Here is a 60,948-nt window from a genome sequence, read left to right on the forward strand (position 1 = left end):
CTCCCTTGCTGTGCGGCGGGGAGCTCTGTATATGATTGGTCAGTCTTGCTAATGGTGGCGGACTGTGTTGGCTAGTAAGCCGGAAGGTTGGTTGGCTTGGGTATGCCCAGTGTAACTGTGTTTGTATTAAAATAAAGCTGTGCCAAGTTGTGCCATGTTAACAAATACTGTGAGTCCTGTCATTATTTCAACATTACAAATCCCCGGCAGGCCCGAGGGGTCACAGCTGCCTATGTTAGAGGTACAAACAAAATCCCTTTTCTTTTGTTTTTTTTATTTATTTATTTGCTGCATTTGTACCCCGCATTTTCCCACCTATTTGCAGGCTCAATGTGGCTTACGCTATGTTGCAAAAGGTATAATCATAAACAGAGTAAGAGGAATGGTCTAATTTAACATATTACTGTGTAAGAAATTAGGTAGATAGGGCAGTAGAATTATTTACATAAAACAAAATAAAACCGGCAAGATATAATGACCAACAGTGATAATGTGATTAACATAATCAAATTAGAAAGGATCAGTATTAGTTGGTTTAGATGTAGAATGGAATCAAGTCATTACGGAGGATTTTTATTGTAAGTCTCTTCGAACAGGTGCGTCTTCGATAACTTCCGGAAAGTTGTCAAGTCATGCGTTGTTTTTATAGCATTTCGGTAGTTTATTCCACGATTTTGTGCAGAGGTATGTGAAGGTTGATGCGTGTAGTGATTTGCATTTGAGTCCTCTACGATTGGGGTAGTGGAGGTTTAAGAAGGCACGTGATGAACTTTTGATGTTTCGTGCAGGTAAAGTCAATTAAGTTTCAGATCATTTCGACATATGCTAAAGGGGGTCATTTATTAACACTTAATTCAGGCTAACTCCATTAATGTGCAGAATTTACCACAGGGATCATTTTGTGCAAATCAGAATTAATTACAGTAGTTTGTGCTGCTAGTAAATGACCTCCTAAATGATTTTGGTGCACGCTAAAATGAGAAATAAAATGAAAGGACGTCACATGGGTGTGGGTTTCATTTCACGAGACCCTCAACAAATATTCATGAAATATAAGAGCAAACATCTGTTCTCTGAACTAGGTTAACTTGCATATTTGGAAGGAGTCTTATGAGATGTTTAGTCATTTAATCATTATTGAGGATGAATGTGACTCTGCTGAACACATAATTATAAAACCAGTCTTTGGACTATATCATGCTATTGTGATACCAGTTTGCATCATATATAAATGTGGTTGGCATGATGGCAAATTGTTAACTGCCCTTTCTGTGATGCCATTGTTAAATTAAGGAGTGTAACCATAGAAACATGATGGCAGATAAGGGCCAAATGGCCCATCCAGTCTGCCCATCCTCAGTAACCACTAACTCCTCCTTTTCCTAAGAGATCCCGCGTGCCTCTCCTACGCTTTCTTAAATTCCGACACAGTCCTTGTCTCCATGACCTCCACCGGAAGGCCATTCCACGCTTCCACTACCCTTTCCGTGAAAGAGTAGTTCCTTAGATTCCTCCTAAGCTTATTTCCTCTTATCTTCATCCTATGCCCAGTACAGAGTGGTAGATGAGGATCTGGCTGGCATGTTTGGCAGACTAGATCATTTACTCAGTGGCGTACCGAGGGAGGGGCGGTCCGCTCCGGGTGCACGTTGCAGGAAGGGTGCAGGGAGCAGCCACGTGGCTGTTGGCTCTACCAGCTCCCTGCTCTCTCTGATATTACTTCCTGTTCCGGGGTAGAGGGAGCAGGGAACCAGCGGAACCGAGAGCCGCTTGGCTGCTCCCAACACCCCAGGAGGTATGAACAATGCACTGTGGGGGAGGGGCTTGGAGGTGATGCGCCGAGAGGATGCCGACGCTGCACCTGGGGTGGGTGCACAGAGGCGATCCGCCCCAGGTGGCAGCTGACCAAAGAACACCACTACATTTACTATGATTACTAGGGGCCCCATATTCAGCCTGCCTACTTGTAAGCCGCTCACGGCTGTGGACTTAATCAACCCTGAATATTCAATGCTGGGGTACATCCTGCCTCTGGCATTGAATATCTGGTTAGTGTGGCAACCCAGAAGTTAATTGGGCACCAGCCAATATAGACACAAGTGCCCGGCTAACTCAGCGGATAAAGTTAGGACAGCTTTTGAGCTGTCCTAACTTTACCCCCTCACTTAGCTGGTTAGTAGACTGAGTATCGCCACTAACCAGTTTAGTGCTGGCTCTGCCCACAATCTGCCCCCGACCATCCCTAACCTAGCCGGTTAGTGCTTTGGCAATCAGAGAGGATTTTGAACGACACTATCTGGTTAAGTGCCACTGAATATCTGGACATGGCCAGCTCAGCGCGGTTTAACTGGGCCAGAGCTTCTTCCACCTGGTTAAATCCCTTTGAATGTTATCTCCTAAGTTACTATAAAAAAGTATAAGAAAAACAGACTATAACAGAAAAGAGTCTGAAAGAAGGCCTTCCACAAACAGGGGGATGGCGTATGTCTCCGAAGGGCTGAGGAGGAGGGGGTGGGAGGGGAGAGTTGGGAGTTGGGCGGTGAAGAAGCAGGGGGATGGGTAGGCAGAACAGGGAGGGCAGAAAGTCGGGGGGAAGGTTGGGAGCCATTCTAGAGGGATAAGGATGGTGGCAAGGCAAAGCGTCAACACTTTGAATTTGGGGTCACCTCCCAGCACTGCCATTGTCAGGCAGCCCGGAGGCGAACAGACGCTACCCTCTCCCTTGGATGTGGTTCCAGTCAATTGGCCTTTAGCGACAGATGTAACCCAAAGAGCCCACAAAGGTATGCTGGGGGCCAGTTTAAGGTTATGTTTCAAGAAAGGGCCCTCTAGAGTGAGGATACAGGCATGGGTGGAAATAGTAGCCACTCTTTAATGGAGGAGTATTGTTTATAATTAGGATCTGCCTCACCCATTTGCGCAGCGGAAGCCATGGGCTCTCTGTACTATCCTAGAGAGAACTGCAAATCCCCTCTAGATGCTTAATTACCCCAACCTTAAATCTGCTCATGACAGGCTTACACCGTCAAGGCAGTATAGACCCTTGTAATTAGAAAGGAACCCAGTATGTAGTAGATATAATAAGATAGTTTATTACAATCTTACCAATAGCAGTACAGTTGAGTCAAGCATTCACATAATGGAACCGCATATCATGGTACGTCCTCTCTCTCTAGCCTTCTGGAGTCTTTCTTCTCTGGTCCTCTTCTCCTCTTGTCTCCTCTAATACCCCTCAAACTGCTGCTTATATACAATTTTGGCCCTATTCATTTCAATGGACCCCAGCTGTCTCAACAGGGCTCATAGCACTTATCAGTTGATCAGAATGACTTCACATACTATCAAGCTCTAAGTATAAACAAGATATGCTCAGAGCACATCTTATTAGATGACTTTGCATTTTCCCCAAACTTTCCCTAGCCTCCCCCCTTTGGATGTTCTCACTCGGGGTGCAGCTGACCCAGCACTATCTCTACATAACCATAGCAACTCTTGCTCATGACGTCTTGCAGGTGCCAGTCTTAGGATTGTTTATAGAGTAGATTGCCCCCACCCTTGCCAGTTCAGCACTTGCCACAGTAAAATGTAACTGTGTCAAAGGTGATCTTTGATTTTTACAGGCTAGCTCTCTTTTGTATCAGAGGTGATTTTGATTTCTAAGAGAGGCCTAGCTCTTATTATGAGCCATTGGCCTGTATTACTGAGAGCAAGGGCTAGCATAACTCTTCATTATGCACAAGATACTAGAGATGAGTCCCCCCTGGCTTTGACGGCTGGGGGGTGGGAAGGAGAAGTACCCAAGGACTGGGTAAGCTTGTACGGAAACCCGGACCAGGAATGGTGGATGTAAGGGTGCCCATTGCTCATGCGCATGAGTTACATTTAGTGGAGTTATTGTTATTGAAGTTGATGATGTTGTAATGGCCCTCAACGCTGCAAGCCAGAGAAACACCACACGTCTCCCCCATTGTTTGGATAGAGCCTATTTTCCCCACCCTTTCTTTGTTCCCTCAACACTGCAAACAATGTGGCTCAAGGCTACTCTAAGTCTGAAAATTATTAAGTAGAGTTAGGAAAATGTTCTACATGTTAGCTCATATTTGAGATTTAATTGTAACTAGCACAACCTTGTCAATGTATTCATGCTGCAGCCTATTTAATAAACATTCCTTTTCAAAAGAAGAGTATGGACTTTGCCATTGTGAGAGGAAGGGGTGAAAAGAAAAGGGGGTGGGTGCTGGGAGCCCACTTCATCATCTGCCCGGTTTGGTAACTTGGCATTTCCCTGATACAGAATTTTGTGAAGGCTTAGTTGTGTCTCTGTCTTTATGATACTATAAGAGATCTTTCTATGGGGAAATAATAACACAAGGCTTAGTTTTGTTTGAGTACTACATGATGAATTCCAGAGTCTCTGTAATTAAACTCTGGAATTTGTTGCCATAGAATGTAGTAAAAGCAGTTAGCTTAGCGGGGTTTAAAAGGGTTTTGGATGGCTTCCTAAAGGAAACGTCCCTAGACCATTATTAAAATGGACTTGGGGAAAATCCGCTGCTTATTTCTAGAATAAGCAGCATAAAATATATTGTACTTTTCTGGGATCTTGCCAGGTACTTGTGACCTGGATTGGCCACTGTTGGAAACAGGATGCTGGGCTTGATGGACCTTCGGTCTGTCCCAGTATGGCCACACTTACGTACTTGGGATTCTGAATGGAATCTTGCTACTCTTTGGGGTTCTACATGGAATGTTGCTACACTTTGAAATTCTGCATGGAATCTTGTTATTCTTCAGAATTCTAAAATCTTGCTACTCTTTGGGGTTCTACATAGAATGTTGCTACTATTTAGGTTTCTGCCAGGTATTTGTGACCTGGATTGGCCACTGTTGGAAACAGGATGCTGGGCTTGAATGACCTTCGGTCTGTCCCAGTATGGCAATGCTTATGTTCTTATGACTTCACTCTAAACACTGGCTTCAGATGATTGCTCTTGTTTTTTTTTTTTAATTGACTTTATAAAACTTTCCAAATTTACTTTTGAATGAGATTGCAGCATGTGATTGAACTATTTTTTTTTTTTTACATTTGTACCCTGCGCTTTCCCACTCATGGCAGGCTCAATGTGACTTACATGGGGCAATGGAGGGTTAAGTGACTTGCCCAGAGTCACAAGGAGCTGCCTGTGCCTGAAGTGGGAATTGAACTCAGTTCCTTAGTTCCCCAGGACCAAAGTCCACCACCTTAACCACTAGGCCACTCCTCCACTCCACTATTGCTCAAGCATTTCATCTGTTCTAGTTGACAAATACACTTGACAAGCAGTAATTGCTCATCCAGCGATGGTTCTGTTTTTAGGCCACCTGAGGTCTTCAGGCACTAAATTGATGAGGACAGGGCAGTGTGATAAGAGGCGTAGAGCAGAGCACACACTGCAGATATCCTTCTAATCATTGTCTTTTATTCCCATCTTACGACTGCACACTCTCCATTTTCAACTCTTTTCTCCCTGTTTCCTATCAGTGCCAATATTCTCCATAAAACATAACTACACAGCAGGAAATTGTGTAACTCAATGCCTTGAATTAGGTGCCACAATGGAGCAGGGGCGTAGCCAGACACCTAATTTTGGTTGGGCCTAGGCCCAAGATGGGTAGGCAGAAGAACTCCGCCTTGTCCCACAAGTAATTTGATCTCTCTCTTGCCTGCATGCCATATGGTCTATCAAACATCCCCCTCTCCCGCATACCTTTTAAATAGCAGATTTTTACTGGCAACGAGCAGCAACTAATACACAGTGCTCATGTTGGCCCCACAGCCTTCCCTCTGATTCAACTTCCTGTTTCTGCATAAGCAGGAATACATCAGAGGGAAGACTGCAGGGCCGGTGCGAACAGTATGGATCAGTCGCTGCTTGTAGCAGGCAAAGATCTGCTATTTAAAAGGTATGCAGGAGGGACAGTTGGGAGTTTTCAGCTGGTGGGGCTTGGGAATCCCTGCCAGCCACATTAGAGATGTGCTGCTATTGGGTGGGCCTGAACCCAAAGTGGATGGGCCTGGGCCCACCCTTGGCTACGCCACTGCAATGGAGCTCAATGAATGCCAATTCTATAATGTCTAATCGTTACAGAATATTTATTTATTTGTTGCATTTGTACCCCACATTTTCCCACCTATTTGTAGGCTCAATGTGGCTTACATAGTACCATCAAAGGCGTTTGCCCAGTCGGTTGATAACAAGTACAAGGTTGAAATGTGATCGTATGAGGTATATGTGGAGGGCTGGGAGGGATGAAGATTGCGTGTTGTCCTGTTCGATCATAGTCATGCTGTGTTGGTAGGTGAAGAGGGTTACGTGGGGTCGTTGGGGTAGGCCTTTTTGAAGAGGTTGGTTTTTAGTGATTTCCTGAAGTTCTGGTGGTCGTGGATTGTTTTCAGGGCTTTTGGTTGGCCATTCCATAGTTGTGTGCTTATGTAGGAGAAGCCGGATGCGTAAATTGTTTTGTATTTCAGTCCTTTGCAATTTGGGTAGTGTAGGTTTAAGTAGGATCTTGACAGTCTGACTTTGTTTCTTATTGGTAGATCAATAAGGTCTGTCATGTATCCTGGGACAACGCCGTATATGATTTTGTGGACTAAGGTGCAGATTTTGAAGATGATCTGTTCTTTCATTGGGAGGCAATGCAACTTTTCTCGAAGAGGTTTGCCACTTTCGAAGCGTGTTTTGCTGAATATCAGCCTGGCTGCTGTATTTTGGGCGGTCTGGAGGTTTTTAATGAGTTGTTCTTTGCAACCCGCATAGATTCCGTTGCAGTAGTCTGCATGGCTTAGAACCATTGATTGTATTAGGTATCGAAAGGTTGCTCTTTGGAAGAAAGGTTTTAGTCGTTTGAGCTTCCACATTGAGTAGAACATTTTCTTTGTTACAGAATACTAATGTAAACCTGCTTTGGTGCACCAAACGTTACGTGCAGACACTTATACCAGGTTAATGGCTGGTGTAATTGGGCACACCTAAATGCACCATGCAACACGCCCAACTGATAGAATTCTTTAAGTTGTATAGGAGGTTTGGCAGTGGTGTATCTCCCTTAGTTGCCACTGGAGGGGGGGGGGTGGAGCACCCCCTCCTCCAAGCAAGGGGGTGCACTGAGCAGGCACACAACTGTTGGCTCTGCCAGTCCCCTGTCCCCTCTGATGTCAACCTCCTGTTCCACCCGGGGCAGACTGCTCCCACCGCCCCACCCTTGGAACGATACAATCGCTTGGCATTACGCTCATGGCCATGCCCCCTTGCAGTTACACACCATAGCATTTCCACACAACTATAGAATAGCTCATAATTCAATTTGATACTTGTCTGCCAATTAGGGCATCCCTTACGCAGGCAAAGGCACGTGTAATTGCATGCATCCTTTGACAGTGTTATCTTAACATTTGAACTCTGCAGTTGGTGCTTCTCTTAAATGGGTTTGCAGACGATATATAATAAGAAATTTAAATAAAATAACTAAATAAAACATATACCCACATATCCTATATGGATATTGGAGCTGAATATCGGGGCATGCCACCGCCCACTGCCGTTATCTGGATAACAATAATATTCAGCGATGCTCTTCTGGATAAATATCTGAATCATTTAGGACATCCGGTTAGTTCTCTGGATACGAACACTGAATATTGCCACTATCCAGATACTTTCTGGCTCAGCCCTGGCTCCTCTCCTGTACTGCCCTAGCGCTATCTGGATTGTTCCAGGGCAGTCTGCGATGATTTTCAGTGGCATTTATCCAGATAGGCCATCTGTTTCTTTTCTACCATACTAGTTCATTCTTTATCTTGGCAGCTTCCTCATTATTATTATTATTATTATTATTATTACATTTGTACCCCGCGCTTTCCCACATAATGCAGGCTCAATGCGGCTTACATAGTAATTTGAAATACAAAGTTAATAGAATTTTAATAAAACAGTAGTAAAACAATGTAAAGTTGGGCTTAGTAGTGTATGGTAAGTTGAGCTAGATAATATATGACTAGGATAAAAGAGGGTAGACAGGATAGGATAGTGTAATTTGGGAGAAAAGGGGTAAGGAGGGATAAAATTAAGGAGAGATGGAAAGAGAAGGATGGGAGGTTGGTGTTTAAGTCAGAATTGGGGGTGGAAGTTGGCGAGATTAGGTTGGGGCATTAGGGTAGGGTTGCTTAAAGAGATGAGTTTTCAGCATTTTTCTAAAGGGCAAGAAGTTGTTTATTAATTGGATTGGTCTGGGTAGAGCGTTCCAAAGCTGGCTGCCCAAAAAGGAGAAACTGGATGCGTAGTAGGTCTTGTACTTAATTCCTCTACAATTGGGAAGGTGTAGGTTAAGATAAGTTCGTGAAGAAATAGATCTGTTTCTAGCAGGGAGGTTGATCAATTCGTTCATGTAGCCAAGGGATTCACCGTGGATGACCTTGTGGGTCATTGTGTTGATCTTAAAATTTATTCTTTCTTTGATGGGGAGCCAGTGAAGCTTTGCTCGAAGAGGTGATGCACTTTCGAATTTCGATTTGCCAAAAATAAGTCTTGCAGCCGTGTTTCGGGCAGTTTGGAGTCTCTTCGGTATTTGGGTTTTGCATCCTAAAAAGACACTGTTGCAGTAGTCGGCGTGGGTAATAACAGTAGACTATATCAGGTTCCGGAAAGTGTTGAGTGGGAGATAAGGCTTCACTCGTTTCAATATCCACATCATATTAAACATTTTCTTCGTGGTGAGCTTAGCGTGGTTATCAAAAGATAAATGGCTGTCTATCGTTACTCCAAGTATCTTTAAGTTGTCAGATATGGGGAGTTTGACATCAGGGGTGTTGAGAGTAGTCGGGAGATAAGGGGAGTATTCACAAACCTTCTTTCTGTCTTCAGCTTCCTTCCTTCCTGTGTGTATATTAACTGTCAGCTGTTACCTGTTGTCTTCAGTCATACATGAAGAATGTAAATTACATAGATTTCTTCTTCTTTGAAGATAAAACTGTGACACCCTAACGTTCTCTGGCTATTGTTCTATCGTCCTATCATTCCCCATTGCTACATTCTATTGTTATATCCCCAAATGATATTATGAACTGACTGTCTACCCTAAACCCTCACAATGTAACCGATAATCGTATTGTAACAAATTGTACTTCCATCATTCACAATGTATTGTAAGCCACACTGAACCCGCAAATAGGTGGGAAAATGTGGGATACAAATGCAATAAATAAATAAATAAATAAATATTCAATGAAAGGCAGAGGGCTGAAGGTGGATAGAAGATGCCCGGGGTCCTCAAAAGCATCACTCTTTCTGTGTTTGTATGATTTATTAACTGCGTTTATGAAGGAATTCATTCAAGGTGGTGTACAGCAGTTTAACATAAAACTTACAATTTTGCTAACAGCATAATAACAGTAAAATGACCACCTATAAGAATAAATACAGTCGATAAACTAAACATGGAAATGGCAAATTGAAACCTAATAGTAGGACAAACATGAAATAGTGTCAAAATTTACACAATTAACAGCACTATAGAAAATCACATATCAGAAATATAAAAAATGTCAAATGATACCATAATAGGCAGCATGGAAGAACATTCATATAACATAGATATAATATGATGTCAGCATAATACCAATGAAACACCTAATAAGCACTCATTAGAACACTCAGATAGCAACGATATGATGCTAATGAAAAAAAAAAAAACTCAAACATGAAACTGCTGTTAATGACCTGTAACCTGTTGTTAAAATCATCCATAGTACCTGAAGATTGGAGGGTGGCCAATATAATGCCAATTTTAAAAAAGGGTTCCATGGGCGATCCAGGAAATTACAGACTGGTAAGCCTGACTTCAGTGCCAAGCAAAACAGTGGTCATTACTATAAAGTACAAAATTACTGAGCAAATAGACAAGCATGGTTTAATGGGGCAAAGTCAATGTGGATTCAGCAAGGGAAGTCATGCCTCACCAATTGGCATGAATAAACATGTGGATAAAGATGAGCTGGCTGATGTAGCGAATCTAGATTTTCAGAAAGCTTTTGACAAAGTCCCTCATGAGACACTCCCGAGAAAACTAAAGTGTCATGGGATAGGAGGCAATGTTCTATTGTGGATTAGGAACTGGTTAATGGATAGAAAACAGAGCGTAGGGTTAAATGGCCATTTTTCTCAGTGGAGGAGGGGGAATAGTGGAGTGCCACTGGGATCTGTACTGGGACCGGTGCTATTTAACATATTTATAAATGATCTGGAAATCAGAATGACAAGTGAGGTGATTAACCTCCCTGTTCACTAAGCCACGCTAGTGGCTGCCACGTGGCAATGCCGACACAGCCCACTGAAAGAGAATGGGCTGTGTTGGCATTAGCACATGGCAGGTGCAGCATGGCTTAGTAAGCAGGGGGGTAAATTTGCAGATGACACAAAACTATTCAAAGTTGTTAAAACACATGCAGACTGTGAAAAATTGCAGAAAGACCTGATGCTAGGGTCCACTTTGGGAATCAGCACTCAAGAAAAAGATCTAGGTGTCATTGCAGATAAAAATTTTCTCTACCATAACCACACCATACTGCTCTCTTCCAGTCTCACAAAACTTGAAAATTCTTGGAGTCACCATTGAGCGAAACCTCATCTTTGATGCCCACGTGAAAAACACGACGAAAAAGATGTTCCACTCCATGTGGAAACTCAAAAGAGTAAAACCGTTCTTCCCGAGATACATCTTCCGTACCCTGGTACAATCAATGATAATAAGTCATCTGGACTACTGCAACGCACTATATGCTGGCTGTAAAGAACAGACTATCAAAAAACTCCAAACTGCCCAAAATACTGCCGCCAGACTCATATTTGGAAAAACTAAATATGAAAGTGCAAAACCCCTAAGAGAGAAACTTCACTGGCTCCCACTTAAGGAACGCATTGTGTTCAAGATCTGCACAATTGTACAGAAAATCATTCACGCAGACGCCCCAATCTACATGCTAAACCTCGTGGACCTACCCCCCAGAAACGCCACAAGATCATCCCGCAAATTTCTCAACCTGCACTTCCCCAGCTGTAAAGGACTAAAATACAAGCTGATACATGCCACTACCTTCTCTTACATGAGCACGAAGTTATGGAATGCACTTCCTACAGACCTGAAAACAATAGACAAAATAACTATCTTTCGCAAATCTCTAAAGACATATTTCTTCAACAAAGCCTACAATGAGAACCGATAACCTCACTAATCCACCTCAACAACTCAGTCAGTTATGAAAGCCCACCTTCTACACCTACCCTAATCACTCCCTTCCTTCTTCTCTTTTCCCTTACTTAATTTCTACACCATACTAACTGTATCTGATATCCTGGTTTGACAATGCTAACAAAACTATGTAAGCCACATTGAGCCTGCAAATAGGTGGGAAAATGTGAGATACAAATGCAATAAATAATAATAATAATAATAATAATAATATGCTGAACTCTTTTGCTCAGTGTGCAGCAGTGGCTAAAATACCAAACAGGATGCTACGAATTATTAGGGAAGGGATGCAAAATAACAGAAAGAATATTCTATTGCCTCTGTATCGCTCCATGGTGTGACCTCATCTTGAGTTCTGCATTCATTTCTGATCACCATATCTCAAAAAAGATATAACAGAATTAGAAAAAGTTCAAAGGGCGACCAAAATGACAGAGAGGATGGAACTCTTCTCATATGAGGAAAGGCTAACGAGGTTAGGGCTCTTTAGCCTGGAAAAGAGATGGCTGAAGAGGGATAAGACAGAGGTCTACAAAATCCTGAGTGGTGTAGGATGGGTAAAAGTGAATCTCTTGTTTACTCTTCCAAAAAGTACAAAGACTAGGGGACACTCAATGAAGTTACATGGTAATAATTTTAAAATGAATAGGAGGAAATATTTTTCATTCAATGAATAGTTGGAACTCATTGCCAGCAGATGTGGTAACAGCAGTTAGCATATCTGGGTTAAAAAAAACACGTTACTGGAGGAAAAGTCCATAGTCTGCTATTGAGACAAACATGGGGAAGCCACTGCTTGCCCTGGGATTGGTAGCATGGGATGTTGCTACTAATTGGGTTTCTACCAGGTACTTGTGACCTTGATTGGCCATTGTTGGAAACAAGATACTGGGCTAGAATGGACCATCGGTCTGACCCAGTCTGGCTATTCTTATGTTCATATTCTATAAATGGGTGCATGTGTTTTTGTGCAGATCTGCATTTTCTGCCTCTTTTCTGCACTGAAAACTCAGTGTGGAAGTAGCACCTGTTATGCGCCATATACAGAATCCAGGGGAACGGTTATAGAATGAGGGGATAGTGGATGAAAATTGCTGCTGTGCAACTAGGAGGCAATTTGATAAATCCTCGTAGGAGCCTATTCTATAAAAGGAAATTAGGTGCCTACTTTCCTTCATAGAAAGCTAGCACAACAGCAGAAATACATGCTAAGCACTTCCACCAGCTATAGCTATATTTATTTATTTATAGCATTTATGCCCCGCTCTTTCTCGCTTGATAGCAGGCTCAGTGTGGCTTACAAGCTATGGTACAAAGTATCACAGAGATAACACAAAGTATGGTACAAGGTATCAAGAAGATGTTCAAGTTAAAAGAGTAGAAACAATGGGGAGAGATGTGGGGGAGAGGATTGGAATATGGGTAGTGCTGGTGGTGTGGAATTAGGTTCGAGAATTAGGTTGGGTTGTTTGGGTAAGCTTGTTTGAAGAGGTAAGTCTTCAGCAGCTTTCGGAAGGGTAGATGTTCATTGGTTGTTCGGATGTGTCATGGTATTGCGTTCCAGAGTTGGCTGCCTATAACGGAGAAGTTGGATGCATAGTAGGTTTTCTATTTGAGGCCTTTGCAGTTGGGAAGATGAAGATTGAGATATGTTCGGGAAGATTTTGACCCATTCCTGGCTGGAAGATCGATCAAGTTGGTCATGTAGCTTGGAGATTCGCCATGGAGGATCCTGTGGATCATTGTGTGGGCTTTGAAATTTATGCGTTCCTTGATAGGGAGCCAGTGAAGTTTTTGACGAAGTGGAGTTGCACTTTCAAATTGTGGTTTGCCAAAAATGAGTCTGGCTGCTGTGTTTTGGGCGGTTTGGAGTTTTTTCATGATTTGGGCTTTGCAGCCGATGAAGATGCTGTTGCAGTAGTCGGCATGGGTGAGTACTGTGGATTGTACTAGGTTGCGGAAAGTTTGCTGTGGGAGGAATGGCTTTACTCTTTTCAGTACCCACATCATGTTGAACATCTTCTTCGTCGTGGCTTTTGCATGAGTTTCCAAAGAGGTGGTTGTCTAGTGTTACTCCTAGGATTTTTAGATTGTCAGATATTGGGATTGTGAAGTCAGGGGTGATGAAGGTGGTTGGGATGGGCTGATGGAGGTGTTTATGCCTAAATGCCAGAGAGATGCAGGTAAGTTATAAGTAGTCTATTAGTTACATATGTAAATACAAGTCCCAGCTATGCTCTGCCTATGTGTATGCTTACCTGTAAAATGAGCACTATGTAAGATATGTACATTATTCTAATGATTTATGCATGTGATCAGTGCATAGATGTTGGCACATACTCTATTCCCATAGTAGCCAGTGGTCAGAGCAACTATGCACATTCAGGGTGGCACCTAGTTATTAGTTTTAGATCCTATGATACAGGGCTGGCTTTCAGTTCAAGTTCAGTCCTGCAAGGTCAAGACTAGGGACACTGGAATGGAGACAAGTCCTGCGTAATTAGGAATGAAGGCTCACGGTACCAGAATCCCACCACTGGTTCTGACTGAGCTAGAAGACGAAGAAAAGAGAGGAGCTATTTGGTCAAAATAAAAAACAGCTTTATTAAGTATCACATTGCTCACTGTCACTGATGTGAGGACATCTTGGCACAAAACAGAATTACAGCCCCAAACTTGATTTAAAAACCAGCAATCAAGAAAAAAACAAAATAGCAAAACAAAACAAAAGTATCACAACTGCAAATATATGATAGGACTTTGGCCATAAAATAAGTATTTGCAGATGGTAGATTCAGTGCTTCCAATCTGTACTGGATTTTCCTGCATTCTTCCCAGTGCAATTAAAACTTAAATTGCCGTTGCTGTGTGTCATACCCAGATCCCTCGTGTTTGCATTCTATTTCCATGCTGTACATTTTGTGACTCAGACAAACTTGCTTCCAAGTCATGCTGATTTAGGACCCAGTTTTGTCCTACCACAAAATGAAATAAACAACTGTGACATTCCATAAATCTTTAAAAACAGGAAATTTTCACTGCTGGTTAGCAGGTAACTTGGTGTAGCTGAGCTTCTACTAGGCTGGTTCGAAGCTCATGTCGCTCATATAAATCTGTGCTCTAGCAAACAGACTGTAGCTGAGACCAGGGGCATTGTGGGGCTTTGAACCAACATGTGTGGGAGGGAGGGGGTGGCCACGGTTGACAATTTTCTTCAATTATATTTACCTAATTTCCTATCGCGCCTATTACTAGGTGGATTACAATTAAGAACATACACAGTGGTATAAGAACATCCAGGTATTGGATGTGTCCTCAAGTCAAACTGACTCCTGGTGTCCACACAGTGAGGCCTCCCCCCCTGTAGTTTTCTTGGCATGAGACAGGCATGGTTTACATTGCTTTCTCCTTAAATATAGAGGAGTAACAGAGCAGCCCAGGGGGCTAGCTTTTCCAGCGGGAGATTTAGGGCACACCCCCAGCTCACCCAGTTTTGTCTATCCTCTAATTTCTGCCAGCAGTTGACTTACCGAGGCAACAACCTGCCTTGGAATCCAAATCATAGTTACCTGATGCTAGGGTCCACTTTAGGAATCAGCACCCAAGAAAAAGATCTAGGTGTCATTGCAGACAATACGTTGAAATGTTCTGCCCAGTGTGCGGCAGTGGCTAAAAAAACAAACAGGATGCTAGGAGTTATTAGGGAAGGGATGCAAAATAAGACCAAGAATATTATAATTCTTCTGTATCGCTCCATGGTGTGACCTCACTTTCAGTATTGCATTCAATTCTGGTTGAATTGAAAAAGATATAGCAGAAATAGAAAAGGTTCAAAGAAGAGTGACCAAAATGATAAAGGGGACGGAGCTCCTTTCATATGAGGAAAGGCTAAAGAGGTTAGGGCTCATCAGCTTGGGAGAGAGATAGCTGGGTGGGGATGATGGAGATCTACAAAATCCTGCGTGTTGTAGAACAGGTAAAAGTGAATCGATTTTTCACTCTTTCAAAAAGTACAAAGACCAGGGGACATAGTAACATAGTAGATGACGGCAGAAAAAGACCTGCACGTTCCATCCAGTCTGCCCAAGAAGATAAATTCATATGTGCTACTTTTTTTATTTGTACTGTCCTCTTCAGGGCACAGACCGTATAATTTTGGCCAGCCCTATTCCCGCCTCCCACCACCAGCTCTGGCACAGACTGTATAAGTCTGCCCAGCACTAGCCCCGCCTCCCAACCACCAGCCCTGCCTCCCACCACCAGCTCTGGCACAGACCGTATAAGTCCCCCCAGCACTAGCCCCGCCTCCCAACCACCAGCTCTGCCACCCATTCTAGGCTAAGCTCCTGAGGATCTCTTCCTTCTGCACAGGATTCCTTTATGTTTATCCCACGCATGTTTGAATTCCGTTACTGTTTTCATCTCCACCACCTCCCGCGGGAGGGCATTCCAAGCATCCACCACCCTCTCCGTGAAAAAATACTTCCTGACATTCTTCTTGAGTCTGCCCCCCTTCAATCTCAACACTCAATGAAATTACATGGAAATACTTTTAAAACAAATAGAAGGAAATATTTTTCCACTCAAAGAACAGTTTAGCTCTGGAACTTGTTGCTGGAGGATGTGGTAACAAGAGGTTAGCATACCTGGGTTTAAAAAAAGGGTTGGAGAGGTTCCAAGAGGAAAAGTCCAGTCTGTTATTGAAATGCACATGGGGAAGCCACTGCTTGTCCCGGGATTGGAAGCATGGAATGTCGCTACTAATTGGGTTTCTGCCAGGTACTTGTGACCTAGCTTGGCCACTTTTGGAAGCAGGACACTGGGCTAGATGGACCATTGGTCTGACCCAGTATGGCTATTCTTATGTTCAGTGAATTACTACATCTGAAGCCCTCTCCTAAATGTTTGGATCCTAGAACATGCTCTACCTAGACTAGCTTTTTAGTTTATAAAAATTGTGCTTCTCCTAGTCTTTATTCCCTTCCTTTACCTAATCACATTCTCCTGAAACCTTCTTTCCCTAACATTTCCTAATAGGACTTTAAGAAGCTCAGAGCCAGAATAAGGTGAGCAAAACAAATGATTTTCTTCTAATTTTGGCAGTGTTTTGTATTTTCTTTTCACATTTTATTGACTCATGATTGGTTATGAGAAATACGTAAGTGGGACAGTGCCTATGTTTGAGTCCTTAATGATTGGTGTGACTGCTCACAGGTCTCAAGCTTGTACAAATTCAGCTTCTGTGTATCACATTCTTCTGCATTTTCTCAAAATTCACTGGTGAAAACCCAGCTTTTCCAGGACTGTGTGTTCCAACCATTCTTGCATCAACCATTAACAAGAACCCTGACGTGCCTACATTAGCTAGAAGCGCCCTCTGGTGTAGTTAAGTACAATTACCAGGCCACACTAAGAAACCATCATAAAGTCTCTCTCGCAATTTGTGACACAAATGGAATTCAACTATAATCCAAAGTGGTTTGCCCATCTCTGGTATTATCATAATCTCTTATGGCTTTACACTTTTTGCCTCCAGTAATTTGGGAGTTTATGGGAACTTGTGAAAGTAGGGGATCATTTACTGAAGTGCAATAATGTTTTGCACTTTTGTTGCAACTGGTGCTTGGCGAGTGCAAAGGCTGTGTGGTATACGCAGGGAGTATGCTCAGCATCTGCCCTGCCTTTACAGCTCAGGGCAGACACTTACTGCAGGGCACATTACATGTAGTGGTAGATACCATAGGAGCACCTGTGCTATCTGGCACTGCAAGTAGTGTGGTGCAGACTCATGCACCAATTAATAAAACCTCACACATCTGCTACAGCAGTGTACCCCATCTTATCCCCCCCTGGATCTGATCTTCTCAACAAGTCCCTAACCCAGAGCCCTGCCCATGTTTCCAAGGAAACCTCCCCCCCCCCCCCGAGACTTACGCAGAAGTGATCTGTACTAATCCAGTGGGTAGGAACAGGAAAGGACCCCCCTCCATTTCTGCCCCATCAGACTCTGGGCAGGACACGGCCACCACGACCCCTACTGTACCACCGAGCCCAGCATCTTGTCTGGGCACAATTATCCATTAGATTCCAAAAAGTAGATCACATTTCTTGAAGCTTATTTTAAGGGATGAGCGACAGTCCTTCCATTGGTAATCATTTTTTTTAATGGACGTTTCAGCTTAACTCTGCATTGTGTAAAAAATAATTTCTACAATTTGTTTTCAAATTCCTGGTTATCAGTTTCATGCAGTGTCCTTTCCTTTTAGTATTTTTTTGAAAGGTTGGTCAACTGTTTCACCCTACTCGTAATTTTATTAACTTATATATACCTCATCTGAGCCATCCATTTCTAAGCGGAAGAGCCCTAACTGTCCTCTCCGTCATTTACATTGCCTTTCTTTTTAAGTTCCTTTCTGAGATGGGGAGGTGTGGTCAAATCACACAGCAAGCTGGGGCACTAAGACATTCTCAGTTTTGCCCATCCATTTCTTTCTGGATAATCCTTAAACATTCTCTTTGCTTTTTTTTTGGCAGCTGCAGCACACTGAGCTCCAAATTTCTACTTACTGTCCACAGTGGGCTGAAAATTTCAACGCATTGACCACAATGACTCCAAGATCTTTTTCTTGGCTGGTAACTCTTAATTTGTCATTCATGTTTCACATCTGGGATTATTTTCCCGATGAACATTACTTTGTACTTGTTCATTGGGACTTAGAACTCACAGAGGACAAAGAAGAATCGGAGAAAAGTTTTCTTCACTCAATGTATAATTAAAATCTGGAATTTGTTGCCAGAGAATGTGGTAAAGGTGGTTAGCTTAGCAGGGTTTAAAAAAAGGTCTGTACGGCTTCCTAAAGGAAAACTCCATAGATGATTAGTAAATTGACTTGGGGAAAATCCACTGCTTATTTCTGGGTTAAGCAGAATAAAATGGATTGGCCACTGTTGGAAACAGGATGCTGGGCTTGATGGACCTTTGGTCTGTCCTAGTGTGGCAATACTTAAGCAGTTATGTACTGCACAAACTAGCATATAGCTCTATTCCCATCCATACACGTGGGTAGCATGGTGTAAGTTTTGAGATGCTGCTCCTGCAGCATGGACCAGCCTTGTGCACTGTCAGTATGCTTTCTTGCATTGAAGTTTCTTGTAAGAGTGGGTCCATCGACACTTTGAGACAACAATGTTACCCTTTCCAGGCAAAGCATCCTTTCTCAGTCCCACCCCTGTCAGGCACCCGCACCATTCTCAACTATGTGTCTGTGATACAGCGGCTAGTTTTTAACCTGATTTTGTAATGTACATTTCTGTAATAAAAATCATTTATAACAACTCAGTGTAACAAACATTAGATCTGAAAATAGGCAACTAATGATTTCTGTCTGTTGGTGGAGTGGATGAGTACTGGATTGTGATCATTCACACATTGGACAGCTGGTACTTTACACATATGTAAAATATAATTGTCCTTTATTGATGATAACAGTATAAAAGGCAAAGACCCATTAGAAAATACATATCATTTGAAGCAATAGTTGTACAATTAGACTTTCCAGATGTCCAGTGGCCTGGTTCTCTGGATGGAAACCTTTATCCAAATGACCTCCTTGCTTCTTCCATTTGAAATCGGCACTATAATTTCGATAAAGTCTCCTCCAGAAACTGGATCAATTGTTAGCTCACTACTTTGTAGTTAAGGAGGTAAAAGAGATTAATTTCCACTAGAATATATGTTCCTTTATTGCACATGTATTGGAGAGATTATAAGGAGCAAGATTCCTTTATAGATAGTAACAGACCACCAACTTCAACTTTACGCAAAGACCTACATAAAAAGTGCAAGAAAAACACTTTCCAAATCAGGGAGACCCGGGGCTCATTTTCAAAGCACTCAGACTTACAAAGTTCCATAGGTTACTATCCAGCTCATTTTCGAAAGAGACCGCTGGCCATCTTCCGACACAAATCGGAAGATGGCCGGCGATCTCATGAAACCGGCCAAATCGGTATAATCGAAAGCCGATTTTGGCCAGCTTCAACTGCTTTCCATCGTGGAGTCGGCGAAACTTCAAGGGGGCGTGTCAGTAGGGTAGTGAAGGCGGGATGGGGGCGGGACAGGGGCGTGCTCACAAGATGGCCGGCTTCGCCCGATAATGGAAAAAAAAAGCCAGGCTTGACGAGCATTTCACCGGCTTTACTTGGTCCCTTTTTTTTCACGACCAAGCTTCAAAAAGGAGCCCCAACTGACCAAATGACCACCAGAGGGAATCGAGGATGACCTCCCCTTACTCCTCCAGTGGTCACCAATCCTCTCCCACCTAAAAAAAAATCCAAGTGCTCATCAGGGACATCCTAAATCAAAAGTATTTTTGCTTGGCTTTTTCAGTAGTACCAGTGGGATTTAAACTGGCCACCTCTGGATTACAAGACCAGTGCTCTAGCCACTTGGCCACAGCTCCACTTACTTGGATGGTCCTCCCTTTTGATTATGCCCCTTCAGGTCTCTCTCTGCCAATCACAGACAGGGGTCTCTCTCAGCCAATCACAGCACATTTAGCTATCTGTGAGTGGCTGAGAGTGACCCCTGTCTGATTGGCTGAGAGAGACCTGAAGGGGCATAATCAAAAGGGAGGACCATCCAAGTAAGTGGAGCTGTGGCCAAGTGGTTAGAGCACTGGTCTTGTAATCCAGAGGTGGCTGGTTCAAATCCCACTGGTAGTACTGAAAAAGCTGTCCCCGATGAGCACTTGGATTTTTTTCCCACTTTTTTTGACTAAACGTTGAGATTTAGCCGGCCCTAACCGTATTATCGAAAGAAAAGATGGCCGGCCATCTTTTTCAATAATACGGTTGGCACCGCCCCTTTGTGGAGCCGGCCCCGAAGATGGCTGGCACCATTCGATTATGCCCCTCTATGTAACTTCCTTTGAAAATACGCCTTCTTGGGTACATGGTGCTGGTCCCTGGTGAAAAGCATGTATATAAAGAAGAAAGCAGTAAACCATGATGTTATTATCTTAAAGAACACTGGCTGGTAAGAGCTAAAGCATCATGTTATATGGCACTGTGGGAATGAAAATGACTGCTATGCCAACTGATTTAGTTGTCAAGTGAAAGTCCATTTGGCTCCACCTGGATGCTACAAAATCCCTTAACATTTGTGAATTTGCTGCAGGTGAAGTCAACGAGCAGCTGTCGGTTGCCACATCTGTATGGAGTAATCTTGACCGGGATAGTCAGGGTCTCCTTGGGCTTCACACATCCCACTCTAATGGTGAAACAAGAAAAACAAATATAAGACGACCATTACTAAAAGCAATCCCATGATGAAAATGTGACAGATATAACAGTGGGAAAAATCTAACTCATGGACTAAATATCCCTGTCAGCTCAATTTAAAAAAGGCAGGGGCTATACAGCTGCATCTGATATTCATAATCAATTGCCCAACACCACAAAGTTTTTCACATTTTCAAAAACATTCCTTGTGTATCTGTTCTCCTTATTTCTATGGTTTATCTTTAATATAAATCAAATACAACACGTGTGCTCTGATATTGTAATAAAACAAACGATTTATTAATACACTAGTAAAAAAGGCCCGTTTCTGAGACAAATGAAATGGGCGCTAGCAAGGTTTTCCTCAGAGTGTGTATGTTTGAGAGAGTGTGTGTGAGTGACTGTGTGAGAGACAGAGTGAATGTGCGAGTGTGTGTGTGTGTGACATAGAGTGAGGTTGTCTGTGTGAGAGTGTGTCTGTGTGAGAATGAGAGTGTGTGTGTGAGAACGAATGAGAGTGTGCGGCGGGGCCCCCCCCTCCATCTCCCGCTCTCCTTTCCCCTCCCCCATCTTCCCTCCCCCCTTCCTTCCCCTCCCCTTTTTCCTCCCCTCACCCCTCCCAGCTTCAGGGTTGTGGCCCCCCCTCCCTCCGCCTTTCAGGGTCGTGGCCCCCCCTCCCTCCCTCCCATGTTCAGGCTGGCTGGCTCCCTCCCTCCCTCCCTCCGACATTCAGGCTGCCTGCCTGCCTTTGTTTGTGGTCTGCTGCTTTTTGCAAAAGCTCACACTGGTCTGTCCATGAGGGTGAGAAGAGAAAGACTCAGGTGGGGAGGGAGAAGGAGCCCTTCTTGCTTTTACAGTAGCCAGGAAGCGTGTTTTGGATGAGCGATGTGAATCGTTGAGTGTCAGTGCTCCGCCCTCGACGTCATCGCGTTGTGACACGAGGGCGGGGCGATGGTAGTCCTTTCTTGCAGGTCGTTCGCATAGGTTCGCGATGCGTCTGACGTCACATTTCGTCGCGTAGCAACGGGTGGCCGATGCGATTCGTTGAGTGTCAGTGCTCCGCCCTCGATGTCATCATGTTGTGATGCGAGGGCGGGGCAGACACTCATGCAGGAACAGCGATCTACACAACTACAAATTTAGAACGTTTGGAGACTTGAGGCTTCATTAGAACATTGGAGGTGCATTTTATACAGAGAGATGAACATGTAGCAATATATCCCACTTTGGATTTCCAAAGCTCCCCCACCCCAATCTCGCAGCCACTCAAACACGCTCCCCCATGCACCCAATTAAATCATTCAACCCCCAAGTACCACTAATTAATAGAGCCGCATTGTTGTTCCGAGAATGAATAAAACTCATGCTTAAGAGCAGGGTTTGGATGGGTCTCACAGAGTCTCTCCCTCAGTCAAGTTGCACAGCCAAGCACGGATAAAACCTGAAGTTATATCGGAGCAAGTTGAACTTGTTTCGAATCGACATTATCGGAAAGATTTTTGAAATCTTTGCAATTTTGAAGGCTTGAAACACTGGTGCATTTATCTTCCCCTTTGAACCATTGAAGAGATCAACTGCAAAGACATTTTATTCATGAGTTCGAACAGTGAACTGTTATGATTTTTTGATTCACTATTGTTTGATGTTATAGATTTTACTGGTATAAGCTTTTTGACAATGTGGATCTATTAATTAGTGGTACTTGGGGGTTGAATGATTTAATTGGGTGCATGGGGGCGCGTGTTTGAGTGGCTGCGAGATTGGGGAGGGGGAGCTTTGGAAATCCAAAGTGGATATATTGCTACATGTTCATGTATTAATAAATCAATAGTTTGTTTTATTACAATATCAGAGCACACATGTTGTATTTGATTTAAAATCTTGCTCTCTGATTTGAGGCATTATTCCCCTGAGGTAATTGGTTATCTTTAATATAGCCAGGATTTTAAATTTCAAGGAACAGCGCTGGATATTCAATTTAGACAAAGTAGCCCCTCGGGGCTTGAACAACCAATTAGAATGGAGTTCGCTACTTTGATAACGGTAATTGAGCACCTGGATTGGTTCAGTGGGGGAGGCAGTGATTGGATGGGATAGGGGGCAGCACCATTTAAATTTTGAGTCAGCGGCAGCCATGTTAGAAGTCAGAATGTGTGATGGTGTGCCTAAGAGGAAGTACTGATAAGTAGATTACTGTGATGTGGGATAGATAATTTGTGTAGAGTAATATGTATTTGGTTCTCAATTACAGCTTTCAGACCCTGACGCAGCAATCGCGAAACATGCCGCATGTCGGTCATATTGAGAGGGGGTTATATGGGAACAGTGAACTGCTATCAAGTTCTACTCAAAGCTAAGTCGTTGTTATATCAATGAGTAGTTCAAGGAGTGGTAAATAACTTACACACTTAATAAAGACAAATTTTTGAAAAAATTAGGAAGGAAAGGGGGACCAATGAGGAGCCAACAGCGTGCTAGAGTCAGGAGCATTCGGGTCTTCTGACATATGAAACGCTAACATATTTACGTTGTGCCACTGAGGTTCATTATTAAAGATAAACCATAGAAATAGCAAGACACTTGGATATCTAAGGAGAACAGATACACGAGGAATGTTTTTGAAAATGTGAAAAAACTTAATGGTGTCGGGCAATTGATTACAAATATCAGATATAACAGTGGAGGAATGGGGGCAAATAATGTCCTTGGTCTCTTCATTTCAGGGACTGGATTCTTACAGAGAACATCTTCAATTCAAGATGGGACTTTTTCCTTATTCTAGGTTTGCATTCTTCCATTCTACGGCTCATAGAGCAGATAGGGTGCTTATTTGCAGATATGACATGAGTTTGGTCAAATCATTTAACAGCATCCCACGGTTTTCTCTTTAATAGATATTAGAGGATTACTACATCCCTTTTAGCAAAGGAATTACATTTTTAAGCACCTTGAATACAAGGCAATCGTGACAAATGATATGTAACCAGATGTCAGTTGAGATGTCCTTCAAAACGCATCAGAGTTGGCCGAGTCCTCACGGACGTACATTCACTTGTTTGAAATGACATGGGAGCTGTCAATGTTTGTGAAAAGAAATCCGCCAAAGAATGGAGAACTAAAGACACCCCACGGAATACAACAATCTAAAATAAAAGGGGGAGGACGACCAAGGATGCCAAAGACTGAGAAGATGTCTTATAATAGAGAAGTTTATTGAAGTATGGAGACTTCAATAAACTTCTCTATTAGTATACATCTTCTCAGTCTTTGGCATCCTTGGTCGTCCATCTGTCAATGTTTACCATGTTGTTTTGTGTCTTGTGTAGACACACTTCCGAATTCAGTAAATGGTGTCCAGAGTTAGACCCGCATTAAGCTAGTATTGAATAAAGGGTGCTCTGCAAAGAGCGGCCTGTATGGAATAACAGAGCAGATTCTTGCCCTCGACTTTGGGCGTGAGGACTTTACATCTGCGGAAAAGCCTCAGCTGGCCGCGCAAATCCAACTATTCTACAACATCGCAACTAATTTCTAGGAATACCCCTGACCCGCCCGTGCCCCCTTTCGAGTTTTGCGCTATGAACGTTAGGCAGGGATGTTATAGAATAGTGATGACTAGGCCACATGCATGTGCAAATCCATATTGATGGCAATTAACTCCAAATATTGATTGACGACACCTCACTCATTAATTTGTGCGCACATCTGTCTGCGTGCCCAAATTTGCACACCCAACTCTGGCCACCCTTTACAGAATCCGGGGGTATTTGCAAATAGTGTATAACCAAAAGAGTAGGTAGCAATATTACTCTCTCACATATCTCTGTAAATTACATGGGAAACATTCTAACATTTCTAGGCTGTATATCCCTACTTAGCCCAGTAGCAAATTCATACAGAACTTTAAAAGCCAGGGCCTAATACTCAGCAGAACTTATCTGTGTAAGAGACACCCCTACCCGAGTAAGGGCCGCTCACTGGGCTACCACCGGATTTCCAGTGGCGCTTACCCGAATAGTGCTGCTGAAAATCTGGTCTGACCACCTCAGTTCTATCTGAGTAACGCCGGTGCAGACCAGGAGCAGAGAAAACTTCAAGCATTGCCTTCTTTGGATACTACCAATATTCAGCATCGGTACGTGAAAAACTCTAGCTGTCCGAGCTTGCCCGGATAACTAACTGGGTGCCAGCTCTGAGTTATCAGTGGTACCCGGATATTCAGCCTATTATCCCAGCATGGCCCGCTGCTGAACATCTGGGTACAGAGAAACCCATTGCAGTCAGTGTTTTAAAAAAAATACTCCAGAGAAAGGGCCTCATTTTCCAAGTTTCACTGAAAGATAATGGCGATATTCTCATCTGATAGGAAAGTGATAAGAGCACATTCACGTACTGCATGACGACTTGGTCTTTGATCAGGCCACTGCCTTCAGCCCTCAATACGCCCCCCGACACCTCCTTCAACAGAGGATTCTCAAAGGAGACTTCGACTGTCATGGTTTTGTTCACCATGGCCTTTCCACACACCTGCAGCCAAACAGAGAGAATCTTCTTGTTAATTCACATTTCTTTCCTTTTTTGGTTTCACAAATATATTAATTCAGGCCCATAAAAAGGTACTGTTAAACTTTATTCCGTTGATACCATTAAAAAAAAATCTCTATACACACAGACACATACACACACATATATAAATACCCAGTATAGGTAAATGTAAATTCACATGAGCTATTACTGAAAACACTGGACTTGAGATTCAGCTGGTGGCAATCAGCCTTTTCCCGACCGATGCCAGAGTTAATCCCAGAAATTCAATGCTGGGCCACGTCCAGGCAGCAGCACTGAATTTCTGAAGCTGGTTTTCAGTTTGGCGCTAACCAGTTAGTTTCAGCAGCACTAGCTGGTTAAGTGTCGCTGAAAACGGTTAGCCCCAAACACGTAATTTAACCAGCCAGGAGTCGTTTCTGGCCAGATAAATTGCTTTGAATATCAAACAGACTATTTTTTTTTTGGCAAACATATTAGGTCAGGGGGTGGGTAAACCTTTAGGCCCAAGGTTCACAGTCTGGGCCTCGTCCATATGGGGGTGTGGCTTTTGGGCAGCGTCCTTCCTGAGTTCTGTTAGAGGAGGAGGGGGGGTCCCCTGAGTTTCTCGCTATCACTGATAAAGGTCGAGAACCATTTCACTGCCACGGGCCAAATCAAAGCCTGGTCACAGGCCACGTGGGTTCTGTAGGCCGTAGTTTGCCCACCACTAGCCTGATGGTAGGGAGACAAGAGCAACAGCGCTAAGGCTTTATATGTGCAGTAGACAGAAGGTGGTGCGGACAGTTTTAATTACTCAATTGAAAAATAACCCTCTCTCGAGTCTGCTATAGTAGTTCCTGGATACAGTGACATTAACAGTTGGTCCAGTCCACTGCAGACAGATACTTTTTCCCAAACAAAATTTAAATTTAAGCCAGATGTATTGCTGATGTTAAAAGCAGCAGATAAACTTACATTACCATGCTGCAGCCTATTTACTAAACTGCCTTTGATATTTAAGAGGGGTTTAACCGAGGTTAATAGCGTAGAGCTGAATTGTTCATATATGCCGAATGCTGCATTGCACGCCTATGGGGTAATCCTATAACTGGGTGCTTACTTTCCTTCACAGAACACTAGCACGACCAGGTATATATGTGCGTATGAGTTTGGGCGTCAGCACTTACGCCAACCACAGAAAACTTCTTACCCCCAGCAGCAGTACTGTGTGACTTCTGCTAGGGGTCATCAGTGCCATTTTGGATTCCGGCATAGTCCTTGGAAAACCAGGGGCGTATCTGGACTCCGGCGGTAGGGGGGGCCAGAGCCAGAGAGAGGGGGCACATTTTAGCCCCCCTCCCCCCCGCCGCCGCCGAGCCCCCACCGCCACCAATGATTCCACCCCCCTCCCGCCGCCAACCTTCCCCCGCTGCCGTTCTTACTTTTGCTGGCGGGGGACACCAACCCCCGCCAGCCGAGGTCTGCTTCCACCTGCCGCAAAAACTTCTTCTTCAGCCGGCGGGGGACCCCAAACCCCCGCCAGCCGCCCCGCGGTGTTTAAAATTCATCTTCGGCCTCCGTGGCCGTGCTGCTGTGATAGGCGCTGTTGAAATCCACTTCGGAGTCTGACGTCGCAGCACGTACAACGTACAACGACGTCAGACTCCGAAGTGGATTTCAACAGCGCCTATCACAGCAGCACGGCCACGGAGGCCGAAGATGAATTTTAAACACCGCGGGGCGGCTGGCGGGGGTTTGGGGTCCCCCGCCGGCTGAAGAAGAAGTTTTTACGGCAGCGGCAGGTGGAAGCAGACCTCGGCTGGCGGGGGTTGGGGTCCCCCGCCAGCAAAAGTAAGAACGGCAGCGGGGGAGGGTTGATGGCGGTAGGGGGGTCCAGGGCAAAATCTGAGGGGGCCCAGGCCCCTGAGGCCCCACGCAGATACGCCCCTGTGGAAAACACTACTGCAGTGAATAGAAAGGCAGTGCATAATCTGTCATGTTCTTCACTGTTTGTGATTACTGTGTGAAATGTTTTGGGTGTGTGTTGTAGGTTACATACCATAATAATGAATGTCTTTTGCAAGATAAATTACTACCATGTAGAATAATAAAGGCCGCTCCAATTATAATTTACATCTATGAACGTGTATTGACTTGGCTAGAGAGTAAAGTGAATGATGCCTATCCTTAGGTTAGGCAGGATCAGGGTAATATCACAGGTCAAACAGGTTATAAACTTAGTCACGCCAACTAGGCCTCTCAAGTGAATGTACACCAAAAAGTAGTGTGGTAGCCATGCTAGCCCAATTTGAAGATTAATACATAAAAATAGAACAAAAAAAAACTAAGAAGTGGAGGAGTGGCCTAGTGGTTAGGGTGGTGGACTTTGGTCCTGAGGAACTGAGTTCGATTCCCACTTCAGGCGCAGGCAGCTCCTTGTGACTCTGGGCAAGTCACTTAACCCTCCATTGCCCCATGTAAGCCGCATTGAGCCTGCCATGAGTGGGAAAGCGCAGGGTACAAATGTAACAAAAATAAAATAGATACTATTGGAGATTCTACATGGAATGTTGCTACTATTGGAGATTCTACATGGAATGTTGCTATTCCACTAGCAACATTCCATGTAGAAGGCTGCGCAAGCTTCTGTTTCTGTGAGTCTGACGTCCTGCACATACGTGCAGGACGTCAGACTCACAGAAGCAGAAGCCTGCGCGGCCACATTGGTCCTGGGAGGTGGTGGACTTTGGTCCTGAGGAACTGAGTTCGATTCCTACTTCAGGCACAGGCAGCTCCTTGTGACTCTGGGCAAGTCACTTAACCCTCCATTGCCCCATGTAAGCCGCATTGAGCCTGCCATGAGTGGGAAAGCGCGGGGTACAAATGTAACAAACAACAAAAAAAACAAAACCTTTTTATCGCACTCACTTAGGGCCCCTCTTACCACGCTGTGATAAAAACAGGGCCCCGCAGTGGTGAGGTCCCCTTTACCAAATTGTGCAGCGCTGCGTAACCCTAGTAGCGCTTTAGAAATGTTAAATAGTAGTAGTAGTAGCAGTTTATCAGCTATACAAAAGGGCAGGTCAAAAGCTGCAGTCAAAATAACAGTAGAAAAGGGGACACACCACCAAATTGTTAAGTAGTATATTTAAAACAAATAGATGACAATATTTTTTCACTCAATTCATAGTTAATCGCTTAAAGTCGTTGCTGGAGAATGGTTAATGTCCATAACCTGTTATTAAGGCAGACGTGGAAATAAGCAACATAGAATTGGGTTATTTTTTTTGGAATGTTGTCTGAATTGGCTATGTCTGCAGACGGGATACCTTTGGTCTTACAAAGTATGGCCAATCTTATGATCATGGATCCTTAATCATATATTACAGGGTAAAACTGAGTTGACAGAGTGTTTGATACAATTAACCATGTCTTTGTACGTTGCTCTTTCCTTAGTATAAACTTTTGGCCAAGTGGATTACTTCCCATTGAAGGAGCCAATGCAGGGAGTCACATACTTTAAAAGTTTAATAGCTATGGGGATTCAGCAAACTTATGCAAATACTGAACCGACATCTTCCAAATGTGGGCAATGTATCAGAGTTCACTAACACTGGACATTAATGCATGTAAATGCACCATTTGTTGTGCATAGTAACAGCTGACGTTAATCAAATGTAAATGAGGCACACACTCCCACAAATGCTAAAGTTGTGTGTCCGTGAAACATCTGGTGCACACATTTTTCAGCTTCACTAATAGGAAGGATGAGATGCAAAACTATGCAGATTAATTACCTCATTAGCTTAGAAGGTCATATTAATAGCATTACAGGCTAATTTACCTGCAGTAATGGTGCTTTTAACATACATAAACTAGCTTTCTTATTTACTTATTTATTTGTTGCATTTGTACCCCACATTTTCCCACCTATTTGCAGGCTCAATGTGGCTTACATAGTACCGTCAAAGGCGTTTGCCCAGTCGGTGGATAACAAATACAAAGTTGTATAGTGATCGTATGAGGTATAAGTGGAGGGTCGGAATGGATGACGATTGCGTGATGTCCTGTTCGATCGTAGTCATGCTGTTTTGGTAGGTGAAGAGGGTTACGTGGGGTCGTTGGGACAGGCCTTTTTGAAGAGGTTGGTTTTTAGTGATTTCCTGAAGTTCAAGTGGTCGTGGATTGTTTTCACAGCTTTTGGGAGCCCATTCCATAGTTGTGCGCTTATGTAAGGGTGCGCTTACATTAATAGTGTTGTTAACACACACACTAACTGCTTGCAATAGTGTTAATACACTTTGGCACAATATCTGCAACAGTTTTCTACTAGAGCAAAACTGTGATTGATTTGTCCATCCTCAGAAAGTGAATTGCTGTTAGGGTAATGCAACATCTATGGGAGAAGGCAATACAGTTCTGATGATAAGTCTCGGCATGCAGTGAACAACATACTGGCCCCTGGATTCTACATGTGGCACACAAAATTGTGCATGCAAATTTGGGCATGCGCTCAATTTCACACACAATTTAATTGACTAATGAAACAATTAGCAATGATAACTGGGCACTAATTGGCAACAATTAGAATTTACATGAGCATCTTGCTAGGTGTATTCTAACAATGTGCGTGCAAATTCTTGTGCGCGGATCTTACACTGAATGATATATACCACATTGGAAGATGAGCATGTAAAATAGTCCTTTGTTGAACATAAAGGACTATTTTACATGCTCATCTTCCAATGTGGTATATATCATTCAGTGTAAAAAATGTAATGAAGGATGCTATATTGGAGAAACAGGCCAGATGCTTAAGACAAGATTCAATCTGCACAGACATCACATGAAAATAGCCGGTGCCAGTCGAGCCCCCACCCCTGTGGGCCAACACTTTACAAGACCAGAACACTGCACCAGTGATTTCACAGTAAGAATACTGAAAGGTAATTTTAAAACAATACAGGAACGTAAGACCTTTGAAATAAGAATGATTGAATATTTTGACACCCAACAAACAGGACTTAATAAGGATCTGGGTTTTCTAACCCATTATAAACCATAAAGCTGTATTTCTCTGTTTATTACCCTCCTCTCACCTACCAACACCCATCCTGTTAGAATATCAATGAAATGCTTTGATGTCCCCATGCATACCCCCACCCTCCCACTCTGTCAGACTGTCAAAGTAATGCTTTGATGTTTCTCTTATATATATACTATCTGCTAACACATTTGCTTATCTCCGATCTGAGGAAGAAGGGCAACCTTCGAAAGCTAATCAAGAAATGTATTAAGTTATGTCCAATAAAAAAGGTATCATCTTATTTTCTTTTCCATGTTTTATTTTGTTTGATTTCTATTGATAACTGGTAAAAAAAAAAAAAAAAGGCTAGGGAGGGTGGAGTCCTTGGTGGGAATTGTTCGGGTGGGATCTCGCCCGGTAACATGCAGGGCATAGCTAACTGGGCAAAGATAGGAGTGCGGTATAAGTGGTCCTACTTCTTCAGCTGGCTATGTGGACACTGGAACCGAGTATCGCCAGTGCTTACATAACTTCTGGCTCCGCCAAGACCCCATCCCAGCGATATACAGTGGCACTGCGCTGCTGAATAATCCCTCTTGACCCATTCAGTGCAATTTAACTGTGCAGGAGCCTTTCCTGTCCAGATAAATTGTTTTGGATACTGGGCCCACAGTTCCAATGGCTGTTTTGAACATATCCTCTCTCAGGGTAGGAAGCGGTCAAGCCCATGCTCTACCATAATTTACGTAAACCATGCTAATCCCGAATACCATTCCCTTATTCCAGAGGAAAGAAGCCTCTCCAAAGTAGACATCTGCCCACTCGTGCAGGTTGCTCAACTGCCTTGTATTTGGAGAGACATCTTTCGGTGTGGTTTAAATAAAAACAATTTATTTCACTTTTTTTTTTTTTTATAGATAAAACAGATATTCAACCAGTCCAGTGTGGCTTTATCAGAGGACCCCCATTTTTGCCCCACCTATTCCGAACGGCTTTGAGAAGTTGACTGCTTTATGCTACAGAAGGTTTTGGGCAGTTCAGTTTGATAACATCAATATAACTTTGCTACTGAGCAACAATACAGGTGTTATACCTTAAAGTTGAGCTTGGGGTTGTCTAGCACAATATCTCTGTGCACAATTGCTGCGTCCCCTTGTCTCTCCGCGAGACAGACAACTTTCACTTCCACCATATTGTCTGAAGTCAAATAATCTTCATATTTGGAATACTCTATATCCAGCGGAATCTCTTTTTCTGCAAAATTAAGCACATTCAGAACACATTAGCCCTTATCACAATGCAGACTTCACTGCAAGGCAGAAGAGCCTCAACACCTCAGTTCTACTAATCACTATACAAAACCTACAAGAAAGACAGAATATCTTGGAATAGTTCCAGAACTTCAGTTTATTTTTTTTTTCTTTTGGGTAATCTCTTTAAATAGCAATATGAGAGCAGATTTAGTTTTGGCTTTTTCAGATAATTTTAATCACCTAAAATCTCACGGAGCTATTTGAATCCTTTGTCTCTTCACCTAAGGTGGATTCACCTGTTGCCCCCGTAGCTCCTTCTGCTGGTTTTGGATACACAGGTATTTCTTTACCCATTTCAATTCTACATTTTGGCCAAGATGCATTTCTGTATCCCTTGGGATGTTAGTTTTTTTGGCAATACCAAAGTCGATTACATACATAAAACACAAGTTTAACATAACATAAGAACATAAGCATTACCATACTGGGACAAAACGAAGATCCATCAAGCCCAGTATCCTGTTTCCAACAGTGGCCAATCCAGGTCACAAGTACCTGGCAAGATCCCAAAACAGTAAAACAGATTTTATGCTGCTTATCCTAGAAGTAAGAAGTGGACTTCCCCAAGTCCACCTTAGTAACGGCTTATGAACTTTTCATTTAGGAAATTATCCAAACCTTTTTAAAACCTTGCTGAGCTAACTGCTTTTACCACATTCTATGGCAACGAATTCCAAAGTTGAGTTTGTTGCCTTGTTATTCAATTTCCTGGACTATGTGCAGGTAAGGTTTTGTCATACATAAGCTTTACCAATGGCAAGCAGAGGCAGGGGGTTTCTGATTTTCAAAGTATGCACGGGAGTTTAAGTGTGTGTGATTATCTGGGCTAATTTTCAATGGGGACCACCTGCATACTTTCCCTTTGAAAACTAGGGAAACTCATATATTGACTGCATAAGTTAGGCAAGTTTTCAGAATCTAACTAAAAATCTATGGATATGAGATTATTTATTCGCTCTGCTCTTTGCTTCATTCCCTGTAAGCTAGGTCAGAGATGCCCATTTCCCCAGTTTTATCAGTCTCTGACAGAAGAGTTCTTTCTCTATATATAATTTTCCCTTTGTTTGTTTTTTTTTTTTTTTTGTATTGTCCATTTCATATTGCAGGCAACACTCTCTCGCCTCTCCCAAACTCAGAATTCCTCTAGCTACAGATATGAAGGTGCTGAAATGCTCTTTTGTGTTATGGTAATATAACCCTACTGCTGAATTTTATTAAGCAAAGTTACCTTCATTAGGGCCAAAAGTAACAGTTCTTGTTTCCTTGAACAGTTCATGAACTGGTCTCTTGGTGTACAGGGTGGAGTGAGCCGTGATGTTCAGCTGTGTGGTCTTGGCAGCATCGGTCACGTTTTTGAGGATCAGAATGACAGAGATATCCTGGCCAACTGTCAGGGGTCCTTTAAGCTTGATTGTCCCAGAAATAGACGCATTTTGGCACAGTGGTCTGTAGTGTGCTCTCTGCTTTTCCATCTCAGTTTTGAGTGTGCTTGGTTTGCTGGTATTCTTCAACGGGTCCTGTTCTGCGGTGCTTTTTGTTTAGGAGAGTCTGACGGAAAGAGAAAAGAGACAGTGAATTGTATGCCCTGCTCTTTACTGAATGACTTTCTCCAGGGACTTTGTCAAGGTACAAGATATCTCAGCCAGGTAGCATTCACTCAGGAAGTTACCATATATTCTCTAATAATCACTGACCCCATTTCAGGGCCAGAAAACCTGTTAATTTGAATCTAACATCCACATTTTTATCCCCCCAATAATTGCCCGATCCCAGCCATAACCTAAGAGGTAAGAAATGTCTGGTCATCGTGGGCAGGTGGAGGGGTAGAGGAGAGAAAAGCCTCGACGCCCCTTCAGTCCTTTTTGCCTGCAGCCCTGTCGAGTAGTTCTCCTCACAGCACCTCAGGTTTTTTTTGGTTTTGTTTCTCAGCTGACTGCTTCCTCTTTAGTACTCCTCCCCCTCAACCCTAAGCACTGGAGAAAGCAGGAAAGTTTAAAACAAGTATCACTGCTGCTTAGCAAGCAACAATCTTTCCCTCAGCGGTGGTGGTGGTGGTGGGGGGCTCTGAAACGCAAGGCCTGCAGAATTAAGACTGTTGCTCCATCCCAACCACCTCCTCTGATTCTGCTTGACTTCCACCAGGTACAACTGCTCAGCCAGCTGTAAGTAAACAAACCCACAGTGGCCCTGCTGTCAGTAATGCTGCTATGAAGTCAGCCTCTAAAGCTTCCCTGAAACACAAAACTCACCCTTTTCTTTCAGGAGAGAATCCCCCTCCTACATGGCAGAAATCCAATCAGGATAACAATACAAACATGCCATTCCTTAGCCTAGCAGGGCTATATGCTCAATCTGATTGACCTTCCCACCAGAAACGTGTCTGATACTTCGCGAACTTATCTCAACCTACATTACCCCAATTGCAAAGGACTCAAGTACAAAACTTATTATGGATCCAACTTCTCCTTCTTAGGCAGCCAAGTCTGGAATGCCCTCCCTAGACCCATCTGATCAATCAGCGACTATCTACCCTTCCGGAAATCACTAAAACCCCATCTGTTCAAGCAAGCCTACCCAAAATGACCCAATCTAATCCTATAACCCATCTACCCAACACATATCCTGAATACAATGACAATCACTCAGATCACATCTCCCACCATATTTCCCTACGCTTTTCCCGTGTCCCATCCCCCTCCCGCCTCCTCTACCCCTCCTCCAATGCTCATCTACCCCTTGCTCATACCTCTCATACTCCCTTCACCTTCTCCATCTCTACCTACCTATCTCTTTTTATTACTCTGCTATAATTAACTAATATTTTCTCTATCAATACTCTGTAATCCACATTATTATGTAAGCCGCATTGAACCTGCTTTGAGTGGGAAAGCGCGGGGTACAAATATAATAATAAATAAATAAATTCATCTCTGTTGTTTCTGCTCAAAGCGATGCAAATTTAACGTTCATACAACTCAAGTGCTTTATCCAAGACAGCCCAGTAAATTTACAAGCTTCAGAGTCTAATCTCCACAGTAACAGTCTGTTCTCACACAGCAAACCCAAATACAAATGAAATGAATCTGTCTAGTCTCAGCCTCAATCCCCTCTTTCTCCAGTTATTTGCTCCCTAGTTCACAAAGAGGCATATTTTCAAAGCACTTAGCCTTCCAAAGTTCCATAGAAACCTATGGAACTTTGGAAGGCTAAGTGCTTTGAAAATATGTCTCAAAATCATTCACGGAGATGCACCAGCCTACATGTCAGACCTCATAGATTTACCACCTAGGAATGCCAAAAGATCATCCCGCACATTCCTTAACCTGCACTTCCCTAACTGCAAAGGTCTGAAATACAAACTAACACACGCGTCAAACTTCACCTACTTGAGTACACAGATATGGAACGCATTGCCGCGTAACTTAAAAAAGACTTACGAATTAATGAACTTCCGCAAACTACTGAAGACCCATCTCTTCAACAAGGCATACCACAAAGATCTACCAATGTGAATATAACATAACTCCTCCACATATATTCAGAACTATCTCAAAATATCTATCGTGCTTTATCTTTTTCACGTTCCCAAGATCCTTCTGTAACACTAATTGTATATTTTCTAATATATGTCCACTATTCATGACTATTGTACGCCACATTGAGCCTGCAAAGAGGTGGGAAAATGTGGGATTAAATGCAATAAATAATAATAATAATAACTAATGAAAAATCATGGTTAGAATATAATAAGTAGCAACAAGATACTGTTTCACTCATTTATTTCAATAATTAAAAACTGTTGAACACTTCTTCAGTCTGTTGGAAGTCTTTGTCTTGTGTCGCCAATTGCAGGCTTCCTGAAAATTTGAAATGCCTCTAATAACAGCCCACCCCAGAATTCAGAAAACCCAGTCTTTCTAATAGAAGGTGATTATTAGAGAGAATACACCGTGTTAAGACCACACAGTTCACCCTAAAATGTCTAAATACAATAGTGAAACCTGTCGTTGCAACTTCATAACCACAATATTTTGTTATATATCTAGTGGATTAATATTTGTTGGAAGCAGAAATTAACAGTAATGTGCTAAAATGTCACAGTCGTATTAAGCAGTTAAGTACACACATCACTAATGACCACAACCCCAAGACACATGAACTTCACTACTTCCTAAACAGTTGTTGACTTAAATGAATGTCAATAACCTTTCAATCAGGACTGGAGTACAAATCAAGGTAAGGTATACACATATGAGTTTATCTTGTTGGGCAGACTGGATGGACCATGCAGGTCTTTTTCTGCCGTCATCTACTATGTTACTATGGAGTATTATATATTTCAAACCACAAAAATCAATACTCCTTGAAATGTGGCTCACAACAACTTTTAATGGTATCTGTTCCGAAAAATTTTAAGAACTGTTTATCAGAAGGAAAAAGCCTCAGAAACCTTTTTTTTTTTCTCTGTCACCGGCATAAAAATCCTTCCTTCACCACTGTATTTTCTACTGTTTTATGTGATTGCTGACCTGCTTAAAACATCCCTCAAATCACTGGCCATCGTTTTGCAACCATTCCTCATGCTGTTGCTTCAGGGAGGTGATAAAACATTTTACTGCCCCATTAATGTCTGGGTTGTGAGGAATAGCTGCGAAATGCTGGCCACTATTAGAGACTTAAGAGTTTATTAAGCTAAGTGTTACTTTCTTTTTTTGGAAATGGTTTGAGGAATGTTTTGAGCACTCACAGAAAATAATAGAAAACAGCCAATGAAGCAAAACTGGTTTTTATGCTAATCACAGAGAAACAAGACTTAAAGGTCTTACCCTAAAGAAGTTCTCCTCAGGCTTTTTCTTTCCAATGAATGATTCGTAAAATTTCTCAAAACAGACATATCTTTAAAAGTTGTTGTGATCCGTGTTTAAGGTATTGGCTTTCTGTGGTTTAATAACCTTCCAACAGCCATAATGCAATGGCCCAACTGTTCCTTGTACTTTGAAAACATACAGGTACTTGACATTGTTTTGATGCCGTGCCTTCTACTTACTGAACCTACACTTTTGATTTATGTTGAAATTGGCTAGCAAGTCAATCCAGAGAACTCAGGCACTTCCGACTACATAAATCACAATCATACTAGAGAACAACCCTAAACACTCCTCCCTTTAACGTTCAATGACCAAATAATTATTCCAATAGGGAGATACAATTCTTTCAATGAAGGTTTCCTCACACCCACAATGATGAAAAGTTATTTATATTACTACACAGACCTCCTGCCTGCTGGAGACTGAGAAAATACTGGGGCTAGGCTCACATGACCAGGGCTCTTATTGGCTCTCTAGAGTCAGAGTTTTTTTTTTTCTCAGTCTCCACCTGCTGGAAGGCGAGCACAACCCATCAGTCCAATCCTGGTCCGGTCCGGAGGGACGCTAAAGGGAAAGTTATTTATATTACTACACAGACAGGTCTTCCAGGAAATGGCATCACTGTTTCGCAAACTGAACACTGGAGAGGTCTCTCTTGAATGATACTATTCCAGATTGCATTCAACTAAAGTGTATTGGGATATTATTAAATCTTGGAAGCAACAAGGTTCATGGAAATAAAGAGCGGAGAAAAGCTATGGAAATCTAACTCCGACGGTTTCCATAGGCAACAGAATGTATAATAGAGAAGGAAGAAGTTTTATAAATACTAACGATTATAATGCAAAATAAAGACAAAAGGTCATAGACACGTCACCAAAAGGATACACAGGCTACAGAATGAACAGTCATAGCACTGAAAAAAAGATAAAACCTTTATATACATCTAATGTCTCCGATTTTTTTTGCACTTGTTTCTTAAATTTCCAAAACTAAGTCAGTATATAAAATTTGAGATTGAATTATCATTGTAGTATAAAATCCCTTTACAAGAACAGTGCTGCTGATCAACTCACCCGTTTCTTGGTGCAATGGTATATTTTCAGCCTTATTCCTAGGTCTTCTTTCTTTTTCCTTTTGTACCTTTAGTTTTTCAAATTAAAGCTGTACACAGAGGTTTCCTAGTGTCGTACCTTCTGTTTGAAAAATCTTCCGTGTCTAGTCTCTGGATCGTTCTATTTATACATCACCTTTTCATAATCAGTAGCTCCCTCATTTACTCAGTTTCACAGGAATGGGAGTGGCTAAATGGGAGGATTCAGACAAATGGATCATTATTATCTCCTAAGGAATGAAATAAAAACCAAACTGAAAAAAAAAGGAGTCAAAGTGTGAGTCAAAGTGAATGGACTTCTTAAGCCAACCTTCTCAAGGGAAGGCTCATGAGATCACAAACTGTGTGTGTGTTTCTGTGTGTTTTGTCTCAATAATTCCTCTGTTTAGGGTCCTATCTTCACCAACATTTTAACAGGTTGGTGGGTTGAAAGGGTATTGGGGGGAGGAATTTAAGAACACACATAGACGGAAAACACATCCTAGAAAGCAGGCTCCATTACTACTGCCTGGAACTTCTGGTTATGATGGGACATCTGTCAACTCTAAAATCCCGTATTAATTATATCATAGAAACAGCAAAACAACGTATGAAACATGACATATAAGTCAAACCCCAAAACTGACTACAAGTGACACCATCATATTTTCAAAGCACTTAGCCTTCCAAAGTTCCATAGGTTTCTATGGAACTTTGGAAAGCTAAGTGCTTTGAAAATATGCAGTGTGTACATTTTCACACCCCGACTCATGTTTGGTTTTAGTGACGTATAAACTCAACTCTCTTTCTTACAAAGCAGGATACAGACTAGTTGAACTACTTCTAAAATGCAACCTGTGCACTCTTTAAAGGCTTCATCTTCCTCTTACTGGTAGATTCTTTCTATAGTAAGCTACTAATTACACACATAATTTTAAATGTGTGAATTCTGGTACAATAATTTTGATACACTTCATAAGATCGTATCTCCATTTTTTTAAAAACATATACTGTTGGTTTGCAGACAGAGTTGGATTATATTAGACCCTAAGCAAACATACATCTATAAGTCCCCATTTAATTTTATGCCCCAATCCCCAGGGATGGGTTTTTCCAATCATCTTTCCCAAGCTGCTTCATTCTCAGACCGCCTCTGCTGAAGTAGCTCAGGAAAAGCTGCATGTGTTGGTTTTTCTGTGTGGCAGCAAAAGAAGCAGCGATTTGCAAGTGAGCATGGGGGCTGAGTGAGAGATGCTCACGCGCCCTGACTCCCACAGAATCCAAAGAAAGAGGAGCCATCAAGCGGCCTGTGAGCGCATACTGATCTAATCCTTGCACTCACTCCCGTCTTGCAGCTTTCCTGGGCTGCTCTAAAGAGATGAATTGGGAGTGGGTAGGGGTAAGTATTGAAGCCATACAGAGAGGAGAAGAGAAGTAGTGCAAGTTTGCTAGAGATACAGACTGTCAGTAGATTACGGGTAATTAAACTGCCGATTTAAGATACTTTCAGCCATTGATTTCATTTATTTGGCCCCAAGCATCTCTCCCAGTCTGTGGGCTCCCCTTTGACTCATGTGCCCAATTTGCTTATGCAGTAACCCTGCCCTCACAGTTGGTCGGATCCCAAAAAGTAGGTCTTAGAAAACTTCAAATGAGTTGCAAACTAAATACCAATTTAAAAGTCAACAAAACACCACATTGCCAACTGAGATTAAAAGAAAGATGTACCTTGGAAGAAGAACTGTCAAAGCGATTTGCATGGACAAAAAGCATCCTACCCACTTTAAATAGGCTGTCTGAAATCCCTCTCCCACTCAAAAGTTTGTGCATTGCTTCACGTCGTCGTGCTTCTAGCCACATTGAGAAAGGGCATTCCAAGTGTTGTAACAGGGGAGAAAAAGGATGTGCATATACTAAATTTTCCAATTTTCGAAGACTTTTTCTTAACTTTAGCTGCTGAAAATACAGGCGCAGCTGCCTCTGGCACAAGAATGTGTGGCCAACTAACTATTCACTTTCCCCCAAATTCTATATATGGCTTCTTAAGTTGTGAACGCTAATTTGACCGCATAGGCCAAATTGCGTACACAACTTGATTAACAAGCCAATCAGCGCCGATAACCGGTATTTAACAACCAATTAGGGACTGTCCTTCTTTGTTAAACTGTACAGCGCTGCGTAACCCTAGTAGCGCTCTAGAAATGTTAAGTAGTAGTAGTAGTAGTAGTACTAATTGGCTTTAATTAGAATTTATGCACACAATGTTCTAGGCGTATTCTATAACGCAGTGCGTGTAAATTCTAATAGGAACAGTGGAAAAGAAGGCGTGACCATGGGTTGTGGACGTTTCAAAAAACTAAGGACCCTGTTTAGTAAGGTACGCTAGCGTTTTTAGCGCACGCTAAACGCTAAGTCGCCCATAGGAACATATGGGCGACTCTAGCGTTTAGTGAACGCTAAAAATGCTAGCGCACCTTAGTAAACAGAGCCAGTGGCGTAGGAAGGGGGGGCCGTCCGCCCCGGGTGCACGCCGCTGGGGGGGGGGGGGGGGTGTCGGCTCCGCTGGTTCCCTGCTCGCTCTGCCCCGGAACAGGTTACTTCCTGTTCCGGGGCAGAGAGAGCAGGGAACCAGTGAAGCCGACGCAGCTCCCAGCAACATGCAGTTGGGGCGGATTGGCCCTACCGCCTGTCCCTCGCCGCTTTGCGATGTAAGTACGCGCTCCGGGGAGGGGGGGTGCGCTCCAGAGGGGGAGGGTGCACCGTGCTAACCTGGGGGGAGGGGTGCGCAGCGGCGACCCGCCCTGGGTGTCAGCTGCCCTCGCTACGGCACTGAACAGAGCCCTATGCACACTATTATAGAATACACTCGATTTACACAGGTATTTAGGCCTGGTTTAGGCGGCCTAAATGGATGCTAACTTTAGCAGTAGTTAACAGAATCACGCTAACCGATTTTAAGGCACTATTTACAGAATTTGGCCCTTTGAGAACTAGCGTAAAGTCCACAGATTAAAAAAATATGCAGAGTCTTTGTCCCAACGAAGTCCTTTTCAAAACTGCACCCCCCCCCCCCTCTGTAAACAGGACAGTATTTACAATATGCGTACGGACAGATTTTTTTCTAAATTTTCATTCATTAGCATGCCTACAGAAAGGCCATATATCAAATGGGGAATAAACAAACTTGCTAGTCATGTTTGGAACTATATGACAAATTAACCAACAAACACCGGATCTGGATTAGTCCAAATTGAATATGATCTTGCAATGACCTCACACACGATAAACAAAAAACAAAGGCTTGTGAGGCAACCTGGACTACATCTGCAGTGAATCATCATATCATTCTGTATTACACATCAAGCATGAACATCAACAATTCACCCAAATTATACATAATGATTTTTTTTTAATGGGGATAATGCATAAGGAAGTAACACAATCGTATCTTAAAATAGCTTACTGCAATTCCTTCCACTAGAATTTTCTGGGGCAAGATGAAAGCAGAAGTTATTTGGGATTTTATAGGTACAAATCAGGAGTTTCATTATAATTGCACAGTGTGTACCTTACTATGCATACAATTAACTGCACTTTTTTTTTTTAAACTCAGCACCTTGTTCGTAATCCTGCCTCCAATGCTTGTTCTGAAATTTGGAGTGATGCTCAGAGCTACGCCAACATTTATAATGAAAATGTTAGGGTTAAGCTTTATAACAAATTGTTCTGCCTAAACGTTTACAATCTCACAGCACACACATGATATGTTTTAAATGGCTGTTTTGTTGCTTTATTTTCTTATCAAGTACTTAAATGCTGGAACTCCTTCCCTCTTGCATTGAGAATTAAACCTTCTTATCTTAGGATTTCAACAGTTTCCTAAATCTATCTTTTTAGGAACTATATTAAGACTTCTATTTAATTATATAATTTTGTTTTTATTAATGCTTCTAATTAGGGGATTTTTTTTTCCTTAAAAAACTTTTTCTAATCTGAGCCAAAAAGGCAAGTAGTGGACAGAAGTTCCCATTGTATTATATCGTTGTTTTCTAAGTATATCACTTTCAATAGACAGAGAACAAACCTAACAGTTCACAAAACATAATAGTACAATAAAAACATTATAAAAAATACTAAATCAAAACACAATTCTAATGCACAAATACAGTTCATAAAAAAAATGAAACATCAATACATTTTCTAAACTAAATGCTAACTGTATTTAATGGAGCGTTAAGTGCTTCCTAGGTAACAAGCCAGATGCTAAAGACAAGATTTAATTTACATAGACATCACATGAAAAATGCCAGTGCCAGCCAGGATTCCACTCCTGTGGGGCAGCACTTTACAAAACCAGAACACTGTACCAGTGAAGTAAGAATCCTGAAAGGTAGCTTTAAAACAATGCAGGAACGCAAGACCTTTGAAGTCAGAATGATTAAATATTTTGACACCCACCAGACAGGACTTAACAAAGATCTGGGTTTTCTAGCCCATTATAAACCATAAAGTTGTATTGCTCTGTTTGTCACCCTCCTCTCACCTATCCACCCCCATCCTGTTAGACTGTCACTGAAATGCTTTGATGTTTCACTTATATATACAGTCATCTACCAACACTTGCTTATTTCCGATCTGACGAAGAAGGGCAACCTTCGAAAGCTAATCAAGAAATGTATTAAGCTATGTCCAATAATAAAAGGTTCCACATTAGGAGTCATTGCCCAGGAAAAGGATCTAGGTGTCATCACTGATGATATGTTGAAACCAGTGGTGTGCTGGTAAATGTTTAACAACAGGCTCTCTCCCCCGTCCACCTCTGCGCCCCCCCTCCCAAATTGCAGAGCTGGCTATAGCCGGGGAGCCTGGGGGGTGGGGGGGGCGCCAATGCATTACTGTCTCCAGGAAAAAAAAATGAAATGCTCCCTAAGTAAATAAATATAAACTTTTAACGTTGAGAACCTGATTCTCATAACATGATGTCTGTTTTAGAAGCCCTTTACCAGGAAAAAAAATCTCTGCAGTATACCCAAAATGACACAAATCAAATTAGCATACAGACCAGGAATTAGAACAGACAGTCTTGCCAACTCTGAAAAACAATGCGTTATCAAAATCTCAGAACCTAACAAACAGATCCCTATTCAGACACTTGGCCTTGCAGTCATACATGCAGAACAGAGATAGCTCCTATTCAAATTCTTCAAAAATTAACCTGAAATCCTAAGAAGTTAGACTCTGCATGCAGCACAATACCAGAAAAACAGAAAGAAATACATTGCTTTACATTGTAAAATATGATAGCAGGTGTAAATTCTCTAAGTGGACATATTCCAAACACTAAAATGAAAATAAAATATTTTTTTCAACCTTTGTTGTCTGGTGACTTTGTTTTTCTGATCATGCTGGCCCAGTATCTGATTCTGCTGCTCTCTATCTGTTCCCTTGACTCCATTTCCAGGGCTTCCTTTCCATTTATTTCTTTTCTTTCCTCCTTTCTTCTTCATTTCTTGCCCTCCATAAGTAAAAGCTGGGTCCTCCACAGACTTGACTGTCCAGTGGATCCAGCTTCTGCCTATTTTCTCCATCCATGTGCAGTTTTTCTCCTCTCTTCCTTTTCCCTCATCTCCTTCCTCTCTCTTCCCTCCATGTCCAGCATTTCTCCTTTCTCCCCTCCATTCATGTTCATCTCACACCCTCTCTCCCTTCCCCTCCATCCATGTGCATCTCCTTCCTATCTTCCCTCCCCTCCATCCATGTCCAGAATTTCTCCTGCCCTTCCCTCCATCCATCCATGTCCTGAAACTCTCCTCTCTCCCCTGTCCTCCCCTCCATCCATGTTCAGCAACCCTCCTCTCTCCCCTGCCCTCCCCTCCATCTACCCATGTCCAGCAACTCTCCTCTCCCCTCCATCCACCCATGTCCAGCAACTCTCCTCTCCCCTCCATTCACCTATGTCGAGCAACTCTACTCTCTCCTGCCCTCCCCTCCATCCACCCATGTCCAGCAACTGTCATCTCCCCTGCCCTACATCCATCTATCCATCCATATCCAGCAATTCTCCTCTCTCCCCTGCCCCCTCCATCCATCCATGTCCAGCAATTCTCCTCTATCCCCTGCCCCCCTCCATCCATCCATATCCAGCAATTCTCCTCTCTCCCGCCCCCTCCATCCATCCATGTCCAGCAATTCTCCTCTCTCCCCTGCCCCCTCCATCCATCCATGTCCAGCAATTCTCCTCTATCCCCTGCCCCCCTCCATCCATCCATATCCAGCAATTCTCCTCTCTCCCGCCCCCCTCCATCCATCCATGTCCAGCAATTCTCCTCTCTCCCCTGCCCTCCCCTCCATGTCCAGCAGTTTCTCCTCTCTCCCTGGGCCCTGCCCTCCCATCCATGTCCATCGATGGTGTAAATCCTTGTGCCTAAATTAGGCACAGATCTCCCTTACTCTATAATAAAGTGACTAAATTGGAGGCGCGCTCCTGATCCTCCCCCTTTTTGGAGCCACATGTAAATTTTATGAATGAATCCCGGCATCTAAAATGCACATGAAGTTTTAATTGATGCCAATTAGCACTGACCAATGATTGTTAGTACCTAATTATTGGTACTAATTAGTTGGTTATTCACAAATTGGGAGTTTATATACTTCCCAAATCTCTGTCCTGTTAAAGTAAAAACTTGGAGTTGTTATGATCAGGATCTCTCAAAAGTTGGACTCACTCAACAGGGAATAGTTGAATCACCAAAGTTTGTACCCAACCAACTAAATTTCAAAGAGTATCACTCTATAATCCAAAATAAGTATAAGATGAGTCGTTGCCTCTTTTATCAATGATATTATTTTATTAATTCGCATTTATTTACTGCCTATTTGAAGAAATTCACCCAAGCCAATGTACAGCAAGTATAACCCAGACATAAAGGTAACCCCTTTATGCAAGTACCAAGCTGCACACAGCTTAGGAGGGGGCCACCACTTGCATGATGGCTTCTTGGTTGACTATTAGTAGGCTGGTTTGCTATTGCCTCCCCCAGTCATCTAAATTTCCAAGTTTATTTGTTTGATATACCGTATATCATAAACATCTCTGTGGTTTACAAAGACAAACTAAAAATAAAATAATGCTCATGTAGAAAGGAACGCTATATTTAAAATAGGACAGAAAGAAAGAGACAAGCTTTAATTTGCAGTCTCAGGTATTCCAGATCAGGCGGTGCTGCAGGCCCATCAGGACCCCCATTTTAGCTCAGTTTCCAAAAGTCTGTTTAAAAAATGTAAGTTTTGAGCCCTATTTTGAACTGAATGTGGGATTCGGGTCAAAGTTGTTGTGGAAGGGTGTTCCAAAATGTGGGGCCAGGAATGTTGAATTTAGAAGAAAAGACATGAGTACATCTGCTAAGCAGACACGACCTGGTATATACACCATGAGTAGCTGTGATAGGAACTGTGGGAACCCTGAATGAAGGACATTATATAGCAAGGTTATGATCTTGTATGGGATTCTGGCAATTATAGGTAAACCCGTGTTCTGATTTAAGTGGTAGTGTGATGTGATTTCTATTGTAATCAGCATAACTGTAGTGTTCTGAATACTTTGGAGTCTTTTTAGGTCAGTTTGATGAAGATCCTGAAAAAGAGACATTACAGTAATGTAACATTCCGTGGATGAATGGGTGAAGAATGCGAAGTGCATCTTACTGATCAAAGTTTCTTCAGAGAAGCTTTTTGAACCACTGATGAGATATCCTGTTGAAGATCTAAATGGTCACCAATGATGACCCCAAGGCGTTTCAGAGAGCGTACAACTTTTACACTAGTGGCAGCTGTACGCCAGCATGTCAGAAAAAAATTAATGCTTTTGTTTTTCCTATATTTAGCTTCAACTTACAGATAGGTAACTAGTCTACAATAATGCTTCTTATTTAAAACCAAATAAAACAAAACATAGAAAACAAAATAAGATGGTACCTTTTTTATTGGACTACCGATATATTTTTTGATTAGCTTTCGAAGGCACCACTTTCTTCTTCAGATCAGAAATGAGCAAATGTTACATAGTAACATAGTAGATGAGGGCACAAAAAGACCTGCACGGTCCATACAGTCTGCCCAAGAAGATAAACTCATATGTGCTACTTTTTGTGTATACCTTACCTTGATTTGTACCTGTCCTTTTCAGGGCACAGACCGTATAAGTCTGCCTAGCACTATCCCCGCCTCCCACTACCGGCTCTGCCATCCAATCTCTGCTAAGCTCCTGAGGATCCATTCCTTCTGAACAGGATTCCTTTGTGTTATCCCACGCATGTTTGAATTCCGTTACCGTTTTCCTCTCCACCACCTCCCGCGGGAGGGCATTCCAAGCATCCACCACTCTCTCTATATTTGACAAATATCTATATATGACAAATATCAGAATATAGAAGTGAAACACAAAAGAATTCCAATGAGAGACCCACAGGAAGAGGGTGGGATGAGAGACAGGGAGAGATGGATGGCTGCTAAACAGGGTGACAAAGCAGTATAATTTTATAGTTTATAATGGGATAGAAAGTCCAGATCTTTGTTAAGTCCTGTCTGGTGGGTGTCAAACTATTTCATCATTTTGACTTCAAAGGTCTTAACGTGTTTTTTTTGGACTGTCTTAAAATTTCGTTTTAGTATTCTCACCGTAAAATCATTGATGCAGTGTTTGTTTTGTAATGTGCTGTCCCTCAGAGGTGACATCCTGGTTACAAAACCAGAACATTGCATCAATGATTTGATGGTGAGAATACTAAAATGAATTTTTAAGACAATCCAGGAAAGTAAGACCTTTGAAGTCAAAATGATGAAATATTTTGACATCCACCAGACAGGGCTTAAGATAGATCTGGGTTTCCTATCCCATTATAAACCATAAACTTATACCGTTTTGTCATCCTCTTATCAGCCATTCATCTCTGTCTCTCACCCACCCAGCTCCCCCTGTTTCTCACTTAACCCACCCCACCCTCTTCCTTTTGAGACTGTTATTGGAATGCTTTTGTGTTTCACTTCTATATTCTGGTATTTGTCAACATTTGCTCATTTCTGATCTGAAGAAGGGAGGTTACCTTTGAAAGCTAACACATTTTTTGGTTAATACATTAATACATGACGTTAGTCCAATAGAAAAGGTATCATTTTTTTCTAAGTTTTGTTTTATTTCTATTTATTACGTTTAAAAGTGGACAAACACAGTTACCACGCCACTTTATATTTAAAACAAGTAGCGAGATGTGGTAGCCATATTAGTCCACTTCTAAAAGCACTTTACAAAACCAGAACACTGTACTAATGATTTTATGGTGAGAATACTTAAGGGAAACTTTAAAACAATACAGGAACGCAAGACCATTTGAAGTCAAAATGATTAAATATTTTGACACCCACCAGACAGGACTTAAAGATCTGGGTTTTCTAGCCCATTATAAACCATGAAAGTTCACTGCTTTGTCACCCTCTGATCACCATGCATATCTCCCTGTCCCTCATCCTCTCAGCCCTCTCTGTTTCTCACCTAGCCCACCCCTCCCTCATCCTTTCAGACTGTCACTGAAATACTTTGTTTCACTTATATATGCTGTTACTTATCAAAATTTGCTTATTTCTGATCTGACGAAAAACGGCTACCTTCGAAAGCTAATCGAAAATGTATTAAGTTAGTCCAATAAAAAAGGTATCATCTTATTTTCTTTTCTATGTTTTATTTTATTCTATTGACTGCTATTTAAAACAATAATTTAAGATTGTGGAACAGAGAAAGTAGCTAAGTACCTACATATAATAAATGTAAATCACTATGATTGTACCACAGAAAGCTGGTATTTCAAATCCATGACCCATAACCTCCTTAGGCCCCCAGACCATGCTCCCTTGCCATACATGTGCTTTAGATGTGTATATCCCGGCCTTATGAAATCAGGATTTAAATGTATACATCTAAATGCTGGTTCATGCATGTCTAAAACACAAATAGTGTTTCCAAAATAAGCACCATGGGCAATAAACAATTAGAGAAGTAAAAATAGTCAGTACACATTATGGTATAGCATGCCTCCTACAATGTCAACACAAGTTAAAACATCTTACCAGACAGCATGTGGGTAAGTGGAACATGTAGACAGGTAAGATAGAAAGAAAATAAGGATGGCTAACATAGAAAATTCATATATGGGGGTCAGAAAATCTGAATGAAAATGGCACAGCGTAAGAGTGGATATGTAAATACAGTATGTGCAGCTGGAGTTAGTTCTTGTGTGTAGTGACTAGCTAGTTAGTTAGTTGCATTTCCCATAAAAGCTTCAGATTTGCAAATCAAAAATATTCAGTATGGGAAAATGATTAATGTAGGTGAGAGAAGGTGAATTCCCTCATTGAATGAGCTAACTTTTTTTTTTTTTATTTGTACCCCGCGCTTTCCCACTCATGGCAGGCTCAATGCGGCTTAGTCACTTATTTGTACCTGGGGCAATGGAGGGTTAAGTGACTTGCCCAGAGTCACAAGGAGCTGCCTGTGCCTGCAGTGGGAATTGAATCCAGTTCCCCAGGACCAAAGTCCACCACTCTAACCACTAGGCTACTCCTCCACTTTCAAGGATTAGCAAGACTTCTCAAGCTATCCCTCCAGTTTCAACATATCCTCCAGATCAAACTTCAGCAATTGTGTGTCCCGTGCATTTTGCGTTACCTCGCCTGCACCAATTCTAAGTGGTCATCCACAATCCAGCTGATTCATTTTCTGCTGTGAGGCCATGGCTTGAGTATTAAAACAGCAATCTCCATTTGAATTTCTTTGGAAGAGTTCAGTTGAGCAGCCACCATTTCTTAGACAGCATAAATCTTCCAGGATTTGCTTCTGAGCTGGGCCTGTCCTTGGATGCCCCCATTTTCCAGAATCAGACTTGTGGCACTTGAAAGGCAATAAAGTAAAGGTGCCTTGTTCCAATCAGCACTTTTTGTTCCTCACTGTCTCTGGTGAGTGATCACACACTTTTTGTAAGGGTGTCTATTTTGTCAGAGGGGAGCTGAGGAGGTAGTGTTTTGAAAACAATTCTCAGAGAAAGTCTCCTATGTGACCATCTTGGATGAGCTCTGGATCACCCCTTCCCCTCTCCTTTTCTGCACACATCCAGCAGATGGCCAAGACCTGTCGCTTCTTCCTCTATAACATCAGCAAAATTCGCCCCTTCCTCTCCGAGCACACCACCCGAACTCTCATCCACTCTCTCATTACCTCGACTACTGCAACCTACTCCTGACCGGCCTCCCACGTAGCCATCTACTCCCCCTTCAGTCCATCCAGAACTCTGCCGCACGTCTTATCTTCCGCCTTAACCGATATACTCATATCACCCCTCTCCTCAAGTCACTTTACTGGCTTCCGATCAGATACCGAATACAGTTCAAGCTTCTCCTACTCACCTACAAATGCACTCGATCTGCAGCCCCTCCTTACCTCTCTACCCTCATCTCCCCTTACGTCCCTACCCGTAACCTCCGCTCTCAAGACAAATCCCTCCTTTCAGTACCCTTCTCCACCACCTCCAACTCCAGGCTCCGTCCCTTCTGTCTCGCCTCACCCCATGCCTGGAACAAACTCCCTGAGCCCATACGCCGTGCCCCCTCCCTACCCATCTTCAAATCAATGCTCAAAGCCCACCTCTTCAATGTCGCCTTCGGCACCTAATCACTACACCTCTTCTCAGAAAACTTATCTACCCCAACTTGACATTTCGTCCTTTAGATTGTAAGCTCTTCCGAGCAGGGACCGTCCTTATTGTTAATTTGTACAGCGCTGCGTAACCCTAGTAGCGCTCTAGAAATGTTAAGTAGTAGTAGCTTAATTCTTCTGCAGTAGATACAGCGGCATATTGCAAAAGTCAGCAGCCTCTCTTCTGCAGAGAAAAGAAGGCAGCATTGTGTCTCAAACTGTTGTTTTTACAGCTATCTAAAGAAAACAGAAGTCATGCATATTGTCTCAACAAAGATGGATTCTTAAATTCTAAAGATTTGCCGTCATCTCATTAGAGCTTCCACCCAAATCACTTGTCAGGAAAAACATATTGCACTCCTACATATTTCCTTTTGTGTCTTTAATAAACGAAGGAATCTATAAATCTATACATATTAGGTCTCTGCAAGTGACATCTATTTGCTACGGCTATTAGAACTTGAACCCGTGTGCTTGTTTACCTGCACTCCTACGTGGCTCTTGCAGTTGCGTAGGCTGGAAGAAAACCAGGCATTAGCTTCCAGGAAGAATGACAGGAAGATGGCAAGGAATCAACAACGCAGATCAGTGTGGACTAGCAGATATAGCAAGCGGCTATGGTAAAGCAGCAATTACAACCCTAAATGAAGGCACGTAGGGATAACTTTCATGAAGTGGCATTTACAACCCTAACCACCTTACTGATCTTAATTTGCTATCATCTATTAAGTTATTACGGCTGGAATCATAAGAGGGACACAGTTATGGTGATTTTGGGGGGGGGGGGGGGGGGAAACGCTTGGATCAAGTAGGGCAGAGGTCTGCTAAACAAAAAACTCACTACCTCATACATGTTCTGCAGGTGTCAGTTACTTATTTATAAGAGCCAAATAAAGGAAGTTGTGCGATTAGACCTTTCATGAGTGGTGAAATTGACAGACCTGGGGTGGAACAGTGACACCTAATGGCCAGATTTTAGGCCCATGAGTGTAGCGTTCTGGAAGGAGCCTTTGTACAGTAGTGACAGAATAAGCAGGGCTGGATTAAGTCCAACTGATGCCCTAAGGACAGCTCAACAGTGGCTCCCCTTAGCCCTTCCATTGCTTAACTGAAAAGACAGTAAGACTCAATAAGTGCTGAGAAATATCATTATTGCACTAAACAAAACATCAAATATATTCATGATTAGAAAAACACTGAAATTCATGTTGGATAATAGAAGTGGAAGACGGCCGTGAACGATTTAAAGGCCTGATAGCTAGGGGGGAAAAAACCCTTCTTTCCCTTGGTGCCCTAAGCATGTGTTTATTTTACTTAATGGTTAATCCAGGGCTGAGAATAAGTGAGCTGGGAGGGAATAATAAAGAAAAACAATCCTCTGGCAGTTGTGAGTGGGGGCTCATGGCACCAAGGTTCCAAGTCAAGCCCGGGTCTGACCGAGTTGGAGGACCCGAAGAAAATCCTCTCCCCCAAAATAAGAAGCAGTACAACCATAACCTGGGTATTTTCTAACAGGTTGCCTATATTAAAATTCCAAAAGGCGCCTAATCTATAAATGCATCACAGATTCCCATAACCCTTTATAAAAGAAGTCCCCAGATCTCCCACACAAGTTTAAACCTACTTTGAAGGTGTAAATGGCTGCCTGTAGCTATGGGGGCAACTTTAGAAAGGTCGCCCAAATTTCAGTGCCAAAATGCAGGTTGCTGAGCATGAATTTCTATAACTGCAGCTGGGCCCCTACAGAACAGAGCGTTAAGTCCACATATTAATGCCAACACTGAGGCAGTAACACGCCTCGTAAATGTGAGCCTGTAAATATTGCTGTTTACTATGTAACTTATAGCATTCTATAAGTTACAGGTGGGACCTGTCCACGTGTTGTTCCCATTGCAGTTGTGCACTATGGACTAGATTCTATTTATGGCGCTTGAAAAATGAGCACCGAAAAAAATTCCCGCCAAGGTGTATTCTGTAAACCACACCTAATTTAGGCGCAGTTTATAGAACACGCCTAGGGGTTTTACAGAATATGCCTAGCAGCCATGATGGCGCCAACTCTAGGCACGGCCTTTTCCACCAAGTAAAATTTGGTGTAAGTATCAGCGCCTAAGTTAGGCACAGAGCAGGTGTATTCTATAACCCTGCATGTAGTTTTTTTCGGAACACCGACCTGCCCATAGCCACGCCCCCTTTTCAGAATACGCTTTGCCAATTAGTGTTGGTAATTGCTTGTTCAACACTTTTACCAACACCGATTGGCTAAAGATAAACTGCGCACACAAATCCAGAATACGACTAGATTTACGAGCACAATTTCAGTCGCACTATATAGAATCCGGAGGTATATGGGCTGAGTGCTGTTTGCAGACTATCACTTCGAATCCCTCCAGCATGTGCATATGTGAACATTCACAAAAGTGCTAACATCCTATAAGCTTAGCGCGCAAAAGGCATTAAGGTTATAGAATGAGGGGTTATTGGGGGGGCAGGGGTAATCCTGTAAGGAGCAACCTAGTTTTAGCCAGCCATAAATGGCTGTATTCCAGTCATTTAGGCATGTATATGGACACTTGCACGTGTAAATGCACTCTTTTAAAACAAAAGGATTTGTAGAAAGGTTTGTACCTAGTGGGTGTTTCCTTTCCTTAATAGAACAGGTTTAACAATAACCAGCACTTAGAGTGGAAGCCCTAATACGGAATTAGGGAAAGGGGATGGGATTAGACATACTGTCTTTCTATGATTATTATTATTATTGTTTGCATTTGTATCCCACATTTTCCCACCTCTTTGCGGGCTCAGTGTGGCTTACAATAAGATAAGAATAATGAAAATACATTTGTATTACAATTTGTATTACAATCAAAGCAGTTTACATATTATATACATGTACCCTCTATTGAGGTGCCTCCAGGACACGTGGTGAAATACATTTGTATTACAATTTGTAATACATTTGTATTACAATTTGTATTACAATCAAAGCAGTTTACATATTATATACATGTACCCTCTATTGAGGTGCCTTCAGGACACGTGGTGAAAGTCTATTCCATGCAGGCACCCAGATTCTGTTACAGAATACCAGCAAAACCTGGTATCAGCCTGCCTAACATTTACATGCCTCCAGTTACACCAGCTATAGACTTGGCACAACCGTGGTTGAATAAAGTAAAATGGCAGCACCGATCATGCCCCTTCCATGTAAAAACTGCCCCGTATTTATGTGCTATACCACTTATACATGTATGTGTACATTTACCTGCAAGACACCAGTCTTCTGTACATTTACATACGGAAGAGATATGTAAATGCGGCTGCCTAGTTATAAAACTGTACTTCATGGACCAAATTGTATGTATAGCGCCTAAATGCACGCTGAAAAACCATGCTAAGCACTATTCTATAAACGGCACTCAAAATTAGGTGCCGATCCTGGGGTTAAACATATTCTATGCACCAATTAAACCCTGGTGTAAATCCTCAAATCTAAATTAGGTGTGGATCCCCCTTATTCTATAACTACACGCATAATTTGTGTTTTAATTAATGCTTATTAGTGCTGACAATTAGCACCCAATTATTAGCACTACTTGGCTCATTAATCAATTTATTTTAAAATATATTTACCATCTTAAAACCTAGGTGGGTTAAAATAATTGCATGTGCAAATTGGGTGCAAGCCCACAATTGTGCACACAATTTTAATCACCATTTATAGAATTTCAGGGCACAGGGGTACTCAACTATTTTATAAAATACGCACATACACTGCAACTCCGTCCTTCCTCTGCCCCAGCTATGCCCTGAAGAACGTGTGCAAGCAGAGTGTGAATAAGCATGCACCATTTTGATGGCATGCATATTCAATCACACATTTTCCACAGGCAGAAAACATGTTTTTATAAAATTACCCCCCAAGTGTAGAAATATGTAGCAGCCAAGGGAATAAACACAACAATTAAGGGTTACCCTTTTTATGCAAGTTATTTCACTCCACAAATGACAGAATTATTATTTTTTTTATTCAAACACATAAAGGTAGCAGAAAAACTTACTAAAAGGAAACAAAAATAAATATTACAGCAAAACTTTCAATACGTTGCATACAGACTTTATGCAAATATGGCCAAGATATTTGACGGTAAAAGATTTATGTGAGAAAATGCCTTTCAAGATTTTGGGTTGACATGCTCTGTAATCCTGTTATCATCATTGTATTTATGCTCTACAAAAGGAGTTCTTAATAGAGGCAAAGTCAATAACGAAGGTATAGCATCCAAACTGTAAAAATGCACCTTTTTATTAACTCCTCTTCTCCTTTTCACTTGGTCCAGGATCAGCCTAACCACTATGCAAATTAGGAAGCTGCCTATGGTGGAATATACACACTTATTTTATAAAGCATGCAGAACTTGTCTGTCCGCATTATTTTAGATTGTAAGCTCTATTGAGCAGGGACTGTCTCTCTATGTCAGGTGTTCAGTGCTGCTTGTGTCTGGTAGCACTATACAAATGCTAATAATAATAATAACTGCATGTACAAATCTGGACAAATCTCTCTTGTCGTCCCCCTTCTCCTCTACTGCTAACTCCAGACTTCGTTCCTTTTCCCTCGTGGCACCTTATGCCTGGAATAGACTTCCTGAGCCTGTATGTCTAGCTCCATCTCTACCTGTTTTCAAATCTATGCTGAAAACCCACCTTTTCACCACTGCTTTTGGCTCCTAGCCACTACTAAATTGCCCTCCCCTTGTTCCTTTCTCACCCAGTACTTCCCTTGTCCTTAATTGTCTTGTCTGTCTGTCTTATTTTTAGATTGTAAGCTCTTTTGAGCAGGGACTGTCTCTCTCTACGTTGGATGTTCAGCACTGCGTGCATCTGGTAGTGCTATACAAATGTTAATAACAATATAGTATTTATTTATTGCATTTGTATCCCATATTTTCCCACCTATTTGCGGGCTCAGTAGGAACATCATTTACACCCGCTCTTGAACAGATGTAATGCATGTGCCTTCAATCTAAGTACCATTCCATTGGTTTCATATCTATGTGCCTTTATAAAATAGGCACCTTTCTCTCCTACTACCCTCTAGGTTCCCTGTTATAAAATTACTCTTAAAAAGCAGCTGCTGCTTCCTCTCCGTTCAAAGCAACTTTGTACTTGGAAACAGCTTTTCTGTTTATTCCTTTCTTTTCCTACACAGCAGCAACAAAGGAACGAGACTAGCCTCTATTATTTTGTTCTGTGCCCACACCCAGTATCACTGGCAGCTCCTGTTAGTAAGCTTCCTAGGAAGGCCATTCTTTGGGGTGGGGGCGGGGAGGCTTAGAGACTTGCTGAATCAGAGACAGTGTAACTAGTGCTTTCGGCGCCTGGTCAAGGGAAGAGCATATTTATGACACCAACCTGACGCCTACTCTCTTCTCTCTCCTTCTTCCCAAACCTGGACAACAACGGGCTTCGCATCTGCCACCAATTTCAGTCCAGAGATACCAAGTCACGCGCACTCAGGGTTACCATTTGTCCGGATTTCCCCGGACATGTCCTCTTTTTGAGGACACTGTGGGGAGTCCGGGCGGATTTCTCAATTTGCTGGGTTTGTCCGGGTTTCTTCTCTGAGTCCTGACTCCTCCCCTATGGTATAAACAGACGCACGAGAACGTGAAGCGTCTGTGGCCAGCCCCAGTCAGCTGATTGCTGAGATCCTCCGTCCTTCCTCCTGCAGGCAGGCCCCTTACTTCTGTGATAAATGTAAACTTTCCAATCCCTCAGCCTTCCAGGGACAGTTAAATAGCAGCATTAACTAGTTGGCCTCTGAATGAATGAGCTATCCTTGCCCCTCAGCAGGCAGCTGCTAATTTCTGACCAGAATAAACAAAACGCCGAAAGCTGTATTCACTGAGGAGAGAGAGAGAGAGAGCCTTCTGCACTGCTGATGTCATGAAGCAGGGTTGAGTTTTGCTTTTCTAATTTTTTGTTTAATTCTGGAATTAAAAAATAATAATAAATAAATCCCAAGACAGTAGTCAATGGCTTCCTCTCTTATGCTGCTGTCTTCCTTTTTGGGGGACAAAAAATGGTAACCCGTGACTCGGCTGCCCCTCCCCCTCGCACTCTCACACACACACACACACACACCAAGCGCCCCTCTTCGCACGCATTCGGGGACCGGTTTGCCATCGTTCCCTCCCCTCCTCTCCCTCATCCTACCATCAAAGTTATATCTGAGGTCGCCAACAATCGCAAAGTTTGCTTCACCGGCCCCCCCGGCTCCGCCTTTCTTCTCTGACATAATAACTTCTCTCTGTTGGGGTCGGGAGCCCAATTGCCGGAAACAAAGAGGAAGTGGCGTCAGAGGAGGGCGGGCGGAACGCCGGAAGTGTTCGAAAAGGAAAGTTGTGGGAGGGGAGGGGAGAGGGTGGGGTCTCTCGCAGGCGATCTGAAAGACGGAGTAAAAAGAGTTGCCTTGCCACACAGGAAGTTCGGGAACAACAGGGGGGGGGAGTCCCGCGAAGATGGAGGTTGTTCCTGCGGGTTCCCGTCTTAGTGTACGAGCTTCTCAGTGACCAAGAACTTACCCAGGATTCTTCAAGATGTCCAAGTACCACCTCCCTTCCCTGATGCAAGGAACCGGCATGACGTCAAATAGTTAATGCTGGTTTCCAGGCAGCTGCCATATTGGTTCACCCCCCCCCCAAAAAAAAGCAAGGAGGTTATAGTTAGAAACATGCCGGTTTGTGCAGCGTAGGGATGCACACAGAAGTATCACAACGTTCGCTGGACAAATCTCTCATGTCGTCCCCCTTCTCCTCCACTGCTAATTCCAGGCTTCGCTTCTTTTCTCTCGCAGCACCTTATGCCTGGAATAGACTTCCTGGACCTATACGTCTAGCTCCATCTCTACCTGTTTTCAAGTCTATGCTGAAAACCCACCTTTTCACCACTGCTTTTGGCTCCTAGCCACTACTCAGTTCCCCTATCCTTGTTCCTTCTCACCCAGTACATTCCTCGCCCTTAATTGTCTTGTCTGTATTTTTAGATTGTAAACTCTATATTTATTTATTTTATTTATTTATTGCATTTGTATCCCACATTTCCCACCTATTTGCGGGTTCAGTGTGGCTTACAATACGTTTTGAATACTGGAAATACAAATGGTCATAATATAATTATAGGTACATTGTGAAGAGTTGTGGGAAGACAAAGTCAAAGTCGAAATATCATCTAGGAATAGAAACAATAGAATGTGTCAGTGGGGAAGTGATAGGGCGATAGGACAATAATGAAGGATATTAGGGTGTAACAGTTTTATCTGTAAGGGTGGTTTTAAGTGTGGTGAAAGTACGGGGAAGAGATTTCAGAAGAGATTGAATAGGTGCTTTTCTATAGTGTGTGTGAATTCAGGTGTTTTGGTCCTTGCAGTAGGTGTTCTCGAAGAGATGAGTCTTCAGTAGTTTGCGGAAGTCAGTTAGTTCGTAGATCGTTTTCAGGTTGCGTGGTAGTGTGTTCCAGAATTGTGTGCTCATATGAGAGAAGGTTGATGCATGCAGTGCTTTGTATTTTATGCCTTTGCACTTAGGGAAGTGGAGATTGAGGAAGGTTTGAGATGATCTTTTAGCGTTTCTGGGTGGCAGGTCTATTAAGTCAGACATGTATGTAGGGGCTTCACCATGAATGATTTTGTGAACCAATGTGCAAACTTTAAAGGTGATACGTTCCTTGAGTGGGAGTCAGTGTAGTTTCTTACGTAAGGGTTTTGCACTTTGTATATTGTATAGAGCAGGGACTGTCTCTCTGTGTCAGGTGTTCACGCTGCGTGTGTCTGGTAGCGCTATACAAATGTTAATAATAATAATAATTGTGGCATTTCAAGGGGCTGGTTATAGGGACACCCTAGCAGGCATATTGGTGCTGAGATTTTTTTTTTTAAACCTAGTAAAGGCCCACCAAAACATATCATGATATGAGAATCAGGTGCTCAACATTCAGAGTTTTTAATTTTAAGTACAAAAGTTTTTTTTTAAATCATTAATTAGGTTGAAACCTGGGAGCATTTAAAATCGTTTTTTTTAATTGTGTGTAGATCAAAAGAGAAGGATGGTATTTGGGAATTTGATTTGTTTTGTGGAATGCAGTAGTATATTATAAAAATGCACGATTTGTTTTATTGCTACTATTTAAAAAGAGAGGTATTGAATAATGAGGGAAGAGCTACCTTCATCCAATAAAAGTTCTGTTTGGATGGTTTTTTTTCTTTATACTTTATTTAATCAACGTCATACAAAGCAGCATGAAAAAACATACAGCACAATATCCACTGAATTTTGTTACAACAGGTTCAATGTATAAGAGGTGCTGACCATGTAACAAATACAGATACCATAAACAGCTCAGTATGAACTTTTTCCAAATGTAACCCCCCCCCCTCCCGCCAAAACTCTTATACTGCATACACAACTCACTCACACCCATTCTAATGGTATTTTTATTTTTTTGAATATTTGTATGCAGGCTGAGTGTTAGTATATAGATGAGTCTTGGGAATAATGATGGGTAAGGAAAAGCAGCACCAGAAGAGTTGGAGCTGACTGACATTTATATTTTGCAAGTGGTGATGCATAGCTTAATGGGCTGGCCTTATTAGAACAGAGTAAATCATTTCTTAGCTATTTTGGCTGGTGGAAACTGTCAGGTGGGCTTATACGGAGAGAGGGGAGAGTGGAAGGGTTCTTGGGGTATGTTTCTCTGTAAAAGTTTATATTGTGCCATGTTGGATGGTAAACTCGTTTTTCTTGTTCGTATGAAGCTTATCTACCAACATATTGTGCTTTGAATAAAGATGATTTAAACATTTATTTATTTATTATCTCATTTGTACCCCACAGTTTCCCAACAGTGTCAGGCTCAATGTGGCTTACAGCGCACCACAGAGGCAGACGCCAATGCAGTGAAATGAGGCTAATACAGCAGAAAAACCTACAAGAGAGAATGGGGAAGAGTAGGAATGGATGGAAGGAGTAGGAAAACCAGGAGGGAAGGGGAATGTGTCCAAAATTTCTCTAGATCGATGCGCATCCAACAGTGGAGACACATGCAGAGGCCGTGGGATAAGCATTTCCAAATAACATGGTCTTTAAAGATTTCCTGAAAGTTAGATGGTTGGGGATGGTTTTTATGGTTTTCGGCAAAGAGTTCCAAAGCTGAGTGCTGATGAAAGAGAAGGATGTAGCATACATGGATTTGTACTTGATCCCGTTGCATTTTCGATAATGAAGGCTAAGATACGAACGGGAGAGTCTGAATGTATTCCTGAGAGGTAAGCTGATGAGATCTATCATGTAGCCAGGTACCTCACCATATAGGATTTTATGAACTAGAGAGCAGAGTTTAAAGGAGATTATAATAATTATGTTTTGGATGTACTCTGTAGAAATTGTTGTTTACTTAATGTGTGCATGGATGTCCTGGTGTGTGCATGTTATAATTTTCGAAAAACTATCTATACTTATGTCTATGGTTTCTGAACATGCAGCATCATTAAAGTACAGACTTTTAAATGCTCAGTTGGGTATATATGGTAATTTCAACTTTGTTCAATGTTTCTGACATGTCCATCGACTTGCTCCCATGATGCTACTTAATTCTATTATTCTTGTCTCACTGTATTTTCAAATGTAAGCCACATTGAACTCGTGTCTGTTTAGGATGAAGTGCGGCTATAAATGTCAAATTTAAAAAAATCCTTTATTCTCCACCTTTTAAGGCTTATGGGTATGGGTGGAGATGGAGAAGACTGCTTGTGGGGATGGGTGAGATTTCTGTCCCCATGCAACTCTTAAGTTGGAAATTAGGATGGGGGGATGGGTCATTTGAGAATGAGGGAGAGATGCTGAATTGGGGCTGGGAATTTAGGATTGAGATAGGAAGGGAGAGATACCAAAGGGGATAGGAGGGGGAGAGTGTTGCATGTGAATTGTAGAGTGTCTGCCTCTTCCGGTTTTCCTCTTACCGCACTAGGAGGCCAGTGCTCAAAGCTGGATGCTAAAGCCCATAGTGCAAAAGTGCAGAAAAATAGCTCAGTGAGGCTCAAAAGAAATCATAGGCAAATGATATCTACGGTTAATTGGCTCTAAGAAACTTAAAGCAAGGAGAAGATCGTGTCCGGCACAGAGCACAAAAGGTTTGCAGCCAGTGCAGCTCTTATGCACATGCTCAGACAAGCCTGGAAGTGCATGCACATGTCAGCTTGCATCTGCGCTTTTAAATATGAGCCTTTCAAAAATTGTTTGCACTTTAATTTTTGGAAGGCTTATATTTAAGCGCAGAAAACAGGCACTGATGTGTGCTTTCGCTTTCGGCTGGACTCGTGCACATGCTCGGTTCTCATTAGCACTGCTCAGACTTGCATGGGCTTCCTTCCGCTTGCAAAGGAAGACAATAAAATGCAGTGGAATGTGAAAAGCTGACAAGAAATCTTCTCCTGTAAACCTTCTGACCTGGCAGTACATTTTCAGCATTATTGGCCATTTTTTTCCCACCTGTACATGACAATGCTTTCGTTTGTTCATTGAGAAGGAATACAAACTGACCTCATTTGCATCCATTTAAATGCGTTAATGTTTAGTGTACATACTAACGTCCGCGCTTGAGCCCGTTAAGCATTTTGTGCAAAGTAACATGCACGCAAATCGGGCACTAACTGCTTTTTATTGCTAGCATTAAGTTTTGAGCATCGGCCTCTAGGAGACGTTGATACCTCGGACCGGCTTCAATCTCCTTGAATCCCTGTGTTGGGACTGGGAGCTGCCTCGAGGAAAGGCACAGGACCCGTCCTTGAAAATTTCTGAGATGAGAGAGCCTGTCTCGTTCCAAGCAGCAGGCCTTGTGTGTGTCCAATAAAAGGTGTCTCCTAGGCTCCTGTATTGCACTTGTTTATGCATGGTCTTGCACATACACTTACTTTCTTGGAATATGTAAATGCCCTATGCTGCAGAGGGCAATAAGGCAACCCTTATTGGTGATTTTAGTGTAATTGGATTGGCCACGTTTCCTGGGGTATATGGACCTCCAGTGCCTTATAGAGGGCCCTCTTCTTCAGAAGTACATAAGTAGTGCCACACTGGGAAAAGACCAAGGGTCCATCGAGCCCAGCATCCTGTCCACGACAGCGGCCAATCCAGGCCAAGGGCACCTGGCGAGCTTCCCAAACGTACAAACATTCTATACATGTTATTCCTAGAATTGTGGATTTTTCCCAAGTCCACTTAGTAGTGGTTTATGGACTTGTTCTAACATCCTTCACCATGGTCTCCGGCAACGAATTCCAGAGTTTAATTATGCATTGGGTGAAGAAAAATTTTCTCCGATTTGTTTTAAATTTACTACATTGTAGCAGTGGCGTAGCTACGTGGGGCCTGGGCCCCCTCAGATTTGGCCCTGGACCCCTCCCCCGGTGTCGCCAACCCTTCCCCGTCGCCATCGCCGTCGAGTACCTGTGCTGGCGGGGGGTCCCCAATCCCCGCCAGCCGAAGTTCTGTGTCTTCAGCCCGTCTCTGGGCCGACGCGTTGCTGCAGCCTGCAGGAGCTGATCTGATTCTGCAAGCGGGAAGCCGATTCTCTTTGCGTGGTATGAATCATCCTGACATCCTGGACGATTCATACCACGCAAAGAGAATTGGCTTCCCGCTTGCAGAATCAGATCAGCTGCTGCAGCAGTCTGCAGCAACGCGCCGACCCAGAGACGGGCTGAAGAGTCTTCAGTAAAGACACAGAACTTTGGCTGGCGGGGATTGGGGACCCCCGCC

At 42.5% G+C, this 60,948-nt stretch overlaps 1 protein-coding gene across 5 annotated transcripts; it reads right to left on the bottom strand.

Moving 5' to 3' along the window:
* Positions 1 to 20,153: 20,153 nt before the first annotated feature.
* Positions 20,154 to 55,443, bottom strand: LOC115476921 (protein-glutamine gamma-glutamyltransferase E-like). Of its 5 annotated transcripts, none has more exons than XM_030213500.1 (6): positions 55,355 to 55,442; positions 37,379 to 37,606; positions 32,663 to 32,982; positions 31,215 to 31,375; positions 24,962 to 25,095; positions 20,154 to 20,557 (listed from the first exon to the last, which is right to left on the bottom strand). In XM_030213500.1, exons 3-6 carry the CDS (start codon positions 32,904 to 32,906, stop codon positions 20,389 to 20,391), a joined length of 708 nt encoding a protein of 235 aa, XP_030069360.1. In that variant the 5' UTR covers positions 32,907 to 32,982; positions 37,379 to 37,606; positions 55,355 to 55,442; the 3' UTR covers positions 20,154 to 20,388. The 5 variants fall into 5 exon arrangements, with proteins under 5 accessions (XP_030069360.1, XP_030069361.1, XP_030069363.1 ...); XM_030213501.1 differs by lacking the exon at positions 55,355 to 55,442 and adding an exon at positions 54,551 to 54,780; XM_030213503.1 differs by lacking the exon at positions 37,379 to 37,606 and having other exon boundaries at positions 55,355 to 55,443.
* Between the last annotated feature and the right edge of the window lie 5,505 nt (positions 55,444 to 60,948).

This window comes from Microcaecilia unicolor, chromosome 8, assembly GCF_901765095.1.
Source record: "Microcaecilia unicolor chromosome 8, aMicUni1.1, whole genome shotgun sequence".
NCBI classification, from domain to species: domain Eukaryota; kingdom Metazoa; phylum Chordata; class Amphibia; order Gymnophiona; family Siphonopidae; genus Microcaecilia; species Microcaecilia unicolor.

Coding starts and splice junctions, on each gene's coding strand:
- LOC115476921 (XM_030213503.1), bottom strand. CDS start 32,906: ATGGAAAAGCAGAGAGCACACTACAGACCACTGTGCCAAAATGCGTCT. Junction 31,376..32,662: donor TACTTTTGGCCCTAATGAAG/GTAACTTTGCTT, acceptor TTAATTTTGCAG/AAAAAGAGATTCCGCTGGAT. Junction 20,558..24,961: donor AAAGACCAAGTCGTCATGCA/GTACGTGAATGT, acceptor TTTCACCATTAG/AGTGGGATGTGTGAAGCCCA.